This window comes from Takifugu rubripes, chromosome 16, assembly GCF_901000725.2.
Source record: "Takifugu rubripes chromosome 16, fTakRub1.2, whole genome shotgun sequence".
Classification (NCBI taxonomy): Eukaryota; Metazoa; Chordata; class Actinopteri; order Tetraodontiformes; family Tetraodontidae; genus Takifugu; species Takifugu rubripes.
The window spans coordinates 1,824,535-1,895,342 of NC_042300.1; the positions used below are offsets into that span (position 1 = coordinate 1,824,535).

Here is a 70,808-nt window from a genome sequence, read left to right on the forward strand (position 1 = left end):
TCCCATCCCTGCAGGGGAGCCGTGCTGGGAAACACAACTGATCGAGAGGCAAAAACGCCTTCTGACTGCCGTCAAATTTAAATCCTGGAGTTATAATCTAAATTATGTCATGGATTTGCTTAATTTGAACAAATTTTGTTGCATTTTCTTGACCATTTCCCCCCTGTCAAGGTCGGGGGGAAGGTTGGGTCCTACCCAAGTTGGGCGGGGGCAGGTCCACCCTTGAAGGGGTCTCCAGCTCATCGCACTGAGCGACCACCACCCCCATTCATTCACTCATTCAAACAATTTCAATCACAATTACTTGAATATTTGCCAAGGCCGGCGGGCTGAGCTGGATGACCAGTGTTGGCCCTCTTGATGGGAGGCTTTGAAGAACTAATTGACATTGTCGTTTGCAGAAGGAAGTTTGGTGTTTTCACTGTGGTGAAAACTTTATAAAACAAGTTAAAGAATTTGGAAAAGAACAAAGATTAGTAGGGAATGAACACAGTGACGTGTAATTAGTGCTAATCTACAGGAGAATCCTGAAGGTCCATCGGTCCTTCCTGTCTGGACCAGTCACCACTATGAAATCCAACCCTCATTTCCCTCTCTGCCCCTCGGTGACCTGCGAGGAACTCTGTGAGGATATTATGTTCCACCGTCTAAGACTCACAGATCACATATTTGAGGTGTCGAAGAGGGAGGGGGGCCAAAAGGTAGCTTCATTCCTTCAATAGCAGGAAATATCCCCTTAGGCCCGATGAGCCCACATCAGGACTTTCAGGTTAAATAAGCAGCTGCTACTTTCACGGGAAAGAAGGGAAAAGGATAGAGAAGAATGGTTAGAGTGACAAATATTGGCTGAGAAATAAAGGGGCAGCGGGCCTTGTATCAGGAGAAAATGGGATTTGTTTTGAAACAGAGCTTTTCCAGAGGATGTGGCAGAGTTTGTCACAGGAAGCGATTCCATGAAAATATCTGCTTCGGGTTTTCCTCGATTAAGATTAGTGAGCCATTTGAGAGTGTCATGTTCCATGAAAGCACAGCTGGCGGTGATGGGTAAACCATCACACACGTTCATGTGGACGGCTTTGTGCAGGAAACGCTAATGTTTATCACATTTATGTTGTCTATTTTTGAAAGAAGTGACATAATTGTAGCTAACACAGTGAATTTTGTATCAAATGTAATAGTCTTGAAAGCGTAATGTGCAAATACGACACGAGTTTGCTGTTGTTTAAATCCCTTAAAACTGCAGCTCAGCGTCTCTGCAGGCTCGTCATGCCACACTTAATTGATGGAATCTGAACTGGATCTGGGCCTCATGTCACATAAACCACATCATTCCGGCGTTCCAAGGGAAATGGGAGACAAGCTAAAAGGATGGCTGTGTTCTGCCAGGGCTTTTCTGAATCTACCCTGACCCAGGCGCCCCTGCAGCCCCTTCACAGCCATGCAGGAAGAAATTACAGCGAGACGTCGCACTTGGAGGTATGTTTTCATTTACTGCCTGGGAAACAGTGGAAGGGGCGTCTTCAGAGCCAATGTGGATTTATGGGCAGGTTTCGCTGTTGCCTTTCCTGCTATTGTGTTTTCTGTCGAAAGGAAGAAAGAAAAAATTCTTCTCAAAAAGTTAAAAAAAAGTTCAGTTTATATGTTTTCACTGCCAGAGCTATCGGTTGCTATGATGCTAATTCTTTAACAGTTACATAGCACATCTGGCAACAGTAGCAATAACAACGTTGTCTTATAATCCACTGCTGCTGCTGGCCTAGCAGCTGTTCTTTTCTGATATATGGCTAAATTTGAAATGCTTTTATTGGAAAAATGATGCTAATGGACAGATAGGATCAGGTCTTGTATGATTAGCCGTTTGGCAATAGTGTCACCTGCGGAGCGCCTCTTCAGACACGTGTTGGGCAGCTACGATGCATTAAAAAACAAACCAATGCTGCTTCAAAAAGACACATTTCAGCATGTGAAATATTTGTTTCTTTCAAAAAATTGCACGAAGAGGAAAGAATCATCTTAGGAGCATGAACCCAACAGTTCCTGACAGATTGATTGCAAGGAAAATCCAAGTCATTGTGTTTGCAACAGCACAAACTCCTCGTCCCCTGTGCCTCTTAGTAAAAGGCAGTTCGAAAAGTGTTTATGTTCGTGCTTCCTCACTCTTCACCGCTGCTACCTGCACACTTGCCTTGTAAAGTCACCGCAGAATGGGCAGGAACTCCGCTCAGCTCTTTTCACCACTTCTTCCATGAAAAGACCACAGAGGAGAAACCTTGGCACACTGACAGAAATATTCCGAACTCTCCGTGACCCCCTACAAACAAGAACAAACACCCTTTAACATGTGCTGTGTTGGATCGCAATATTCTCGAGTGTATCGCTGCGTGTCCACGTGTTCTCTGAATGAAGACTTTAAGGAGAAAAATGCCAATTTCAAAATGTATTTAGCAAATAGAACCAATTCAAGATACAAATATTACAGAGCTCCGGGACAGTTCAAAACCCTACAATAACAGAGTCAATTGGCAAGGCATGAAGTCTGACAACCTAACTAGCCCTTGACCCAGTCTTTTGTAGAAACACATAGGCAAATTATTGATGCTAATTCAGTCCGATGTCTTCTGATTGGATGACCTTGTCTTCTCCTTCCAGTTCCATTGGATGCTGGCACAGTCCTTGTTCTCCATTGTTTCCCAGATAGCCCGGTCAAAGTTCACATTCTTCTTGCAGATGAACTTATTAACACTAAATTATGCTGTCCAGTTTTAGATGGGTGTTTAACACTTTCAGCCTGACTATCTTCCCTACAATTATCTAAACAACAGCCATGTGTCAACTGACTACTTATCTTTATTACACATGCTAATGCTTATATTATCCCTAACATCTAAACTAATTCTGACATAAAACAGAAACATATACAAAAAAGCAGACACAATTCTCTTCAGCTGCTGCACACACTTTACAAACCTTTACAAACCTCTGCACAAGTGAAACCCAGACACATGGCAACACTGAGGAAGTCACTCTTGTGATGTTAAACACGCTGAAAGGCGCAGGAGTAGAAGTGTGCCCAAACTCTTACTCACTTTTTCTACAGTGAAATCCATGAGGCCAAAATGAGTATTGTGTTACTTCAAATACAACTCTGAATTTAAACAACACAAACCACACTCAAAATGCCCCCAATAAGTAATTGAGTAAACCTGATAAATGTGCTTCATGAGGGGCTTAACTTTAATCAAACCAGCTGCATTTGGAATAATGTGTTTTCTGGAGGCTCTCCACTGTCACTGACAGTCAGCCAGCATTTCCCGTGCACCCCAGCCTCCTTTTTATAAATAAACTGATTCTTCCTATAGAGCACAGCTATTTTTGTAACCCACAGCCCCTTAGTGTTTCCTCTCAGGCTAGATACGTGCATATATGAGTGCATGTGGACATGACAGGTCAGCGGAGGGGGACTGTCGAGAGAATGAGCAGCTCCCCAACAGAAAGCGCAGTGTTTGTTTTGACGTGTGTCAGCTGCTGCTGGGGGGGTTAAGGGGCTTGAGCTAACCTGCAGACGGCTGCTTCCATACTTCCTCACCCTCTCACATTTACTTATTCATACTAGACACAGGAGTTCCAAAAGGCCCATTGTCTTAGGATAACATCGCAACAATGTCCCAAAGTCACGTGATCTGGAGCCCAGCCATAATATCCAGGGCGCTCGGTTTTTGGTCCATATTGTTTTTCCAAATCTAGGTTGTAAATGGATGAGCCTGCAAGTCCCATCTGGTTTTCCCACACAAAAAAGGCTTCCCTTTGAACCTCCTGAGGAAAATAACGTCTTCTGACTTGAATGAGGTTACAGGGGACACTGGGAATGCAGAAGGTTCATCTCAAAATGTCCTTTTCCTCAGTTGACAAAAAGTTGAATTTCATTTGTGTCAACCATGATTCTGTCTGTCGATGAACGTTTTCTAACAGAACAACGGTGCTGTTTGTTCTCAGAATTGTGCTTTGCTTTTTCTGTTGAGGGACCAGAGGCAGAACAGAACCCTCCTTCCCTGCTTAAATCTGTATTCAGGATTCTTCCACTGTCTTTGGACACGTTAAGGCTGAAAAGACAGTGAGAAGAGTAGCGTCAACTTGGCCCAATTGGTGTGGCACCTTCAAAGTGAGAACAAACTTTCAACAGATGTTGCTCATGTCCACTAAAATGCAAAGCATGTCTAAAGCATTGATCCACTGTTTGTTGGATCAATGCTTTGTCTTATCATACATGATCAACTGTGTGAATTTCATTGTTATGCTGATGACACCCAGCTTTATTTATCCATGAAACCAGAGGAGACAGAGAAGTTAGTGAAGCTTCAGACCTGTCTTAAAGACATAAAGTCCTGGATGTCTTCAAATTTCCTCCTCCTTAACCCAGGAAAAACTGAGGTCATGGTGTTTGGTCCTGAACCTCTCAGGGATAGATTAGATCACATGATCACTCTAGATGGTATCTCATTAACATCTAGTCTCTGTGAGGAATCTAGGAGTAACTTTTGATCAAAATCTCTCCTTCAACTCACACATTAAATTAGTCTCTAGAAGTGCCTTTTTTCACTTGAGGAACATCACAAAGATCAGGAAGCTACTGACCCACCATGATGCTGAAAAGTTAGTCCATGCTTTTGTTACTTCTAGGCTGGACTATTGTAATTCTTTATTATCAGGGTGTCCAAACAACTCTTTAAGAAGCCTCCAGCTGATCCAAAATGCTGCAGCCAGAGTTCTGACAGGTACTGACAAAAGAGATCACATAACTCCTGTACTGGCGTCGCTTCATTGGCTGCCCGTTAAATTTAGAATAATTTTTAAAACCCTTCTTTTGACCTACAAGGTCCTCAGAGGCCTAGCTCCATCCTACCTGGAGGAGCTAGTGATACCTTACCAGCCCAATAGACCGCTCCGCTCTCAGAATGCTGGACTACTTGTGGTTCCCAGAGTCTCTAGGAGTAGAATGGGGGGCCGAGCATTTAGCTACCAGGCCCCCCTGCTATGGAACCAGCTCCCTGTCCAGGTACGGGAGGCTGGCTCCATCGCTACTTTTAAGATTAGGCTTAAAACCTACCTCTTTGAAAAAGCTTATTGTTACTAATTCTGTAGTTCCAGTTACTATCATAGATAGACAAATGATCATACTTAGGGGGTTGTCTAATCATTAGGTCACATCTGTGCTGTTATAGGCCAAGGCTGCCGGGGTCCAGGAACATGATCACCTGACAGGCCTCTGTCACCCCACTGGGTCATGGTTTCCTCTCCTCTCCTCTCCTCTCCTCTCCTCTCCTCTCCTCTCCTCTCCTCTCTCTCCTCTCCTCTCCTCTCCTCTCCTCTCCTCTCCTCTCCTCTCCTCTCCTCTCCTCTCCTCTCCTCTCCTCTCCTTTCCTCCTCCTCCTGAAGCAGACTAGTTATGCTGATTCCTGTGTAGTTTTTCTGCTTCTCCCCACCCCCTATTTATTTACAGGTATCGCCGCCTTCGGAGCTGCATGATGACCTCCGGCCCCACTGACCCATTGTATAGTGTATTTTTGTGTGTGTTTCTGTGCTCTTTGCCTCTCCTCTCCTCTCCTCTCCTCTCCTCTCCTCTCCTCTCCTCTCCTCTCCTCTCCTCTCCTCTCCTCTCCTCTCCTCTCCTCTTCCCCTCCTTCTCTTCTCTTCTCCTCTCTTCTCTTCTCTTCTCTTCTCTTCTCTTCTCTTCTCCTCTCCTCTCCTCTCCTCTCCTCTCCTCTCCTCTCCTCTCCTCTCCTCTCCTCTCCTCTCCTCTCCTCTCCTCTCCTCTCCTCTCTCTTTACCCAGCTGGCCTTTAGCAGGAGGGCCCCCCTACCTGGTCCTGCTCAAGGTTTCTTCCTGTTAAAGGGGAGTTTTTCCTTGCCACTGTTGCTTGTCTGGGGTCAGGCCCTGGGATTCTGGATAGCGCCTTTAAACAATTTTGATTGTATAAGACGCTATATAAATAAAGATTGATTTGATTTTAATTAAACTCATGCCATACATGACTTTGTGTAATGCTTAGCCACTTCCTGGTGTTGAGAAGATGGAATGGTTTTATTTTAAAATGTTGATCTGTTCTATCAAGAGCATGTACAGAAAGATTCATCGCTTGTGTTGTTTTGCGCCTACTACAATGACAGAATGTTAAGTGTATATAGAAAGTTGTGTTAGCACTAATTACAAGCATGTGTGTTGTGCTAAATGGAGGATCCGGGCATGGGTCAGATGACTGGCATGATTTGAATGGTATTGTCATAGAAAATAAGGAAATACTTTATATAAAACGATTAGCTTTTAAAATCTTATTTTTACAAGATTCAAGGACGTCAAGTGCGCAGTATGAAGATATTTCATGACCAGATTAAATAAATACAAAAAAGTTTTGGAGGATGCGGGCATCGATCCCGCTACCTCTCGCATGCTAAGCGAGCGCTCTACCATTTGAGCTAATCCCCCTGGTGCCCCAGATCGTCGAAGGAAAGATTGTTACAATTTAGCAATTTTTTCCCCCTTGCAACTTTGTATCTAGCTTTTTTCCCTTGACTGCCCGAGCACAAATTAGTTCTGCTCGGATTGTTTTTGTGAACAGTCAGAGGAAAAAAGCTGTTCTTTTCTGGCACAATTTGCACTGCTTATAAAATTATCCCACGTATTCTGCCAAACAGCTAAACGCGATGGCAGCGTCTGGGTTGTCATGGATCGGAACAATTACGCAACAGGCCTGTTTCTGGCGCTGCCTGGTGATGGAAAGTACAATCAAATCTGTGTTCAAACTCTTTTGGGGCACTGATATCAGGAGAGGAAAATGGTGAGGTCAAGAATGAGGAGACCTCCTGAGATATGGCTATTGTGGCCTGAGGAAAAGGACTGCACTGCTCTCCGTCAGCTTTATGAGAGAGGTGGAATGTTCCTGCTGTCTCACTCTTGGTTCTTGTTTTTCCACTAATTACGACACATCTGCAGAGAGGCAGCAGCCTGCCCTTAAGATTACTTTATAAACTCGTGAAAACGTGAGTATGGAGAGCCTCTATTCCACACAGTTGAACCTAAAGTCAATAAATTAAAGGTCTTTTTTAGACAGTTTGATGAAGTGTCGGTTTCTCTGGCGTGTCCTGTATTCCCACATGGACATCAACCAATATAATGGACATTTCTGAACTTTGGTACTGGTCATGTGACTCTCCGTGAGGGACACTCTGAAGGCATGAACAGAAACTTTAAAACGGAATCTTTCTGACCTTAGAAGGTGCCTGTTTTTCATACAACTCATGTGTAGATCAGAAACACGTGAACATCCCATATACACGACTGATGCCGTGATGAGGGTCAGTTCAATCTTCACCGCGGTTTAAACCTGTGGTAAGATGTTTATATAGTTGAAACCTGAAACAGTTCTGAGTCACTGGGTCCTTTGTTATAGTTAAACGATACAGTAGAACTATTTATTTTAGAGTTCATGCTGCACACAAATTCAAAAACAGTGAGTGTCAAAAACAGTAAGTTAGGAACCAGTTCCAAATAAATGGTGGAACGTTGAAGGATATGGCTTAACTATGTCTGTATTTAGCCTGCTTTACTGCTTTATGTAGTTATTGCTAAATTGTTGCTGAGAATGACAGGAGAACATGCAGTAATGAACAATTTGTTCTTCGCTCAGTTAAAAGCTGGCTTCAGTGACATGACGACAGCATAAACCAAATCTAATTTCTGAGGCTTTATTTGAATGTGCGCTCTGCTTGTTGGTCCAGTCTCCAGGAAACGAGCTGAGCGCAAACGTGTAAAACAAGGTAACAAACCCAGGAACTCCCAAGTAACAAATCACCAAACACCTTTGAATTTTCTGCACTGACTTAAAATAATAACATCTCACATTCATAACAATACCATAGAACATGACATTTCTGACCCAGCCCCCAGGTCATGTCCAGGTCGTTAGAGCGTTTATTGATTATCAGGTTAAATCTGAACATAGGCGCAAACCCCACAAAGGCTGGATGTGGGTTATATAACTGCCACATGGTTGTTTTCAAGGTTATGATGGAAATCCTTGGTAATACAAAGAGTTGCTTTGTTGCAGCTGTGATGTAACACAGGAAGAGTCCGTCAGGAGACAAAGTTAGCCTTTCTGCTCTGCCTTGGTGGGTTTAATTCCGTTAACGGAGTTTATTTCCTAGTATAAAGGCATCAGGTGGATCACTGCACCTTGGACAGGTGCTCCACAATAGCAGGTCCAGATGTTCCCTGAAGCCTTAAGTTAGTGGTTCAACTCTCCTCGCAGAGATACAGACTCATTAATCATAGTCATTAGAGAAGGAATTCCACAGGGGTATATGCTTGGATCAGCGCAGGTCTTCCTTATTAATGATATCATTTTGTGGTTCCTTAGATTTGTCACCACTCAGTTTGCATCACCTTTTCAGTTGCGGCTGGAAATTCCCTCATGTCTCTGCTAAACCCGGAGTCCCACACAAGGTTACAACCACTAATCCGTGCATCACTGTGACATTTTATTCTTGCAAAACTGACATCCAGGAGTCATGTATAGCTCACGATTCCAAGTGTCAGTGCAGAAATTCCTGCGGTGTTGCTCTGGTTCTGGCAGTGCTCTCGGAACTGGCTCTCCTCGCTACTCCCTGGTGCCATTAATCACTTGCTGCAGCCATTTATGTAACGTTCGTACCAGTAATTCTGGTATGTAATCTCGAGAGCGGCCCCTTGTCAAACTAAAACTGGACAATCTGGACATTTATGCAGGTGCAGATGAGTGAAAAAGTGTAAAACACAGCAAATTGTGATCAAAGGAATCCAAACAAAAATCAAAGGAAGCTGCGTTTGAGTCGGCTGAGGGTGCAAAGACAGTCGGTGGTCCTCTCCTGACAGCCGAGAGCCCTCAGAGGGCTTCCAGCTATGCAAATCTCACCACTCAATCCCTTTAGGGATCACGGGAAGGATGCTGGATCCTTCCAGCCGCATTTGGTCAGCATCTCATTGCAGGGCCCTATGTGAGCTTGATACCTTGCTCAAGGGTACCTTGGCGGTGCCCTGAATGTGAACTGAGCTGCCAACACCACAAGGCGTTCTATGGTGGTATTCTATTAAAGGATCCAGCGGGGCTGAACGGCCCGTGTGATGGAATCCCAGTCTAGATCCCAGATCTCTGTGGAGGAGATCACTGAAGAACTTTATTCATTCAGGCACTGCAGCAACTATGGACTCAGCTGTAGATTAGAGAGTGTAGTCCTCAATTGTGTTGTGAAAAACTGTGAATTTGTGTGACAGTTATGGCATCCAGGCGTCTAAACCTGCCGTAAACTGTGATCAACTCATGATGGGAAAAAAATCTGTTTTTTTGGATGTGCGTCAGGGGATTTTTCCATGGACGGCGTGTCCTGCTCCCAGACAATGAGCAGTATTTGAGTTGGCAGCCGCAGATTCCCACTTTCGCTCCAGCGCAGGAGGGGAAAAGGGAGAAAAAGGGCAAAATCGTCAGAGCATCAGCGTCATCTCTGACCAGATTCTTCAGGCTGCTCCAGATCACCGTGTGTCACCCGCTTTCAAGTGACTGCAGCTGAGATTGAGTCATCTGTGATCTTACGTCCAATTATCTTTTTTCTTGTCTAGCGTTAGAAATAACAGCTGTGGTTCATTGGAAATGTTGGATTTTAACATCAGTTTTGCATCATTCACCCCTCTAAATAAAACAATAAATAAATCGTCTCTCAGTGTTCTGTAGATTCTCAATCATCCAGGTCATTGTATCCAAGGTAGTTTTCTACCTTCTGGATAAAAGGCGAAACGTCTTCAAGAGAAGAAACCCAGTCCAGTTGACAGAGAAAACTACCTTGGGTCTCTAGGTGTTTAACGGAGAGACAGTGTTTTATTGTCAATTCAGATGATTTGGTTTTCCCATTAAAGGCTTCCCTCCCAAATGACACAGAAACCAACTAAATTCAACAACACAACACTAACAAGACTCTCCCGTGTGCTCAACAGGAGCAGGAGAAGCATCAACTTATTGAGTGACTCCAAAAATTACAGATCAGCTAAATGACATTGTGTAGAACTCATCATTCACAATTTAGCAGTTTATGAATATCAGTCTCACAAAACAAAATAAAAGATATTTTAAAGAAATACATACACTTCAAAGGCATCCACTCACATTTTACCGTGTAAAACGTTACCCTGTTTTGACCTTCAGGCCCTTTTGACCTTGACCTTCAGGATCACCGCAATTTTCCCAGTTTTTCCCCAACTAAAGGAATTTGCATTTCCTTTCCCCAGAATTCTTGGACCATATTCTGGTCAAGAGCTTTTTCCCAGTAAAGAGTGTCATCCGTCTAACTAGTCTCTGTATTCCACGGGCCTGCCAGATGAACCTGAGCCTCGGGAAAGGCCCGGGGGAGGAACCCCCCCAGTATTTCAGTGACTCTACGCTCGTTCGGCTTTTCTCTTTGCTAAGAGGATGAATGTTTGTGCCAGCGCTTGTTAATCAGCACCTCCAAGGCCCCTGAACACCCCCCTCCCATTCCTCCTGGACTACCTGCACTTTGGCTTTGGAGACAAACAACGCTTGAATGTGTTTTTGTTTTATTTCTTGTGCTTTTTACTAGCTGATGATTTGAGAGGAAAGTGTGCCTTTGTTCACACATCCCCTTTGGCAGGGGTCTTGTGTGTTGGTGCCACTATGGGGTCATTTAACAGTGAGGCTATAAAGAAATACATCACTAATATGCCAACTCGTAAATCCGTTGTGACATCTGCCAGAGTATGTTATGTGTTCCAAGTGTTGATGTGGTCCAGTCCTGCCGCCTGGATGTTGTCCTCCCCACCAACTGCAGCCATTGTTGCTAAAGCTCACTGCACGTCAGCCTGCGCTTGATTCCTCAAAGCTAAGGGTGGGAGACAATGGAGGTATAATGTTTTAAAAATATCATCTTTGCCCAACACTGACTTTGGTCCTTAAATGCAGCACCACGCGTCAGTGTCAGAGGAGCAGCTGGTTCTCACACCCCACCGGACCTTTGGACTCTGTGAGGTTTTCATGTGACAGAGAGATGAATGCTGGCATTTTCAAATCAAATCAAATCAATCTTTATTTATATAGCATCTTTTACAATCAAAATTGTTTCAAGGCGCTTTCCAGAATCCCTGGGCCTAACCCCAGACACGCAACAGTGGCAAGGAAAAACTCCCCTTTAACAGGAAGAAACCTTGAGCAGGACCAGGCTCATGTAGGGGGACCCTCCTGCTGATGGGGGGCTGGGTAGAGAGAGAGGAGAGGAGAGGAGAGGAGAGGAGAGGAGAGGAGAGGAGAGGAGAGGAGAGGAGAGGAGAGGAGAGGAGAGGAAACCATGACCCAGTGGGGTGACAGATGCCTGTCAGGTGATCATGTTTCTGGACCCTGGCAGCCTTGGCCTATAGCAGCATAGCTAAGATGTGACCTAATGATTAGACGACCCCCTAAGTATGATAATTTGTCTATCTATGATAGTATCTATCTATGATAGATCTTAAAAGTAGCGATGGAGCGGAGCGGTCTATTGGGCTGGTAAGGTATCACTAGCTCCTCCAGGTAGGATGGAGCTAGGCCTCTGAGGACCTTGTAGGTCAAAAGAAGGGTTTTAAAAATTATTCTAAATTGAACGGGCAGCCAATGAAGAGACGCCAGTAAAGGAGTTATGTGATCTCTTTTGTCAATACCTGTCAGAACTTTGGCTGCAGCATTTTGGATCAGCTGGAGGCCTCTTAAAGAGTTGTTTGGACACCCTGATAATAAAGAATTGCAATAGTCCAGCCTGGAAGAAATGCATGGACTAACTTTTCAGCATCATGCAGCGTCAGTAGCTTCCTGATCTTTGTGATGTTTCTCAAGTGAAAAAAGGCACTTCTAGAGACTGTTTTAATGTGTGAGTTGAAGGAGAGATTTTGGTCAAAAGTTACTCCTAGATTCCTCACAGACAGAGTAGATGAAGAATGAGATACCATCTAGAGTGATCATGTGATCTAATCTATCCCTGAGAGGTTCAGGACCAAACACCATGTCCTCAGTTTTTCCTGAGTTAAGAAGGAGGTAATTTGAAGACATCCAGGACTTTATGTCTTTAAGACAGGTCTGAAGCTTCACTAACTTCTCTGTCTCCTCTGGTTTCGTGGATGAATAAAGCTGAGTGTCATCAGCATAACAATGAAAATTTATCCATGTACAATGTGAAGAGGAATTGGTCCAAGTACAGAACCTTGAGGAACTCTGTGGCTAACCCTACTGTATGAGGGAACACCAAGGACACGAGCAAACTGGTATCTATCAGATAAGTATGATCTAAACCAGTCTAGTGCTGTCCCTTTAACCCCAATCACATGTTCCAGTCTCTGTAACAGGATGCTGTGATCAACTGTATCAAAAGCAGCACTGAGGTCCAGCAGAACCAGCATAGAGACCAGTCCATGATCTGAAGCTATAAGAAGATCATTAATAACTTTAATAAGTGCTGTTTCTGTGCTGTGATGAGCTCTAAAGCCTGACTGAAACATCTCAAACAGGCTGTTCCTCTGCAGGTGCTCCAGTAACTGAGTCACCACCACCTTCTCAAGAATTTTAGAGGTTGGATATCGGCCTATAATTTGCTAATACATCAGGATCCAGTGATGGTTTTTTAAGCAACGGCTTAATCACTGCCACCTTGTAGGACCGGGGTGCATAACCTGTCACTAAAGAACCATTGATCTGGTCCAGGATAGAACTGCCTATCAATGGTAAAACATCCTTCAACAGATGTGTTGGGATGGGATCTAAAAGACACGTGGTGGACTTGGATTTCTGAATTAGCGATGACGCTAAAATATATAGGGCTGAAGGAGTTTAAGGGCTCGTTGGAGAACCTGTATGTTCCCACAGTCAGCACATCTGGTGATGGTCCAGTTGTTGGGATGGCCTGGTTAGCTTTTTCTCTGATAGCTAGAACTTTATCAGTGAAGAAGCTCATGAAGTCTTCACCACTAAGGGGAGACGGGATACGTGGATCTAAAACACTGTGACTCTTGGTTAATTTGGCCACAGTGCTGAAAAGAAACCTGGGGTTGTTCTTATTATATTGCACATCTATAGTAATCAGTTAAAGAGTTGGTTCCTGTTATTCTACTGTTGTAATCTGACGTTGCTATTTTTAAAAACTGACCGACTATAAAGTGATCCAGCATCTGAGAGAAAGCTGATCTGTGTGAGTGACCCCTGGACCCGGACCTGGCCTCTGCTGTCCTGGTCCTTATAAACTGATTCCTTCTTGGAAACCTGAATAGAAGAGAGGACCATGTCTTTATTAGGTCCCAAGGATCAAGTGTCTGGCTGCCTGATACTACAGGACACACACTGAGCCCGGGTCCAGACAACTTGCTCTGGATCCTTGAAAAGGTCTGGCTGAAGGGCTCAACGAGCCTCAAATGTCCAGAGGCGTATCTGTGCGACCACACGCTGAACTCACATTTCACAATAGCAAGGTTTTAAAAAAGTCCACGTAAACAACCCGACTGAGACCTTGACCCAGCCAGCAGGCTGTTTGCTCTGTGCACGTGAGTATTTCTGGCGTTTTGGATTAAAACCAGTTGGGCTATAACAACTTTTGAACCAAAGGCGCTTTACTGCCTCTCATTTTGTAGCTTTTCCCATCATCAGCTGTTCACACACTGGAGAGACACGTTCCATCACACGAGAGGAAAAGTCACATTTGTTTGCACTTTTAGACGGTTTGGCCTCTCTGGTACCTACAGATGTTTATACATACATACATTTTATCCTTAAGATGACAGAAAGGAACTCAAAAGGGTAACTCAGCCTACTCCATATCCCAGTTGGTGTTCTATGTGCTGATCCTACACGTCAGGAGTTGGTCCTGGGCCCATGAGTTCTTTCTCTTGGGTGTGGTGGCGTGGCTCTGCGTCCCCACTGACCTATAGCTCCCACTTATATAACAGGCAGCCTGTTCAGTGTTTTGACCTTCAGTTTCTTTGTCCAGGTCCTCACCTTCTGAAACAACACTGCCCTGTTTACATTACTGCTGTTCAGCCCCGAGTGGATTCAGCCGCATTCCTTTGGTCGGAGCCTTGGGGCTCAGGAACGGACCTAACATTTAATGTTGTCTTGAGCACATTGTTTGCATAGTTTGCAGAGAATAATGTGCTCAGATATGAAACATCAGCTGTAAGACAACCCAACATCAGGAGAGGATGTCACACCCAAAGAAAAATAAGTAACGTTGCTAAACAGCTGGAATTACTGAGTAACGAGCAGAAACCAGCTTCTTGGCCTGTAGACGGCAAATTCATGGGGTTTATTCATGGAGAGATAATTGATCCTCCATTGAAGCTCATAATACCTGCTAGCATTCTTTTTCCTCAGCTCCTGAGCCACAATCCCAAAGGGTTCGACAGAGGCTCCTGCTGGCTGGAGGCCTAATGAAGCAGAATGATGAAGCACATCTTCAGCTCAGCCTTCTGAGAAGCTCTGCTGAACTGATCACGGCAAATGGACGCCTCCGTGAGAACGGTTCTGCTAAATAAAGTTCATTAAAGGTTAATTTCACTTCCACAGGGGAGAGTGAAGATGTGTTTTTAGATATGCCGAGATACACAGAAGAACAAAAAATACTGCACACATCACATGAGAGTTGTTTCCAACGGAAACCTTTTTAACCACAAACGAGCAGAGTGCTGGTATTATTCCATCCCAACCTGGACTACAGGAATCATCATGCTGACATTGTGCTACGTACTTGAGAGGCTGATGTGTAAAATTCCTGATGAAATGTTGAGTGAACGTTTTTTAATACTAACAAACAAACTGTTAGATGTACAAATGTACAAATCTGGTGCCTCAACAGTCAGAGAAATCAACAAGTGTGTACTTGTTATAGATGAGTACACATAAAGTATGCACATGGTACATCAGAGTGTATGCCTGTACACACACACACACACACACACACACACACACACACACACACACACACACACACACACACACACCTCCTGTGTAGTGCATTTCCTGTTTTCTGTCCCAGGGTCCGTCTTGACTGTGGTAATTTGACTAAATTCTGACCCGAGTTATGTGTTAAAGGGGTAATATTGTTTTCTTTTGGGGTTTGCGTGTTTTTAGGTGTCTAATTTTGAGATTAAAGACACATATCAGTTAATCTCAAAATTGCTCAAATTTACAGGGGATTGTGACTCAAGACAAAAAAAAGCTTAAACGTCAAAGTATTGATAACTTTGCTTTCATATTCAGACACTGATTTTAGAAGAAACTCGATTAATTACCCTTTCTCCTCCAAATTACCGTACTTTACTTTACTGCCAGAAGGGGGAGACAGTTTCCCACCACACTTCTAAATGACAAGAAAAGATGGGATTTCTTATTATATTAGTTTAAAGTGTTTAGTTTAAAGTGTTTTCTCTGTGTTTGCTTAGTTGAGGCAGATTGAGCTGATGTTTTAGTGTGTTCTCATTGACGTTTGCTCAAATATATAAATCTTAAATATATAATTATATAAATTGCCTACTTACAAGAACAGAACCAGTAAGGCTGAAGAGCTTAAGTTTCAAAACAACAAAATTGCACATTAACAGCAGTTTCACGTTGAAAGTTTGCAGAGGACACTATGGTAACTGTAACTAAAACAAACAAGCACACGTTCCAATTTCAAGTGCCTGTAATGGTTGTTGACAGTGGTGTTGCAGGCCGCCGCTCCCAACCCCGCCCTGGTTTCCTGTCCCCAGCCGTCTCTCCCGCCATCATGATTTGTTCTCTGGGCAACTCAGGAGTCGGTTGTTTGTCCGGCAGCTCAGCGCGCGCCCTTCATGTGATCCAAAATTCCTGACAAATTAAATATGGAGCCTCTGTGGCACGAAGTCCTGGCTGGACAAACTTTGGCTGCACGCAAGACTTCCAAAAAGTGAATCTGGATGTATTCCTGATGAGAGAGAGGAAACGTGTGGCTCAAATGTGGGGGCGCCTTTTAAACAGTCTGAGCTTGGCTCAATTTGCCTCTCAACAGAAAGGAAAGAAGAGTTAAGAGTGAGGGAATGGGATGAAAAGCTGCTCCTCGCTTTGCTACACAGGTGACACTTTGGTGCATGAAAACTTCAGAAGAACATCAATTTTTATTACACTTATTCTATATATATATATATATATATATCTATTTATTTATTTATTTATTCAAGAAAGGGGGATTCTTATCTAGACTCTTTGTAGTCTTTTTCCTCCCTGCTGAGATTTTGCAATGACTTGAAATGTTCTTGGCTTTTGTGCACATCCTTAAGTTGAATAAAACACAGGCGGGCTTGGCAGTAAACCCAAACCCACAAGTGTTGGATTTCACAAGGCCCCAGCGGAGGATCAGCGAGACCTCTGTGTTGTTGCTGGACCGAGAGGATTGTTTCTTCTGTCCTGACATCTAAAAGATGTTTAATGAAATGAAGAGAGACTAAAGCTATAGCTAACAAACCTAGCAGGGAAGCTGCAGACGTCTATTTATGTGTGATGGGATTAGACTCACACACACACACAGACACAGACACACAGACACACATACACACACACACACACACACACACTCATCCTCTTACTCATCCTCTTGTTTGCTGGCAAAAAGAAGCGGAGGTGTCGGGTGTGTGTGTGCTCCTCTCATCTGGCTCAGAACTCCCTGTGTGAGTGCTGCTCCTCCTTCCCTGGTTTCATCATTCGCTCATTTCATCATTTTTCCTCCTTTTATCCTCCCGTATCTTCCAGGACACAGTTGTGGATGAGCCGCACCGTCACACAAACTACGCCAGGCTAATGTTTGCTCGTTGAAGAGTCGGCACAAACAGTTGAGTCTGAATAACTGATTTACAGAGGCTGGAGGGTTTCCGCTGAGTGGATCACGGGCAGCTTCTGTTTCCCTACAAACACGATCAGAGTCGACATCAAATGCAACACGGACAAACTTTGGCCAAGCTCTCGCACCTGCTGGATATAAATGGAGGCTTCTGGATCGCTTGTGTTGCTCCTGACAGCAACTGTTTCCCTGTCAACATGACTAAGAGATGCTGTTGATGTCAGACTTGTGCACTTTATGAGCTGGTTTCCATGCTGAGATTCACCCTCGTCCCTCAGCCGCTCAGTAAAGACCCCCGAACATACTCTTCTGGGGACCAGGGGCTTCTGTGGAGGAGGGGGGCTCTCCAGTCCCACACACACTTGCTGAAATTGGTGAACGTGTGTGTGGTTGTTTGTCTCTATGTATTATCCCTGGGATGAGCTGGTGATTTGTCCAGGGTGTAGCTCGCCCTTGTTAGCCGCTAAGGAACACAGCCAAGGATAGTGGATGGAAAGATAACAATGGCGTCATTGTTTGTGAACGCAACGAACATGACACCTCTTCTTCCCAGAAGACCCGATAGAAGAAAAACCCTGCGTAGTTTCTGAAAGGGTGAATGTTCTCTCTTCCTTTGGCTGTGTGATTTCCACCGATTCTCCTGATGCTAGCGGCCATCTGAGCCGAACCAGCTGTTTTCAAGGCCGTTCTGAGCTTCGCTGGCACCGACCGCCATGAGCTCATGTATTTTATCATCAGGCCATCGCACGAGCAGAGCGGAGCGGCTCTTATTCCTGCCATGGCTCCATCACAGCTTGACGTTCCCCTGGCTGCACCTTCTTAATGCACCTTTACAGAAATCTGGAGAAAACAGAAGCAACTGTTGCAAATGAAAATGTGCACAACCTCAGAAAGTGGCTAAAATGAAGCAATTTATTAATTTTTTTTAAATTAATTTTTACAGCAGCAATTTATGTGATAAGACAAATAAATATTTGAAAATCAAATGTATTTGCCGAACCTTTGGCTAAGTAAGGATATCAAAGGGTCATGTAAAAAAGGATTAAGACTTTTCCCCTCCCATGACCCTGTCAGCAGGAAGCAAAGCTGTTTTTATTGGCTAACAGTAGTTAGTGCAGTTAAATAGGACACCCCCCCCCCCACCCCCCCCCACTGTTATTGATTCTTCACATGGAAACCATAAATCCAACTGGTCCCCGAACTTTTCTAACCAGTGATGAAATCTTCTGCAATGTTCCACCCTCCTCCTCGTGTTCCTCCATATCCACTTCTGAGTGTCATCCCTCTTTAAACAGCCTTAGAAACACTAATACAACATTAATATGTATATTTCATAATGTCATGAAGGTGAGGAACATAAAGTGCTTACAGATGTCCCCCATCAGCCAGTGGTCAGATGCTAACACAGTTAGCTCATCGGCCTTGATGTCCTGATCAAGGTCCCAGAGTTTTTTCAATGTTTTAATTCCCAACGACGGTCTTGACGTCTCTCTCCGCTCCTTTTAAACTCCTTTGTGCTGCTTTATCTCACAGGCAGTTGTCAGTGTTTGATGTCCATTTCTGTTTTAACTCTCTTTAAACAGAGTCCAAGACCAAATATAATTAGGGATATTAAGGTGGTCTGGGATTTCTGTTAACGAGCGTATGAAGGCGTGGAGCCAGGCGTGACTTAAGACCACAGGAGACATTTTTACATCACAATAATTTATTCATTTCATTGAAATTTTTTTCCACAAAGCTTCAGCAGATGTGGTTGCATCTGGAGCGCAGCTGCACTTATGGAAAACTTTGTTTCACACAGTGAGAGCACCGGATTAGCTGCTCTGGCATATCAGCACGTTCGTGTTTGAGCAACAATCAGAACCTGACTCTGGGTTCAAACCCTCAAACAACACAGTCTTCTTCCAGGCTGCGCTGCCTCCTCACGGATCGCCACACAGAATCATCACCTCCTTTTTAACAGCATGCATGAACCTCTTTTTCGGTCCTTTTCCAGGCTTCTCCTTCCACTAGTCACAACGAGCACGACTGCAGATTTCTGTCCACATTATACTGATTTTAAGCTGCGGTTGAGGTAACGGTGGCAACTTGTACTTAGGAAAACTAAAGAAAAAATGACTGGTAAAAAGAATGTTTAGAAAATAGAAGACAATAAAAAAAAGACGGATTATTCTGTCAGAATCGGGGAGTTTTAAATGTCAGAAAACCCCAAAGTATTTCATTTTGGATGCAAAGCGACCATGAAAACGGACTCACGAGTGCTCGGTGACCCCGATCCCTCATGTCGTTCACATGTGGGGTCACAAATCTAAACCAGCCCTGTCACAACGGTGCGAGGCAAGCGGTGCACGCTGCTCGTGTCTCATCCACGTGGAGGACAAACCCATTATATAATCCAGTATCCACACTGGGATCCTGTTGGTTCTGCTGCCTTCAGTTGGAGGAGTTTTTGGTTGCCCCTGCAAACTGCAAGCTAGCAGCTTGATCATGTCTGCAGGCCTCCTACTGCCTCAGCCGCAGAGAGAACCCTTATAGACGGCCAGATGTGTCCTGCAGCTGGACCAAAGTCCAACATGAAGAGCTCTTTAGGTTCTCCGGTTGTGGGCAGCTCCCAGCAGAAGAATGCTGTTTACAGCATCCAAAGATTTGTAGGAACAGTAACAGAATATACTCCGAGGATCCAGAGCTCCACCTCTGCTCATACAAGCACGTCGTGCTTTGGCTAACTCCGAGCAGATGTTCTCCTGAGCATGTGGACCGTTCATGGTAGTGAGGTGAGTTTGACTCGAAGGTGTCCATTTACATAACAGCAAAAAGGCGACAGTTTATTTGCATTTCGTGGCAGCTTGTGGGATATTTAGTTATTTAGGAGTTATTTTTCAATTCAAATCTCATTGTTTTTAAGTTTGGTGTCTTTGGGTCGTTTAGCCTTGAGGGAGTTTTAAACTTATGTATTTCAACTTGGCTTCATCATTTGTAATTTCGGCGTTTCGCTGTCTTTGCTTGTTTTTTGGATCCTGTTACAATTGTGTGGCCACACCAAGCAATTTAAATGAATGCCATTTTATGTTTCACTGCACAGTCACTGCTTGTCTTTGTTACCTTTTTACTTGACATGATTTCTCCTTTTAGCCATTTTGGGGTTTTGTTCATAGTGAAGAGTTCTCAGCTCCAGTCTATGTTCTCTCTCTGTCAGGGATGAATACAGGTGAACTACTTCTAACCATTTGATGCCTCTGGTGGGCTGGTGGGCACCATTGCAGTACTTGTGTCCATTAACATCAGCCAACGTCTTCTCAAAACAGTATTTGCAGTAATTGAATTAAGCTGCACTGTGGGAACAATTTCAGAGAAAACTGGAACCTCTGGGGATCAGAAAAGCAGTCAAACCTTCCAATACATTAAAAAAGGGCTTCAAATTATAAATTATACCAAGCAGCAGAGACAAACTACAAGTATCCACCTTTTACATTGGGAAGAAAATCCTCTTTAATTATTGTATTTCAGCGACACACGAAATACAATAATTCTTTCAAATCCCACCTGATGGACTCTAGATGGAGCCTGTCATACGCTGTGATAGTCCTGGCCTCTAGTGGCAGAAACACAAAATTACATGATTTGCAGCCTGGCTTGACATTTGGCACATTTGACTCATACTAATTAGCACACAATCAAGTTTATGTGCACCAGAATGAATAAAAAAGGACCTTAGACAGACTGTATGACGACAGGATGGTCTGGAACACTGACCTTCTCTTGCCTAACGGAGCAGAGGCGTCAGCGTCAACACCAGACTCAGAAGTCATGACAAGTTTCACTCGATTCAGTAATGGTAAACTTTCCCTACAAACAGCGCTGATTAGACTAGAAGTGCTCTGAGAGCGCCACCTCTGCCAGGCAGCTCATTCCCCGACATGTTGGGACTGAGCGCCGCAGGACAGACAGCAGTAAGAAAAGGTTACGTAACATGGGGTGCTTTAGGATCAAAGCCAAGGGGATTTAGAAGATCAAAGGTCAAATTCCCCCTGGAATCCGGAACACCATCAACATTTAATCAGCTCTTCCTTGGCCGGCTGTCACAGAAGTGCCTTGGTGGAGGTGATGCTGCGTTACATGACTTCCATTTTACCTCTAAATGGAAGCTTCTTCTTTTTCCTGTTTCCCACCTCCGCTTGGGTTTGACTGACCTCTGACATTTTGGATTCACTTTACAGGCTTCAAGAATGATTTATTGGAAAAGTTAGGAAATCATTGATTATAAACTCACACAAAACATCGCTTGCCTGGCGATATAGCCGACGCTTGCTAAAGCAATACCTATTGATATTGTGAGGGCTGAGTCTTCTATCTGTCTGTTATTTACTACGGGTGGAGCGTTGCTGCATGAGCACAGACATCCGCTGGAAACTGCGTCTTGCATGCCCTCCCGGAGGTGCACGGAGTGACAGGAATCGCGACAAAGAAAGAAAACAGGAAGTTTCACCAAAGAAAGGCAAAGTAACACGATGAGTGGTGGTTTGTTTCTGCAAAGGAAGTCTGAGAAGAAAATGAGTCCCCTTTTTTCATATTGTAAAGATTCATACTCTAAAAAAAGAAAGAGGAAGTGCCCTCCGATGGTGTGGGAAAGGTGGCCCTGTGCACGTCTCAACGCCCCAGACACAAACACAAACTCGCTCTCTCAGTCTCCTGTCATTTTAACAACTTTATAAACCAACTGTTTGGAGTGCAGACGGTTAACAGTCATCTCTGTCAGCTCTGAACCTAATAGGAGGCACAGAAGTGTGGGAAGTTTTCCTGGCTGCGCCTCGGAGACTGTTGATGTTACACAAGGGGCCTGGCTGCAGGACATGAGACCCCCCCCTCCTGGGCAGCTGGGCTCTGGCTCCAGCATGGAGAAGGCAGGATCATTGATTATAAACTCACATTACGGGCCCGTTCCAGGTTTTAAAACAATATCACGCTGCAAAAATTGTGTGATCGCCGCTGGTGCCGTACTTGTTTAACTTTTAGAACTTTAAAACGAAAAGACTTTGTATTTTAACATTTACAGGTTTGATTACAACGTTCAGGCTGGTACAGGATCCCTGTGGTATTCATGAGCACTGGGCTTTAGTACAGCAAATGTCACTGAACATGGTGCTCGAAGGCTCTAAATGTATGACAAGACCAACAGATGAAACAAGGCATAAAAAGATTGTGGACACATGAAAAACATGCTTTAAATATTGAGTGTGTTGCATGCAGCTGTAAGACTTGGACCTAAAAAAGATGTACTCATGCGTAAAGTATGTGGGCTTTGAGCACAACGAGCTTCCCTCCATGTTCTAATAAACAGCACTGGAGCATAAATACTCATAAATAACCGTACTACTGAAGCATCTTCACTCTCTAAGCTATACAACTTTGAACACGTATGAGCCCTGGACGTTCCAAGGCTCGCCTTCTACAAAAGGAACCTGCAGTCTACCAGAGCCAGAGGAAAGAACCAGGTCCGTGCTGGTTTAGACCGAGCTCACACCTGAAGGATCAGGGTTTGGAACTGAGCCACCTCAAGGGGTCCCCAGCTCACCGCTCATAGGTGCAGGCGTCACGCTTGAAGGGTAACGTTCTACAACATTTAGAATGGCAGGTTTCAAGAAGCACGCTTTACCTTTCTATTTATTTATTATTTAGAGTAGTTTGGCTGCAACTGAGAAATACATTTTATTGTGAATATAAAATATCTGAGGCCAAGCAAACCATTTTCCTATCTGGGTTGAGAGGTGATAAATACAGCCGCACTTCATTTACAAGCACCCTGACAGCGTTGCTGATAATCTTGACGTGTTCCTGTGTCATTCGCTTCCAGCAGAAGTTTGACTTTTGCTGATAGGCTGTTTTTTCTCTCTGGAGGAAGTGGTGTGGGCCTCTGCAACAAAAGGCCTGTAGAGATGCTTCCTGAGCATGAAACGCCATGGTTATGTCTGCATTACCCAACAGCCTGCCAGTTGTCGTCTTGGATAAATGATTTTCCCCAGTTCTGACCCATTAAAAGGAGAACAAACCAACAATGGTGCTGCTCTCCAGCTTCTCGCCACTCCAAACTGCCTGACAGTCATGTGACAAACATGACTGTAGATATAAAAATTTATTACATGTTCTGGACAGAGCTGGATAAGGTCCTCCATTCCATTCATTCTGGACATTTCCTTCAAGACATTCCTAAATTAAACACAAGTATGCAGATTTTGACGAATGTTTTAGGATCACACATTTCAGGAGAATTTGCTTCAGCCCTGCAGTGACTGCAAAACGATCCAAAATGTGGGGAAAGCTTTGCAGGTATCCGTATCTTCTTCCGAACAGGATCTACTGGCTCTCCCAGTAGGTCACAACAACTATCTGTTTGCAAGTACAAAGGTTCGCTCTCTTTCTGCAGGTAAAATCAATATTCGACCCGTCAAACCTGAAAAAGTAACTCGATCGCACCATAGTCACAAAGGCAACCTGTCCACAGTCCACCAGTCGCCTTATCTGCTGGTTGTCAGGTTGGTGTGTTGTTCCTTAAATTGCAGCACTGGTTCCTTACGGGGAGGTAACTGGTGACCCGACCATCCGGATTTTCCCGTCCGTCTCGCGTTACACACCTTTCGGAGGGACAATGATTCGCTGAGCGGCACTTGGGTCTCTCCTCCCTCGTTGGCTGGGCTGTACACGTCAGCAGTCAATAAGTGCAGATGTATCTGTGCCCCGGCAGCCTCTTCCTGGTGCGCGCGTGTTGACATCGAGGTGAGCCGAGCCGAGCCAGGCGCCCTGTAAGTTTGTTAAACCTCACAAGTTAATGTAAAGTGCGCGTAAGACGCTCGTTTATGTCGGTTCTGCTTTCCTTTCGTACAGGTAGTGGACAGAAACGGATTTATGACGACGTTTGTAAGTTGAAAGACGCTGAAGCGGTTTGATTAGGACGTCACGCGACGCCCGGCTGACGCCGTCTCTCGGCGCACGAGGACACGTACGCGTTGCAATGAAGCCCCGCGCGACGAGGTGACTGAACTCCGTCGCAGTTTTGTGTCCCAACGTCGCTTTCTGCTGTCAAAAGATGCGATTTCGGCTGAACAAACGGAATCTGCTGGTGCTGCTGGGAGTCTCGTTCACGGCTGCGACCTTCCTGTTGACCACGCGCGTGTTATTGGTGCGGGACACCGACACGCGAGACGCTCAGGTAAAAGTTACCGTGCGTTCTGACACGGTGACGTTTAACCTGGACTCGCCCCCGCAGCTCCTGCGCTCTGTGTACGCCGCCAACTTCAAGCAACATGTTCGGAATGCGGATAAATTTCCAGGGGACCCCCAGCTGGTGCTGGTCGTGCAAGTCCATAACAGACCCGAGTACCTCGAACTGCTCATCAAATCCCTGGAGAGAGCTGCCGAGGTCCACAGCTTCCTTCTCATCTTTAGCCATGACTATATTTCAGAGGAAATCAACGCCATGGTGCAAAGGATAACGTTTTGCAAAGTGCTGCAGATTTATTTCCCTTTCAGCACTCAGCTGTATCCAAAAGAGTTTCCCGGACAGGATCCCCGAGACTGCCCCCGCGACATCTCCAAGGATAATGCTGTGAAAAAAGGCTGCCTCAACGCAGAACACCCGGACTCTTATGGACACTACAGGGAAGCCTTTATCACACAGACCAAACACCACTGGTGGTGGAAGTTGCACTTCGTGTGGGAACGAGTGCATGTGACCCAGGGCTACAGTGGATTTGTTGTCTTCTTGGAGGAGGACAACTATGTCTTACCTGACTTTTACCACTTCTATAAAGCAATGATAGAGTTCAGGAAGAAGAGTTGTCCAAACTGTGACGTGTTAGCGTTGGGTAACCACAATGGTCTCACCAAAACATTTACCTCACTTTCCAATAAGGTCTTGACCACTGGGTGGATGTCCACCAAACACAACTTGGGCATGGCCATGTCCAGGGAGGTGTACTACAAACTGATGGGCTGCAGTGATGAATTCTGCACTTATGATGACTATAACTGGGACTGGACTCTGCAACACCTCTCAGGAACCTGCATATCAAACCCTCTTAAGGTGCTTTTTGCACAGGCCTCCAGAGTCGTCCACACTGGAGACTGTGGCCTTCACCAGAAGGAAACCTGCAGGCCAGAACTGGCTTCCCAGAAGGTCGAGGAGGGTCTTCAGATGATCAAGCACAGCCTTTTCCCCCCGCCTTTGACTCTTACTGGCGCAGAAGCAGTGGAGCACAAAGAGCACATGAAGAACGGAGGATGGGGAGATGTTCGAGACCATATGCTGTGCAATAAATACGCCCAAGTTCTTTAAAGTGTAGCATTTCTATTGTAGAGTCGAACGTGTCTAAATCTAAATGTGCCATTTATTCACAACTTCCCAGGCTTTACGACTGACAGGGGTTGTAATTTAACTTGACTTCCTCACAAGGGACCAAATCATGGCTGCATCCTGTGTACAAACATGCAAAATCCTTTTATAAATATATTTAATGACCAAAGTTGCACAGTTGCCAAAGTCTTGATGTATAATTATGTCATTCAAGGTATTTTGTAAAATGTAAGCAACAGCTAGGACCGACCAAAATAGTGATAAGAGTGTGCAAGAGCGAATGTTAGCTCTGACTCATGCAACCATTTGCAATGTTGTCATACACATGGTTTTAAAGGTTACTTTTATAATTTCAGCAAGAAAAGGGGGGGTTTCCAGCTTCATTTTATTTTTCGGTCTTCTGTTTCAACATTATTGACCCTTGATTCCAACAACCAAAGCTGGTACGATGCCATGTGATAAGCCGAACGCAACCTTATGGAATCGAGTTTAAGGTTCCTCTTTCTGCAAACATAAAACCTTCTGTATATGCACCTTCATTCAAACAAGACGGGATCAAATGTTGCCCTGTGACTTAAGAGCAACAGCCAAAGTGCCTTTTTAAGAGGCTGAATAATAAATAAAATGTAACTATCAGCTTTCAGGAAAAAGAATGTTGTTATTCAGTGAAATTGGAGTTCACAAAATAACTACATTTTCAAAGCAGCATTGCACTTCTGTCTGAAACTGAGCAGAGCCTCAACGGGGCTTATCCTGAACTGACTTTGATAAGTTATGCAGACATGTGAAGAGTCAAGAATGTTCACTACTCAGTTGTGTAAAATTGCTACAAATTTGTGCCTGTAATTGTAATTAAGATATTAAAAGTGCACTTAAATGACTTTTTGAATTCTTGTTGGGGTTTTTTTTTAACAGGAAAGGTCTGAAAAGAATGACACAGAATTTTTTCTTGAAACCAAATGACAAAATTGTTTTGACTGTTTAACTGGGGTTGAAAGTGGTTGCATGCAACTCATTAAAACTTATTTTCCTTAAAAAATATGAAATTTAAGGTTTATGTTCTGACATTTGCTCAACTTCTGCATGATGTGACTGTTGGCTATGTGATGATTTCTGTTCTACAGTTTTTTTTTTTCTTTCTGAATCACTTGGAAAAAAAGCTGTTTAATGTTTACCCAATGTTTGCCAAATGGAGAAAAATAAAAAGCTTTCATTTGCAAGGCGTCTTATGTTTGTTGCAAAAATAGAATTTATTTTTTGAGGGTATTTCAATTGATGTCAACCCAAAAAAATGTAGGCTCTTTATTTGTATTTAGTCCAATTAACCTTAATAATTGTTAAGAATAAGAAAAATTGGTGACATTTCAACATTTAATGCACTTATGCAATCGGTTATCGATATTCCAATCCAGTTTATTTCATTAGTCTTTGTAATACCTGTTACTACATCCGCCTTGTAAAAAGGTTTCCGGGTAGGTGTCACGTGACTGCTTCCTTTAATGTTACTGGTCAGCTTCTCCGTAGGTTTTATTTCCGGAAGTAGCTACATGGTGTCGGATTTTAAGGACTACACGTATAACGCCTCAACAAAACTGATAAGTAGGTATACTGAAGTATGTATACGCCTTTATATTAAATGGCTGTTGATAAGTACTCAATCGGGTGACATAAGTGACTGAGTTTAATTAATTTTAGGTGTTGCTAGTGTTAGCTGCTACAGGTTTACAGCTACGTGTTAGACTAATGTCAAAAGTACCACATAGACAAGCTAATCATGCATTTAAAACATACAATTTTATCCATATTTAGTGGTACATGTTGGTTTGACTTCTTAAATGTACTGAATTTCGTCTCGTGGGTATGGTAAAACGACAACCATGATTAGTAGTAAATGACGCTGGCCGAGACGAAGCTAGCTGGCTAACGCTACATTCCACAAAAAGGCAGGAATATGTTATGTATTCATTTGTTTGGACGGTTCCCTGTCTACAACTGGACATGTCTCGTAAATGCTTCATTCTAAAGTCGTGTGTGTTTACGCAGGATGGCACATTGGTTTCATAGAAACCCTCTCAAGGCAACGGCACCAGTGTCCTTTAATTTCTACGGAGTGGCAGGAAGTCCGGCTGCCAATAAGATATGCAAGTAGGTCCCATCTTTGCTTCATTTACCAGCATCCTCTTGGTGACATATTACAATTAATGCAGCCGTCATCACCGTAACTTGAGCTAATATGTCACTTTCTCTGCTCCTACAATGACCGGTAGTTTAAGTGCTCTTTGCTTAACACATGCAGTGACCTGAGGACAACCCGGGCCAGGCTTTTGGAGATGTTCACCGACATCACTTGCAACCCGGAGATCATGAAAAATGCCACCGATGCATACTTTTCCCTCCTACAAGGTATAATCACACTAGGCCTAAGTGCGCCCATCTGTTAAATCTTTTATCTTATTGTCATTGTAACTTAATAAACTGCAATTTCTTGCAAAGTCTTACTAATACAATGAGGGCATTTCAGATATAAAATTATCAGATTTTCTCATGAAAATGTTGGAAATGCATGCAAATATAAACCATATAAATGCAATATTGATGTTGACCCAAAGGTGTGGCTTGTGAGGAGCCGAAAATAGCAATCGCTAACTGTTTTCTTTTCGTTTGTCTTCTAACAATGCATTGTCTTTTCGGCTTTTCTCTTAACCTATAGCTTGTTGTTTTTCAATATATGGGTTGACGTTGCAACAGGCTTTATTGCATCCTTGGATGGAACTACACAAGAGAACAAGATGAGGTTTATCCAGAATTTTAAGTGGACTGACACCTTACAAGGAAACACTCCCAGGTACAAGCAAAGAATGAATGTTTTAGCTACTGAAAGCTGATCTCTTTTATATCTAATTGGATATTTGGACCTAAACACTGATTTGTACAAGCCCATCTCTTCTCCAAGTGCTCAGCAGGATGCAGTATTTGAATTGGTCTCCATGGCCTTCAATGTTGGCCTCTGGTACACCAAGTTTGCCTCAAGGCTTGCAGGCAAAGAAAAGTAGGAGGGTTTTTGTCCCTGTTCACATAATAATGAATCATACATATACTCATTTAAAAGATACTTAGTACTTATATTTATTGTGCTTGCTCAACAGCATCACAGAGGTCGAAGCAAAGGATGTCCACCGGAGTTTGAAAGTTGCTGCTGGGATATTCAAAGCACTTAAGGTGAGATCATGTCCACAGGTCAGTCGACTTTTCCTGAGAAGAAAGTCAGACGTGAGGCTTGACTAAAGAAACAACCCAGATAACTTCAAAATTGCACATTATTGATCAAGGCAGCATAATCTTTTCCAAACTTCACCCCCTTCCTTTCTCCTTTAGCTTCATTGTTTTTCCTTGGGTCTTGCAGGACGTCCACATCCCTCGTCTCATCACTCCAGCTGAAAAGGGCAGAGACCTGGAACCCCGGGTGATTGATGCGTACATCATCCAGTCACAGGCAGAAGCCCAAGAAGGTGAAGTAGGGTCCAGCTCCATTGTGGTTGCTCTAAATTCTCAGTAGTCTTAGTAACACACTTTGGATAAAACCCATTTTAGGAACTATTTTGCTCTTCACATCATTTTCTCCTTTTACAGTGACAATCGCCCGAGCTATTGAACTCAAGCACAACGCCAACCTCATCGCTTCTCTGGCATTTGAGACAGCAAACTTCTATCAGAAAGCTGGTCGGTGTTGCTGCTTCTTAGCGTCGTTTTGAGTTAAAATATCTGCAAGAACTGTGAAAGTGTGTTTTGAGGAATTGGGAAGCATCGCCGTGGCTGCATGCTACAGTTGAGATCTTTAAATAGATTACATAGTGATACAATAAAGCAGCAGTTTTGAGGTGAGAAAGCCATAATATGAAAAGGAATATAGCAGCAGAAATAACTATAAACATGTTGATAGGTCAGATTAGAAGGAGGGAAACCAGTCTGAACACATCAAACAGGATTTCTGATCATCCTTATGTAAAGTTTGGACTTTAGTGCACTGACTCCAGTGGTGCTGCACGGCCACAGTGCGCTCTCGTTAGGTGGCCAAGCCTTCTGAGTGTTCATTATTTTTATAGAAAGTTACAGGAACTGAAAGCACACCAGTTAATCAGAACACAAGCCACCATAGCACAATAGGAACTAGGTCGTTAAACCTAACAATATTAGTGCTCCTGCCTGAAAAAGCATATATCCATATGAGACTGACCCTATGTCCAAAAAAGATGCTTTAAAGTCAGAATTACTGTTGAAAGCTTTTTCTAAGAGTGAAGTTGTCACATCTCCATGAACTCGTGTTCAAATAGCACAGCTCGTTTTGACCAGAACGGCATTTCTATCCACAGATCACACACTGAACACACTGGACCCTGAGTATAGCAGCAAGTGGAGGAAATATCTGCAGCTGAAGCAGCACTTTTACATGGCTTATGTAAGTAAAAGGAAGTTCCACTTACTAATGATCCCACCTGCCTCAACATGCCTTGCAGAAACTGATTATCTTTTTAAAAACATGTATTTCATGGTTATTTGTTCTCCCAATTCTGCTATTTGCAGGCGTACTGCTACCATGGGCAAACCCTGCTGGCAGGCGACAAGTGTGGGGAGGCAATAAGATCTCTCCAGGAGGCAGAAAAGTGTACGTACTGGATTTTACACAGCTTTAATTCTGTGCTCCAGCAATTTCAGTATCTAAAACCAGATGGAACTCTATTGAGTCTAAAAGGGTTTTCAGGAGCTAGTAGAAAACCCAGGGTGTCTTGAGACGTGTGTCGTGAGCTGCGAGCACATAGGTCACGACACAGGTGTTTCCTGAGTGCCTCGGCAGCAGTGCTATTTCTGGATGGTTTCTCATAACCGGGAAATGAGAAATCTCATTTTTACTGCTTTAATTTGTGCTGCATTAACGTGCGGAACTCTCTGTTTAGGTTACTCCCGGGCAGAAGAGCTGTGCAAAGAGTACCGTCAGACTAAAGGCCCGGGCACAACAGCGAAACCATCGGAGCAGCAGTTCTTTCTCAAACTGGGCGGCCTCATTAAAAACACCCTGGACAAGTGTCAGAGAGAAAACGGCTTCATGTGAGTCACTACAGTACAGTACAGTGTATTCACATTCACATGCACATACTCCGGAAACTCTTTATGCAAACGATCAACCGCTTAGAGCGAAGCCAAACACTCTTTTCCTTTTTTTTTTTCTTTGTGGTGATGTCAGTAACTGTTGAGCAGTCGTGGATATTCAGTTGTACTCGCATATTTGAGGAGGACTTGAGAGCTCACTGACTTAAAGCTAAACAATTCTTTGTCTCCCCCTGGTGTCCGCTAATATAAATGCCATATTTTACAGAGAACTATTGGTTCCTTAGCTGCTGCTTAAATCGCTGAAATGTCACGGTGTAACTGACTCTGCATATATTTCCTCAGATATTTCCACAAAGTCCCAGTGGAGCCGCCTCTGCTGGAACTGAAGGCCAGTTATGGCTTGGTGGAGCCAGTTGCTTTCGAGTTGCCGCCGCTCAGTGAGCAGTGCACGCCACAAGTGTATGGCACCTTTGACCTGACCAAGGGTGCCAAAAATGACAAGGTCCTGAAGCTCATTCTCCGTTGTTACTCAGGTTTAGATTTTGTCGCAGAGCATTGTGTTTCATTGCTGCTTTCGTTGCGTTTTATGTAGGCAAAACCCAAGGAAGAGGAGGTGAAACCAGTGAAGGAACCGGATTTGAAACCGCAGAAAGACACAGGCTGCATCATCTCCTAAACAGAATCCTCCTTTACTGTTATTATTCTCTAGCAACTGTTGTCATGATTGCTTTCATATTTTTGCAGTACGTTTCCATCTGAACAATGTGTCATATTTCTAATATTAATGCATTGTACATTCCTGCTGAAGCACGTATTTGGTCATGTCACAGCTTCTCATTCAGTAAATCTGAATATGTAAAATTCTTTAAACTTATTGGTGGAAAAGATTCCTTTAAAGCCTTTGAGGCCATTTTTGTCAGACATTTACAAATTGGTCTTAGAGATAAACTAATTATTTTAATGGTGCCTTTGGCTGCAATGTAAAACCTGTTAATGTGGCCCAATTATAGATCTTTTAAAAGCGTAAAACTTTCCAATCAAACAGTCTAAAAAGGACATATATTCACAATCGTCTCTAATATAGGAATTATTTGAAACATGTGAGTGTCATCATAAAGCACACAATCGGCATGTAGATCAAGACAAAATGACTCAGATTACACAGGTTACTGTGTACGTTTCATTGTAATTTGTGGCTGTTTACAATCAGTATTTCATTGAGATCAAATGGATGTTCTACTCTTTTGTAAATAACAGCTGGGTTATTTTCTGCTGTTCTAAAACCTTCATCATTAATGAGTCTAAATCATTGTTAATGTGTAAGTCTGTTGCTTTCCTCCCTAATTGTAGTTCATATATGCCTCTTGGATTTTTAGAGTTTAAAGACACTTAACAAGTTCTACATTTATATACAATCACGTTTGTGGTAATCTTTTGATGACCAGTGGATACAACATTGACTGCTCGTTTCCTGAGACAGTGTGTGTATATATAGCTGACATCTGAGTGTTCTCCTGGACCAGTGGTCAGAATCTTGAGGGTCATCAGCTACAGAAGAGTGAATCATAAGCTGCTCTAGCTACTTTAAATGTTATCATTTTGCCCCACTTTGAAAATAGTTTTAACACTCAATCCAAAGTGTAAACCACTCGTATGCATATATTTATACACTTTATGAGCAAGAGACTAGCTATCGTCCTCGCCAAACTTCACTGTAGCTCAGCAACATAGCACTTTATGTCCAGCGAGTGGAATGAAGCAGTCATTAGATATGGAAACAGGCAAGTTAAAGAAAGCTCTCGTCTTTATTCTTCATGCGTTTCAATGCAACTAATCACCATTACAGCTTTTCTATTCCTTCAAATGTGTCTTTCATGCACTATGTATTCTAAATGCTATTAAATCATTTGTATCACTCATTTGTGCTGCACTTCCTGTTATTTTACCTGACAAGGTAGAGTAAGGCCCTGAGGATAGAGGATTTCATTGGCTTTTTAGCTGTGCAGTTTTGGCCACTTAAAAAAGAAAAGTCCACTTTAATTAGTACAAGTGATGGGTTGAGGATGCATAGAGGAGGCATAGAGGTCCAACAGGACATGACATGAATGGCTTTATGTAGAGAGTTTACGCTGTTCATAGAGGGCCAAAATGATTCATCATTTGAAAGACAAAACTAAAATAAAAAAAAGACGAGATGGAAACTTTTTGATGTTGAAATACTCTACAAGCAATATTCAATTTTCAGAATTTTTTTAATTCAGGATCTTACATTAGATTAAATTGACAATCAGTTCATAATGTCAATTTATTAACACTTCTTTCTGTCCTCTTGCCGACAATCTACAAAACAAACTTTCTGAAGGATGCGGGTATCGATCCCGCTACCTCTCGCATGCTAAGCGAGCGCTCTACCATTTGAGCATTTTATTACGGTGAGCGTGCAGATAAAGTCGGATTAAATGGTTTGTTGTCTTTGACACGTTTCCAAAAAGGGAAAAGTAGGGAAAACACTGGATGGCGCCCGCGGTTCGATCCCGGTTGGGAGAGGACCACGTAATCAACAGATTCGAGTAGAACAGAAGTAACCGCTGAGCTAAGCCAGTGCAGAGACCAGTAGCAGAAACAGAACTTATGTCGCTGACACGAAGCAGCGCATTGTGATTGGTCATCAGCGCAAACGGTGAACGCCTGTACGTGTCTACGTATATTCTACATTCATACATGTAGACAAAACAGGTCACGTGTATACAAGGGGGATTAGCTCAAATGGTAGAGCGCTCGCTTAGCATGCGAGAGGTAGCGGGATCGATGCCCGCATCCTCCAGCAAGTTGTGTTTTGTAGGATAGATGTAGATAAAAACAGGTCACGTGTTTTACCATTTGAGCTGATCCCCCTTGTACACACCTGACCTGTCTTCATCTACATCTATCTTTCTATCTTACCATACCAGGCACTGATATTCAATTACAACGCTTCGTGTCAGCGAGGTCGACATAAGTTCTGTTTCTGCTAACTGCCCCCGCACTGGCTTGGCTCAGCGGTTACTTCACCTCAAATCAAATCTGTTTGATTACGTGGTCTCCTCCCAACCGGGATCGAACCGCGGGCGCCGTCCAGTGTTTTCCCTGCTTTTCTCTTTCTGGAAACGTGTCAAATTCAACAAACCGTTTAATCCGACTTTATCTGCCTGTTCACCGTAATAAAGTGTAGCTTCGAATCACCTCGGTGTCTTTTTAGAGTGGATTTCCTCTGTCTGCCTGGGTTCCCTCCGGGTACACGGGAGGGAGAAGATAATTGCAACAACAGCGAGGTGATTCGAACCTGCACTTTATTACGGTGAACATGCAGATAAAGTCGGATTAAATGGTTTGTTGTCTTTGACACGTTTCCAAAAAGGGAAAAGCAGGGAAAACACTGGATGGCGCCCGCGGTTCGATCCCGGTTGGGAGGTGACCACGTAATCAAACAGATTCGATTTGAGGTGAAGTAACCGCTGAGCTAAACCAGTGCAAAGACCAACAGCAGAAACAGAATTTATGTTGCTGACACGAAGCAGCGCGTTGTGATTGGTCATCAGCGCAAATGGTGAACGCCTGCACGTGTCTACGTACAAGGGGGATTAGCTCAAATGGTAGAGCGCTCGCTTAGCATGCGAGAGGTAGCGGGATCGATGCCCGCATCCTCCAGGAAGTTTTTGTTTTGTAGGTTGTCGGCAAGAGGACAGAAAGAAATTGACATTATGCACTGATTACAAATTTAAGCTTATGTAAGAGCCTGAACTAAAAAGATTCTTAGCATGCGAGAGGTAGAGGATCGCTGCCCGCATCCTCCAGTCTTTATTGCGGAAGTCTGTGTCTCCCCGAACCATTAAAGTGCGACACTATCTTCTTGACTTGTTATGACATCGGTCCAAGGCGGAGAGTTGGATAAACGTTCAACGTTAATACTGATAACTGCACCAATGTGACGTTGTCGTCATCTTCCTGCTTTTTGAGGAGGTTGCGTGAAAAAAATGATACGTATGAAGAAATATTTCACTGGTACACCGAGCCAGCCATAGCCAGATTTGTGTTCCGATCGAGTTAATTATTATTAGCAGCAGCGGGCTTGCTTCTCCTCTCACATTTACTGACCTCCAGACGGTTCAGAACGGGGAAATGACAACTCTACCCACCAGGGAGCAGCTTCCTTCATGACTGTGTGCAACTCGCCATGTGTTGACAGCTTCTTCTATCCCTACATGGCTGGAACCAGGGGCAGGTGGGCTGTCATCAGTTCCCTCATTGATCAACATACTAATCAATGATGGCTGTGCTGCTGCAGACACACTCAGTTTATTATAACATAACTGATTTCTGACATCATTCACACACACATACACACACACGTGCTGCTGAAGTTTAAATTTTAAAGTAGTTTTGTATCCATTAAAATAAAGAAGGCAAAGGTACCGGTACTCTGACGTGATTTTCAAATTCAGTAGTAACAGCAGATCCCCCGTGTCTCCACAGTCCCTTTATCAGCCTGGAAGTCCTTCCTACATACCCCCTTTTGGCAGCCCTGCTGCTTCTGCACACACAGTAAGTCACCAACGCTGATGGAATGAAACATTTGTCTGAGAAAATGTTGGAGTTTGATCGTAACTATGTGGTGATGTTGGTCCTAAGAGTGAAAGACTGTAGATGAACATTCAAAGGTGACCTGATCTGTTGCTGTTTCATCAATTTCAGTCCAAGGATGCTTCAGCCATGATGCTCCCTGGAGTTCTGGAGCAGAGACTCAGTTTCCTAACGCAGCTGGAAGCGAAAATAACTCATGTGTCTCTTTGGATGCATTTAAAGGTTTGAAGAGGATTTCAAATTTCATCATGCTCTCCTTCAGTCCTCGCTGCTCCTGCTCCTCCTGACAATCAAGAGCAGACTAAACTTTACGCTGATGTCTAATCACAACGCGCTGCTTCGAGTCAGCGACATAAATTCTGTTTCTGCTAATGGTCTCTGCACTGGCTTGGCTCAACGGTTACTTCACCTCAAATCAAATCTGTTTGATTACGTGGTCTCCTCCCAACCGGGATCGAACCGTGGGCGCCGTCCAGTGTTTTCCTGTTTTTCTCTTTCTGGAAACGTGTCAAAGTCACGAGTAAACTTGTTTGAACTGACTATAATCTCAGGATCTGCTGTACAGACCATAATAATCCATGCTCCTACTTGGGTCACATTGAGTCTGCAGGTCTTTGACCGCACTTATCTGCCTGGTGTCTGAAATGTGCTTGAATATTTGAGAATCATCATCACACACATTTGTCTATGTTTTCAGTAAAGAGCAAAAAATGGACCAAAGGATCCGAGAAGAAGCAGGTTTACATCAAGAAGCCTCTGAATGCATTCATGCTCTTCATGAAGGAGCGCAGGTCCACCATGAGTCCTGCCATCAGACTTCAGAGCAGCAGTGCTGCCAATGCTTTGTTGAGATCAATGGTGAGTGTTGTTGGTGTGACAGTCTGTTTAGTTGTTGATCCGTTCAGATGGAGAAACACCTTAAATGTCTGATTGATTAATATTCTGGACACTGCTTTGTCTTGTGTCCACAGTGGAAATCCTGACACAGAGAAGAGGGCATACATCAATGGCTCAAACCTTTTAGATCAGAACCCTCTTGAAAATATTGAAAGAGTCACATTGTGCTTAAATTACTTTTTTTTTTGTAGGCCAGACAGCAGAGAAGATGGTTTTTGAACACAAAACACACACACACACACACACACACACACACACACACACACACACACACACTACATAACTTACTTACTCTGGTCATTTTCCAACACAAGTTGCTGGAATCGACCTCTACTTTTTGTAAAAGTAAAACTCTATATTTTGATTAAACATTGAGTTGTTGTTCAGTAATAGGAGTTTCCATCTAATCAGCTCTTTAGTAAAGAAAGAAATATACTTTCTATCAAACACCAAATTTATATTGTTACATGTCCAATTGTCTCTGTTTTTTATACCATTTTGATTTCTCTCTATATTATCACTTCCAAATTCACTTGTTTATTCTTTACCCTAAATTAATTCCCTCTCCTAACTGGTTAAAATTGATATTCCAACCTGAAAATGCTTTTTCTGTTTACTAAGGAGCAGGGGAAACAGGGAGACCATGGTCATTTAACAATTATAGCAATGACTGGTATCAGAAATAACATAGAGTCGTTTTATTAATACTAGGCTTCTGCACTGTTAAGTAGTCAGAGTCAGAGAGATTTGTAATCATAGATATACTTTAATAAAGAATAGATATTCCACTTCAGTAGACATACATGTATTAGTTAGGTGTGCATCATGGCTAAGTTAGGCGGTCGCGCCCTTAAATGTGGCATCTATATTTTCCTCACGCGGTGACGTTACAATAGTTGAAAGAACCCAACCTCATTTGTGTTAGTTGTCCGTTCATTCACAAAACAAAAAAAACAAACAAACAAAAAAGGAATTATTTACTTTTAGTCGCTTAATGTTTCTTCCAACCGTTATCAAGTCAAATCTCACGAGAGTGTGTTGCTGAGACACTGACAGATCTTGAACAAAGTTGTGTCCATCGAGCCATTTCTGGCCAGTCTGTCTTCTGGGTTTCACCCACAAACGAATGGGCAAATGGAGCATGTGAACCAGGAGATGGAGACAGCCCTGCGTTGCATGGTGACTGACAATCCCTTCTCCTGGTCGGAGCAGCTTCTGTGGGTTGAAAATGCCCAAAACTCCTTCATTTGCTCGGCCACTGGTTTTTCACCATTTCGGTGCTGTCATCAGTACCGACCCCCGCTATTTCCTGCCCTTGAAAAGGAGATCACTTGTCCTTCTGCTTTTACCTTCACTGTAGTCGCACATGGCACCAAGCGAGTTTATCCCTTCTTTGTGCTGCTGACCATTATTCTGTCGCCGCCATTCAACACCGACCCCCAGCTCCGGTCTACCAGGTTGTTTGGAAGGTCTGGCTCTCCACTAGGGATCTGCCCCTACGAGTGGAATCTAGGAAATTGGCTCCCGGATTCATTGGCCCTTTCTCCATCATGAAGATCATCAGCCCGGCAGCGGTAAGACTCCACCTCCCCAGATCCATGTACATTCACCCTATCCTTCATGTGTCTACTGTCAAGCCTGTTCAGGTATGTCCAATGTTTCCCCCCATGCCGCCCCCTCCCCCACCTCAGTTGATCGATGGAGATCCCGTGTATGTTTAGACATTAGGTTCAACCAGTCGCTCAGTTTTTAAGTAGTCTTTTCAGCAAATCTAACTTTTTAATCTTGAGTAATTTATGGGATCACTACTTTTTACTATTATAGAGTGGGACCTCTACTTACGAACGTCTCTACACGCGGAATTTTCAGGTTACGAAACGTCTCAACGGGAAAATATTTCCTCTTGAAATTTCAGGATATGAAAGGCAAAAATACGCTACCACTGCTACTCGCAGCTTGCGGAGTTTAGCGAATGCAAACATGCTTGTAGCTGCTCTGCCATTGGCTATCGCCTAGCATCGTCCTGTCATCCCATTGGCTAGGAGGGACGTCAATATGTACAGGTATGTGTGTATCCCAGCGTTGCCTTCCTTTAACTTTTATTTGTAAAGATTAGCCTGTAATAAAGTTCATTTTGTTCCTGGAGAAACCTTGCACTGAATTCCTACATTTATTGTGCAGTAATCTAATTGTAACTTGTATTTGTTACATGTTTTGATGCATTTTTATGATTTATAAAAAAAAATTATGTCCGAATTTTTGGGGGCTTGGAACGGATTAGGGCATTTACATGGAAAACATGTCTCTATATACGTAATTTTCAGGTTACGAAACAACTTCCGGAACCAATTAATTTCGTAAGTAGAGGTCCCACTGTATTATTATTTTAGAGTTTCAAAAACCCTACTTGAGTAAAATTATTAGGTACTACACCAACCTCTGCCTTCCCAATTCAAATTGAGCTTTATTTATAGCATTCAAAATGATCTGTAGGTAGTTTACAGAAACTCATGGCCTGACTCCCAACAAGCAACACTGACAAAAGAAAAACTCCCTTCAAGCAAGATGCAACTTTGAGCAGATTTATAGTATCATCAAGAGACATCAATTAAAAGAGTGATGGAGCTCCACCCTTCAGCTCTCGTCAGCCATCAGCTGCTTGATGTAGCTGAGATTGTTATGTCCCCAGGATGCTTCTGACCTCCTCTCTGTTTGCCGACGATGGTCTTGTAGTCAGCAGACTTGACTTGCCAACATTTTTCTGTCACAGCTTCAGTGATAAAGAGTCAAACAGGAATTTCTGTTTTGGTCCTGAATTGATCGAAATCAGGACTAAACGTTTGTCATCAAATACTTTCTCTTTGGAGAAGATGAGACAAATTTGCTCCTGATTCATGCAGGTTGTTCCACATAAGGTCCAGTTCTCTTAGATGGTAGGGGTTGGACTTCAGAGCTGAAGCCAGAGCATCACAGCTGCTCTGTGATAAGCTGCAGTCAGTCAAACTAAGAAACAAATCAATATAACGTGTTGGTTATTATCAAATATGTTCAGTACTTGTTAATTAATGAAAGACAGATTGTAGAGATTTAGGAACTGACCTGAGAGTCTCCAGTTTACAGTTTGGACTAGCCAGTCCAGAACTGAGCAGCTTTACTCCTGAATCCCTCAGCTCGTTCCAACTCAGATCCAGTTCTCTAAGACTGGAGGGGTTGGACTTTAAGACTGAGGCCAGCCAATCACAGCTGAACTCTGATAACCTGCAGTCAACCAAACTAAGAAAAGAAAAAATAAAACATGTTAGTTAAAAATCAGATGCGTTCAGTCTTTTTAAATTAATGAAAGACCAAGTGCAGCTGAACTAACCCGAGAGTCTCCAGTTTACAGAGTGGATTTTGGAGAAAATCACAGAGCACCTTCACTCCCAAATCCTGCAGAATGTTCAGACTCAGGTCCAGTTCTCTCAGATGGGAGGGGAAGGCAGAGGCAGCTGAGGAATAGTGGGCGATATGACGCTGCCCACCTAGAGTTTTGGATTTTTTCATATTAATAATGAAAGAAATGAACAATAACCACTTATTTCAATCAAACTGCATTTAGATATACGCAACCATGTGTCCCATATGGGGAAAAAACACTGAGAGTAACAAGCATTGATACAGGATTAAAGCATAAACCATATTAATACCTACCTAGAATAGTTTTCACCATCCACCTGCGCTGGATGTTGCACTTCAGAGCTTCGACCAGAGAATCACAGCTGACATTTGATAAGAAGCACTCATTCAATCTAAAATCAAGAACAAACAAAACATGTTAATTTTAACTGGATGCGTTCTGTTTTTGCTTTTTCTCTTTTACATAGAAACATGTTTGAGCTCATTCTGAAATTAATGAAAGACACGTGAACTGACCCGAGAATCTCCAGGTGACAGTTTGGACTCTCAAGTCCAGAACAGAGCAGCTTCACTCCTAAATCGTGAAGACTGTTCTCACTGAGGTTCAGTTCTCTCAGAAGGGAGGTGTTAGACTTCAAAACTGATGCCAGCGACTCACAGCTGACGCTCGTTAACCTGCAGTACCTCAAACTAGATAAAGGACAAATAAATCATGTTAATTATAATCAGGTGAGTTCAGCTTTTCTCTTTAATCACAAATCCCAACATAAGCTGTCTGGAAAAACTGTCCGGTAGTTTACAAAAAGGCCCTTCACAAGGCTAGAACAGCTTATTTTTCTTCTTTAATTGAGGAAAATAAGAACAACCCCAGGTTTCTTTTCAGCACTGTGGCCAAATTAACCAAGAGTCACAGTGGTTTAGATCCACGTATCCCTTCTTCCCTTAGTGGTGAAGACTTCATGGCCATCCCAACAACTGGACCATCACCAGATGTGCCGACTGTGGGAACATACAGGGTCTCCAACGAGCCCTTAAACTTCAATCAATCAATCTTTATTTATATAGCATTTGTTACAATCAAAATTGTTTTTTCAATTTTTTCTTTTTCTACATGTATGAAATAAAAATATATCAATCAATAAAGAAAGAAAACATAATAATTAAAATCTGATGTGTTAAGTCTTTGTAACTGAATATAAGACAGACTGTACGGACGCATGAACTGACCTAAGACTCTCCAGGTTACAGTTTGGACTCTCCAGTGCTGAACAGAGCAGCTTCACTCCTGAATCCATCAGGCTGTTGCCACTCAGGTCCAGTTCTCTCAGAAGGGAGCGGCTGGACTTCAGAGTTGGGGCCAGAGAACCACAGCTAATCTTTGATATATAGCAGTTTTTCAATCTAAATAATGATAAATGAAACACGTTTAGCATGCATGGTGGTTAGCGACGTCACTGCACAGCAAAAGGTTCTAGGTACAACCCCCCCTTGGGGAATTTTCTGTTATGTGGTTTATGTTGATGCCGTGATGCCCCCCCCAGTATAAGATGAACTTTATCTTAAAGCTCTTGACCTAACTTGTTTGGCGTCTTATCAGCACAATCTCAAATGTGTGAATTCACAAGTTGTTGTTTTTTAAATCGTGATCAACATATTGAACCCAAATTTCACTGAACATAAAATACAAGTTGGAAAATTATTTTTTTAACTGTAAATTACAATGTTAAAATGAGACCATTCTGCTGACATCAGACTGTTTCTCAGTCTGTTTTCTGAGCCACATGATTACAGGTGTTTCTTTTCTATTTGTTTAAAGAACAATGAAAAGATCTTATTCCTGTTTGAGATCAGACAAGACCTGGGAACGTTTTAAATGAATAAAAGACTGCAGATATTTATGAACTTACCTAAGAGTCTCCAATTTACAGTTTGGACTCTCTAGTCCAGAACAGAGCAGCTTTACTCCTAAGTCTATCAGCTCATTCCAACTCAGGTCCAGAACTCTGAGTTGGGAGGTGTTGGACTTCAGAACCAAGGCCAGAGAACGACAGCTAAGCTCTGATAAACGGCAGTCATTCAGTCTAAAGAGACAAATGGTCATATAATCAGAGTTGTTGAAGAACTAACAAGAAAGGAAGGAAAACCAGCTCATGAAAGAGAAATGGGGGAAATTTCTGGAGAGCTCGACATGAGTGTCACACGCGCACAGGTGTAACAGGTGTAACACAGGTGTATCTACTGACCTGAGAGTCTCCAGTTTACAGAGTGGATTCAGGAGAAAATCAGAGAGCAGCCTCACTCCTGAATCCTGCAGTAAGTTCTGACTCAGGTCCAGAACTTTCAGATAGGATGGGTTGGACTTCAGAGCCGAGGCCAGAAAGTCACAACTGTTCACTGATATCCTGCAGCGACTCAAACTAAAGAAAGAATAAATGAAACCTGATCATGTTAAGAGGTTCAGTGAGACAAGTCTGGATTAAAATTAATTTCATTTATTATACTCCTTTCCTAAATCTTTAAAATTTAAAATGGTGTTATCAATATTAGTGACAATAACAACAACAATGATAACAATAACTAGCAAAAAAGCAGTCCAAGAGCTTCGCTAGTAGCTCATCACCCTCCGCATTGTGATTTACACCTGTAGTATACCGTATTATACCGTATCTACATCTACCTTTCTATGGAGCATAATTATTTGCAAAACAGGTGGATCCTAATAATTATTTATCATCAGTGAAGCAGCTTTGGTGCTAGGCTCTGTCTCAATGTATTCATTCCCTGTTAAAAATCTACTAAGACGTTAGATTGAATATTTAGAAGATCCCTGCTGGGGCTCATAAAAACAGAGGACGCTGTGGAGGTGGTGGGATTGAACTTCAAGACACAACAACGCAAAAAATCAGCACAAGCAACAAGACACAGAGCAGCAGCGGCAGCAATCAGGAATGGTCAGGTATACTGGGGGGGTTTAAATACCCTCCCAATCTACAGAGGAGAGCATGTGACTGATCAGCTGATCAGGATTTTACAGCCTTGAGGCATCTTCAGGAACTAGTTCTGCAGGCTTTGTATCACATGTCTGCAGTGTCTTCTTTGCTCAGCTACATAGAAACATGCTTGAAATCACCCTGAATTGTTCATTTAATAATTTTGTTTGAAGTCAATTTTTTTCTATTTGTTTCAAAAAGGAAAATAACCGATTTTATGTGAGCTCAGATAAAAACAACGAAGTCTGTTATAGTTGTAAATTGACATGAACTGACCTGAGAGTCTCCAGTTTACAGAGTGGATTCAGGAGAAAAGAACGGAGCCTCTTCACTCCTGAATTCTGCAGGAAATTCTGACCCAGGTCCAGAACTCTTAGATTGGAGGGGTTGGAATTCAGAGCTTTGGCCAGAGAACCACAGCTTAGCTTTGATAATCTGCAGTGCCTCAAACTGAATAAGAACAAAATGCCAGATGTGAGGGATAATCAGCTGTGTTCAGCTTTACTTACCGTAGTTAAATAGAAACATGCTTGAAATCATCCACAAATTTATAAAACAAATAATTCAGTATGATTTAAAGCATGTTTCTATTTAGCTATGTAAAGCTGAACACATCTGATTATACCTCACATCTGGAAAAATTAAAAATAAATAAATAAATAAAATCATTAAAATGACTGATTTTGTTTTTTTCCCCCTCAGATTATTAAAACGAAAAAAAAAAATCTGTTTTACTTGTAAATTGACACGAATTTACCTGAGAGTCTCCAGTTTACAGAGTGGATTTTGAAGAAAATGACTGAGCTGCTTCACTCCTGAATCCTGCAGGATGTTCTCACTCAGGTCCAGAAATCTCAGATGGTAAGGGTTGGACGACAGAACTGAATCCAGAGAATCACAGCTGACCTTTGATAAGCAGCAGCGATTCAAACTAAAAATGATGGTAAATTATAAGATGTGTTCAGCATTGCTCAGTAACATATAAATAAGGCATCTTGAAGCATCAATTTCATAAATGTCTGAAATTCATCTTAAAGTGAACTTTGAAGGCTCTGAAGTTCTGACTGGTAACATGTATTTATATTCTGTACAGATTTACTGAATACTGCTGTAAGTGGTCATTGGTGGTCATCCTGACCCTGACCATTGGTGGACCCTCCTGACCATCAGGTATTCTTGGGTGTGGGATTGTGAAAAACAGGTGGCCAATCCTGTTACTCTACAAATATTTTTGTGCATTTCCATTGAGGAAAAAGTACCTGGTACCTGTCATCTGGTGCTACTTATTTGGTACATGCCTCCTCAGGGTTCCAAAAAAACACAGCCCTGTTCTATGATACCAATGCCCTGATTGGCCAGTCTATTGAAGCCACTAGCAACTCATGAGAGAAACGGGTTTCAGAAAACTTTAACCTCTCATTTTGACAAACCTGCAACAGAGATGCTGTGTATTTCCATATTTTAGAATTTGATTGATTGTGAAATGAAGTATTTGATTTTATTTAGAATTCAGGGTGGTGAGGCAATGACTAGGCTTTTTAGTTTCCACCATGGTTCGTCGTCAGTCGCCAATTATCCCATTCAGCTTTGGATTTATGCAGATGAGAGTGGCTGAAACGATTCAGCACTTCGAGGGGCGTTCCTCACAGCTTTCAACGTGGGCAACAATCACAGAACCTGATGACCCGAAGGGTTCGCACCTCTTTTGATTATACAAATGGCCACCAACAAGCACTAACAAAAGTATTCAGTAAACCATTAGAACTGAGGCCTGTTGGATGGATGGAAAATTTAAAAAAAAAATTGACCAATTTTAAGCTAATGAGAACATTTCTTTGATCTTGATGAGAACCTTTCATGGACATTTTTTTATTTATTCTGTTTAAAACTAAAAGAAATGATCTGAGTCTGAGTTCAGATGAAAATCAGAAACTTATTGGGGTAAATGAATGAAAGACCGACTGTAGAGATTACTGAACTGACCTGATATTCTCCAGTTTACAGAGTGGATCCTTTAGAAAATCCCAGAGCACCTTCACTCCTGAATCCTGATTATTCCTCTCACTCATGTCCAATTGTCTCAGATGGCAGGGGATAAACTGTTGGTGAGACTAAAAAGAAAGATGATAAGACTGCATTTAACATCTATATTCTTTTAATGGTGAGAAGTGTACTGGTTCTATCCCAGCTGCAAAGGGCCAAAAGCAGGATACACCCTGAATGAGTCACCAGCTGATTATAGGGCCCTCTGTGAGAATGTATCCAGGGTGAACAGGGTGGCAAACTCACCTACTAACAGAACATTATATATGTATATTTATATATTTATGAAAATATGATTGCAGCTTAATTTTTTTCCAAAGCATATCCCATTGTATGTGTGTGTGTGATCTGATCTGTGTGTGCATTTAAAAAAATCCTTAAAGCTCTATTCAGATTTGCACGTGATGCCAACCCTGCAAATATGTTCAAAAACCTGTGCATCTGTACACATTTGCAGGTCTATGTACAATTTCACATTTGTGCAAACAGGCCTGTAAATAAATACATAGATCTGTCTCAGTCATCATCTGTTAAAACTCAGCAGGGAGCTCTCAGTTGGCTGCCTTTGTATGGTTGATTTTTGGTAAACTGCTGCTGTGAGTGATTCCTGCTGCACTAGCAATGCAGAGTTCTGGGGGCCCGCCGGTTTTCACAACAGCACTACCTTGAGAGTCAGAACACAACCTGCCTGCTTTGCAGACATATGATTGACCCGGAACATTGTTGCCAACTCCTCAATGAGGAAAGCTGCTATTGGTTGTCAAAAATTTCTATAGAATTCACTAAATAATGTTATCAATCAACTTATAGCTTGAGTTTCTTTTCATGTAAAGTATAATACAGATGCCTTCACATTCCGACTGTAGCTTCAGCCTTCCTCAGAGCCATTATCTGCTCAACGGGGCATGTGTGACAATCAAAACTTTGAATGAAGATTCTTTCTAAACCTTTTACTCCATTTTGAAGCTTAATGTCAGTGACAGATGGAAAAAAAATTACCATTACAATTAAACTTGACATCAGAAATTGTGACTGCAGAGGTCCAAAGAATCAAGTGTCTATTGTTTACAGTATCTTACCTTGTCTTCCATATTACTTTCTATAGTCTGCAGTTGCGATACAGGCTTTCTCCTTATGTAACAGTGGATGACTTGTAGTATGTTGCTTTGAATCAAGGTTTTTCGATCCTTTGATGATTTAAGATGAATGCTAAAGTATCATTGCTGGTATGATCTTTAAACTTATTTGATCTTGTTTTGTGATCTTATCTTTTTCACTCTGACAGGGTGGGGTCATCAGCGATTTTCCCCATGTGCCTGTGTCTCTGCTGACTACACCAGGACAGCTGCGGTGGGCTGCTTTAGTTTGGTCGGCTATGCATCGTCAAAACGCAAGGAGCTTGAGGCAGCACCTGTGGAGAGCTGGAGAGAGATGGGGGAGGACAGGTAGAGGAGAGAATAGTAGAAGATAGAGATACATTATATTAATTAAAATAAGAAAAGGCTACATTTGTTGCTATTTGCTTTTGACAAAAAATCAAAGTCCATAATGAATTGAAAAGGTGCTAGATACTGTGTTAGTTAACAAGTTGGCAATGCTGAAAGAATTGTGATTCAGGGTTTAAGGGTTTATTTAAGGGTTTATTAACTCTTCACACAATGCATATATGGCATTACATAATGCACTCATGTCGTTAAACTTCAGCATGAGCTGTAAGCGCTTGGATAGTGATTAAATAAGGAGTATATCAAGCTAGTACACTAAGTAAAAGCACCTGTACATGCTTACATGGATCAGGGCAGTGATGATTACAGCTAACTTCATTAATGCCCATAGGGCTATTGCTATTGCCCGGTTAAGGCTACGACTTAGCCAACTTTAAATTGTAAAGACTGGGGAGGGTGGGGAGTTACTTTTATGGAGATGGTGGTGGATTTCAGTAAAAGTAAGTCCCCACCCTCCCCAGTCGGCATTAGTGGGAAAGATGTGGAAAGTTCCTGGGTGTCCAGTTGGACAATAAATTGGAGTGGTCCACAAACACTGATGCTGTTTACAAGAAGGCCATGAGCAGACTCTATTTCCTCAGGAGACTCAGGTCCTTCAGTGTTTGCAGCAGGATGCTCCACATGTTTTATCAGTCTGTCATGGCGAGTACCATCTTCTTTGCTGTGGTTTGCTGGGGTGCAGGCATTAAAGCAAAGGATGCCAATAGACTTAACAAACTCATTAAAAAGGCAGGGTCTGTTGTTGGCTGTAATCTTGCGAACTTGGACGAGGTGGTGAGGGACAAGATGGTGTTAAGTGCGGACAATCATGGACAATCCCTCCCACCCCCTCCATAACACAGTGGACAAACTGAGAAGCAGCTTCAGCAACAGACTCCTGCAGCCTTGCTGCTCTAAGGAACGGTACAGGAAGTCGTTCCTGCCGTCTGCCATGAGACTGTTTAATTCATCCTTCTGTCAGAGCTGTGCTCTCTGGACTGGATTTATGCATCAGCTCAGGTGCCCTCCAAACCCATTCAATTACAATTGCTTAATGTTTATGTTCTTATCTTATTTCTATATTCATGTAAATATGCTTATAATTTATTCTTGTTTCTATCTCTATGCCTATATTGTAATCTTCTTTGTATTTTATTTTTATTCTATTTCTATACTTTGTAAATACACCTGCTGCTATATATGTCTATATACTATAGTTATAATCCTTCATGTCTATGCTGCTATTACAATTCAATTTCCCTTCGGGGATGAATAAAGTAAATCTTGAATCTTCTTGAATCTCTTCAATGGCCAGTGCATTTAGCCTTCTTCGGTCGTGGTATTTCTGTTTTTATTCTTTTCAATGTCAAGAAGCACCTCTCAGCTCCCCCTGTGGTCCCCTGGGTGTGATTATGTTAATCTTTAAAAGAGTAACAGTTTATGAAAAGATATTCTATTGATGGTTCTCAATGAACAGCTGGAATAGGTCCACAGCTGTCTTGGCATTGTGTGACTTTGACACGTATTGTGATGAATCACTCAGATTGGATGAAGAATAACACAAAATGCATTGATTCATTGAGGAACCATTTAGAGACCAGCAATAACTCACATGGACCGAGATCAAATCAAATCAATCTTTATTTATATAGCGTCTTATACAATCAAAATTGTTTCAAGGCACTTTCCAGAATCCCAGGGCCTAACCCCCAACAGTGGCAAGGAAAAACTCCCCTTTAACAGGAAGAAACCCTGAGCAGGACCAGGCTCATGTAGGGGGACCCTCCTGCTGATGGGGGGCTGGGTAAAGAGAGGAGAGGCACATGTGGCGGAGGGAGAGGTGTAACGGTTGACGACAACACCACCTGGGGAATTTCACCCAGGAATTAACCAGTCAACAGGCACACACAGATAAATTTCTATTCCAGAGGCAGAGACGGGATTGAGGATTATGTGCTACAATTTTATTAAATCCAATACTCAACAAGAAATAACTCTGCTGTACAAAAATTAAATTAACAAAAGGGTTGGACAGGGCTGGGGCCCCACCGGCAGGTAAAACTCAATTAGAGGAGATAAACAAACTAAAAACACCCGTGCTACTGCAAGCAAAACCACACACGAGGGGTGATGAAAACGCCCTCCACCAGGGGTTGGGTCCTCGCCGTGGCCCGCAGCACCTGTCCACAAAGAAAAGGAACAATTTAATTTCCAATTAGACGCGGCGAGCACACACGCACACACACACAGGCAAATAAATTGTGAGCAAAAAGTACACAACATCAAACAAGAAACAAAAAGAAACAAAACCTAAAAAGAGTAAATATCAGTTGATGATACAATTTACACACACTGTTAAGAGTCTAAAATGAAGGCAATAGCTCCGTGGTTGCCTCGGCGGCACCACAACGTCTCCGTTTCTCCGAGCAAAGGGAAGCGAGGGAGAGAGCGAGAGAGAGAGAGAGAGAGAGCGAGAGCGAACAGGAGAGATTCCCGAACTAAAGGACTGGGCCAAAGCAGCAGTGGGTCCAGTAAGTGAGGTCGTCTGTGCCGACTGTATTTGGTGGCGCCAGCACTCCGTGAGTGGTTCCCGCTGGGGCAACGCGACCCACTGACACCAGCCGGCAGCCAACTGCAGCGAGAACAGCCCCATTACCATTTATCTAGCAACTGCATAAGTGGGGGAGTCAGTGACGCGCATTGCTGCGCCTTACCTACCTAGTACAAACTAGCGCACGCGCCCTTACGGCAAAGCGCCCTAGACAGAAGGATGGCGGGAGGAAGCACCGACCTTCTGCAACAAGTAGCAAGGACACGTTCAAGCACTGTTGCACTTTAAGTCGTGACCACCAGAGGAAATATGCATTAGCATGCCGTGCTTTTACCTTGGCGCTGCCAGACAGCATGCTCATTCTGTGAAACAGTTTCAGTTGGTCGAACTGCCCAGATAAGCTGCAACCCCGCCGTACTGTCGAAGGGGGAAAACAACTAAAGCCAGCTGGAGGCAGTGCCTTATATAAACCTTTTCTCCCCGCCCACCAATTAAGGCATTACCTCCATATGGCACCTGTGCAGACGGCAGGCCACGCCCTGCCACATCCACCCCTACCTTTTGGATCGTTGACCCGACGAGAGACAGGGCCAAGTTAGCACCAAGGTCTAAACACTGCCATTAGGGAATTGGATGCAGAGTCTGGCGGCCGATTAGAAACTTCCTCCTGAGAATTAACTGACCACGGAAGGTGATGCCTGTTTGAGGGACTCCCAGCAGTTGAACGAGCAGTCCGACGCAGGGATTGTTGACTACTGCAAGGCTGGTCAGCTGGGGGCACTGTTGGTGATGGATCGCTGCTACTTACGGGTGCAGTCAGACTGCACACACCCTGGGGTGCTGTTGCAGCCGGGGCAGAGGACGCCTGAGGGGTCCCAAATGGCAATGGATGGCACCGGGGCCTCGGAAACCAGAAGCCAGAGTTTGCTGTTGGAAGAGTCGTCCCCAGAGGCCACCAGTGGAGACAAAGATGGAGAAGTTGGTGAGGAGAGGGCCACAACTTCGGGCTGAACGACCGCCTTTAGCATGTCTCTATGGACATTCCGAGTTCCACCCAGGTCACCCACAGGCGCCACAGTATAGACCACACCGTCGCCAGTAGGGGCCCTCACAAACCTGGTGGACAACAGAGCTCCAGAGGTCTTGGATCTTATGGCGGCCTCTAACACCATGGTCCCTCAGGTACACCAACTGTCCCACTGGCAGAGGTGCATCTCGGACGAACAGATCGTGTCTCTCCTTGCGCTTGCTCGCTGCCATCACTAGTTTCTCGCGAGCACCCTCGAATGCCACATGAAGCCTGGCTCGGTGTTCTACCACCCAGTCCTGCACCTCACCGGGAATCGGGTCCGGCACACGACCCAGGAGAAAGTCAATGGGAAGAAGGGGCTCCTGCCCAAACATCAAGTAAAACGGTGACTCACCAGTGCTCTGATGAGGTGTAGTGTTGTAGCCAAAAAGCACTTGCGGAAGACAAGAAGCCCAGTCCCGCTTTCGGGAAACCGGCAATGTTCGCAAGAGGTTGTGAAGTGTCCTGTTGAACCTCTCACACTGACCATTTCCGGCCGGATGATAGGGAGTAGTGCGGGACTTGGCAACCCCATACAAAGCACAAAGCTGGAAAATCAAACCACTCTCGAAGCTTCTGCCCTGGTCACTGCTCGCTGGTCCCGGGTGGGAACAGCCACTGTAAATTTACTGAACACATCAGTCATGACTAAGACGTTCTCAAAGCCATTACGAGAAGGTTCAAGCAAAGTAAAATCCACTGCCAAAATCTCGTTTAACCCTAACCCTAACCCCGAGTCCTTCGCAACTTGACAGCATTCGCACTGCTGCACCCACTTCTTGATGTCTGACGACATTCCCGGCCAGTAGCAGCGTTGCCGAACCAGCTTGGTGGTCCTTTCCGTGCCTTGATGTCCATGCTCCTGGTGGAGCTGATGCAGGGTGTCCCCTTGAGCACCGCGGGCAAAACAAGTTGGAATTGTTCTTCCCCACCATCAGAGCGGAACACCCGCTGGAAAAGCACCCTATTTTTTTTTACCAGGCGGTCCCACTGGCGCAACAGTACAATTGCGGGCTGAGAGAGCTGCCTCCTCTCAGCAGAGGTAGGGAGAGACCTGCGTCGCCAAAACACCAACACCTCCTTTAATAAAGGATCCTCTTCCTGCATCAAGCGAAGGTCAGATGGAGAGTGGGATGGAAGGATAGAAATCAAGGACTGCAAGGCACCAACCATAGGACCAGGCTGGATGTTCGGCTGAAGGCTACACGGGACAGAGGTGCCAGGCAAAGATGGAATGACACAATCCAGCATTGGTGCGTACTGTCGCGACAGTGCGTCCGCATTTCGGTTGTTTCACCCAGACCGGTACTTGATCTCCAGATCAAAAACAGCAAGCTCAGCAGCCCACCAAAGGGGGTGCAAAAAGCGGTCTTGGGACGGTCCTGCTCAGCCACAGGCACTTGGTTATACCCACTGGCAAGGTCAAGAGTGGAAAACCAGCGGGCCCCCGATAAAGCGTCCAGGCTCTCCTCGATACGAGGCAGTGGAAAGGCATCCTTTCTGGTCTTGCTTAAACTTGATTGATAACAGACAACTTTGCATTACATTTATCAAACTCATGGAAATTTAAGGTATTCCCTACAGTTCAGTGTTCAATGTTATCTGACTCTCCAGATATGAATTAAAGGCAGAATTGTGTTTTTAGAGTTGTTTACGTCTGCCTGAGTGGCTTATATTTGGTTACACTGCCATTTGAAAAATAAAGAGAATTGTGACAATGATTATCGTTTTATAATAGTGTACATTTGCATGTAGCTTTTCTGGTTAAAAAAACATCAGAAGGATCTACTGGCCCCCGAGCATCTTCACGTTATCAAATCTGGCCCTCTTTGCAAAAAGTTTGGACACCCCTGCTCTAAATGGTCAACCATAAACAAGGCTTGCTCTGCAGCTGGAAGGTACCTAGTACGCGCGCACGCCTGAACCTCCTCCGCCCACCTCCTCCGTAATGCTAATTCCCGACTTCCCACTGAACACGGTCTCTTGGGATGACGACCAACCGTTCAATAACAGGAGCTGAGACCCCGGCACCGGAGGCGGAACCAGTCGGACCCGAGGAAGCTGATGCGGACCCACTAGGACCACCCAGAGAAGTGGTACGCTCTTGGCGAAGTTGCTCGTTGTCTGCCTTAAGCTGCAACACCAACTCTCGAAGCTGTTGAATCTCCTCCTCCATGTTGCCTGGAAGAGGGAATTGCACCGGACGGTAGGGGATTAAACCACTGGACTGATCACTGCTGCTTTGGCTCTACAACTGCCTAAATTTTAAATTGACTAGAAGGGAAAAAAAACAAAGGAAATACAGAAAATAAAAAAGGAAAATTATCAGGTTCAAATAAACACCAATAACCCAAAAAAATAGTCTCTGCCCCTTTTAAATGTGGTAATCCTGCCGACAATGCCAAGATGTGGTGGAGGGAGAGGTGTAACGGTTGACGACAACGCCACCTGGGGAATTTCACCCCAGGAATTAACCAGTGAACAGGCACACACAGATAAGTTTCTATTCCAGAGGCAGAGACGGGATTGAGGGTTATGTGCTACAATTTTATTAAATCCAATACTCAACAAGAAATAACTCGGCTGTACAAAAATTAAATTAACAAAAGGGGTGGACAGGACTGAAAATGCCCTCCACCAGGGGTTGGGTCCCCGCCGTGGCCCGCAGCACCTGCCTCAGAAAAATATATACAGGTGAAGGAGTTTAAGGGCTTGTGGGAGACCCTGTACAGCAGGGGTCACCAACCTTTTTGAAACCAAGAGCTACGTCATGGGTACCGCGTCGTGTGAAGGGCTACCGCTTGACACACTCCTCTAAAATAACAAATTATATGTGTGTGTGTGTGTGTGTGTGTGTGTATCACAATAACTTAGAGTGGGTAACAGTAAAGATCAATATTCAACACTTTATTATTATTAATCTCAGCAATTGTTAAGATGATCACTTCGACATTTGATCAAAAAAAATGTTGAACCATGTTTTAAAAAGTAAAAGTTAAAAAGTTTTTTAAAAAAAACTTTCATATTGAATAAATCTTAACTGAACAAATCTACTGCAATTCTGCTCCAAATCTGTTCCATTTTATAAACACACTTTAGCTCATGGGCCTTCTCTGACTGTAGAATCCTTCCCGGTATATACAGTATATTCCCACAGTCAGCACATCTGGTGATGGTCCAGTTGTTGATTCAAGTGCTTTTAATTTTGAAGATACATTTACAGTGGACTAAAACGTGCATTTGTTTACATTTAGGTTGTGTCGTTTGGCCTTTAGTGCACACTATAACTACAGCTATGTGAACTTTGTTTTGAGTATTAACAAAAAAAACAAGCACTAAAAAAAAAAACCTTTGTTTCTGGAGACACATTTCCTGAACACTGTATTTTCCATTTCTCTTATGTAGTGTTTAATGAATGCTCCTTTAGAGTGTTTTAATTTTGACTGGCTTGTGCAATGAGCTGAACAAATATAATTTGAGAACAGATACAACATGAGGAGCGCCACAGAACTCAGCCCAGGAAACAGCAGAGTCTCTGGAAGATGTTTAGTTTTTTGGATGGTCTCAAGAGTTCTTTGGCAATACGGACTGTATGTTCTTCAATGATTGACTCCTCCGAGTACTTTAGCATGAACAGGACCTCGTTCGGATTGCCCAGCTTTTTACAGAAGGCTTTGTGGATCATTTTGTCCATCTTCTTAAATGATTTCTCTGTCAGACTTAGATTTGCATCACTATCCCAGACTCGGGGCCAGATGTGTGCAAGGAGAGCACTGAGGACTTCATCGTTGTACTGAGGTACAATGTTTGCTTCATCGTAAATGTGATTAATAATCTTTTCTATTAAAACTGGACAAATGCTCTCATTGACTCCATTTCCTGAATTTGCTGTGGTTCCACTCCAATTGCCGAAGGGGGTGCATAGCTGTCTCGATGTTTTTCAAGCGAAACTGGAGCTTCTTCTCTTGGTTCCTCCTCGCATACAAATGTGTCCAATTCTTCAGCTTGTTCAATGTCAGAGTGAGGAGATGGTGTATCTTCAAGTTCCTCCTCAAGTTCTGATGCTTCTGACAGGTCTTCTACTGCTACCCTGCGGCCATTATCAACCGCTGGACCTTCTACTTGCGACTCCCAGGATTGGTGAAAGGATTTTCACCTTTTCCGTGAACCTGAAAACCAGATCTTTCAGGAACCCGTTTACCAGCCCCTGCATTTTCCAGGCCTTCTTCTGGATGTCAGCATATAATCTTTCATTCCACTCAGTGTCTTTACTGCCAGTCTCTGCCAACAAGTGGCTGTACAATAACTCACTGGTACTTTGGTGGAAAACAGACTCATGGCTGGAGGTCAACTCCTGGAACCCATCAACCAATGAGGTGTCATTATCAAGCAGTGATGTCACGGCAACTACCAGTGACCTCACTGATTCGCTGCTTTTGCCTCTCCTCAGCCTGGGGTGTTGTTTCCTCAGCTGGCTGATCAAGCGACGGATCCAAGCGTTCAGAAAACACTTGGCAAAGAAATGTGTGATCTTTTGTTGAAAAAGTTTTAAAGGATTCTTCTTTTCCTTGTTTTCACTAAGTATGGTGGCAATGTCTTCTGACAGGGCCTGGATCTCGGTAGCGGTCTCTGTGAAGACCCCTTCGTAATCCCTTTCTGGAACTATGTCTAAAATAGGAGTGACCATTTCTTTTAAACTCTTTGACGAGAGATGACTGAGGACCACCATCACCAAATGCATTTTCTGCATCTGCAGTGTCAACTGGAGACTCCTTCCTCTGTTTAACCTTTCGGAGTTTGAGGAACTTTTTGACCCTTTTTGCAAACTTCTTCATCACATTGCTGACAATAAGAATCATAGAATTAAGTGAACATGAGGTGGTGGTTTTTTTGAGGAGAACCAGAGAAGATTGCGTCCAGCCCTTCTTCAACCTCTTCCTTGATCATGTTCGTTACGCATCTTATAGAAACATCATCAGCATGATGGGGTATGTGCAATGCTTCAGATAAGCTCTTTCGAAGCCTTTCATCCAATCCTGACATGAGACTCTCCCTTGAATTTGGATCCTCTTGGATTGCTGTTGATATGGCTGTAATCACAGAACTTATCAGATCTAAAATAAGATCTGCTAACAGCATTTTAGTCGCGTCATCAGGAGAACCCAGTGTTATTAAGTTCCACTGTTCTACTGTAATTCTTTCAAAAAATAAATCAACTGATGGACGAAGTGTGTCGGCAGTCAACACCTCTTCCGAAAGTATGTTTTTTGTGGTCTTGCCGCTTTTCATTGTGTGTTAAGTTCCTTCGCTATATGGTATTGTCAAAAAATATTAAAATTTTACTCAAATACATTACAAAATGCTGAAGTAGGTTGAAAGACGGTTTACATTGATCAATTTACATTTAAGCAACATCAAAGGACCAAAACCTATATATACAACGTTAATAAATGTATTTGATCTTAGGCCTAGATCATTTCTCAACATGCATACTAATCTGTCCTGTTCACACCTTGCGTCATCTCAGTCGATGCTCAGGAGGATCCCTATTATTATTAGACCCAAAGTGACCTGACAAACCAGGGTCCAGACCAGGATGTAATCTTACACACCTCTCTGCTGTTTCTGTAGAACCCTCATCCACCAACACTAGCATATTTAACACTAGAGAGGTAGTCTCTGTTCACGGTTAAAATCCAAGGTAGTTTTCTTTGTCAACTGGATTGTTTTTCTTCTCTTTGAAGACGTTTCACCTTCTAAACTTGCTGGGGACAGAGTTTGGAAATATAGCCCTTGCCTTTAAAACAGGTCTGAAGCTTCACTAACTGCTCTGCCTCCTCTGGCATCATGGATAAATATAGCTGACTGTCATCAGCATAACAATGAAAATGTATCCCATGCTGCCGAATAGTGTTTCCTAAGGGAAGCATGTACAAGGTGAAAGGGATTGGTCCAAGTACAGAACCTTGTGGAACTCCATGGCTAACCCTACTGTCTGAAGAGGGAACGCAGTGGACATGAGCAAACTGATATCTATCTGAAAATACGATCTAAACCAGTCTAGTGTTGTCCCTTTAACCCCAATCACATGTTGCAGTCTCTGTAACAGGATGCTGTGATCAACTGTATCAAAAGCAGCACTGAGGTCCAGCAGATCAGCATAGAGACCAGTCCATGATCTGAAGCTATAAGAAGATCATTAATAACTTTAATAAGTGCTGTTTCTGTGCTGTGATGAGCTCTAAAGCCTGACTGAAACATCTCAAACAGGCTGTTTCTCTGCAGGTGCTTCAGTAACTGAGTCACCACCACCTTCTCAAGAATTTTAGAGATAAAAGGAAGGTTGGATATCGGCCTATGATTTCCTAATACGTCAGGATCCAGTGATGTTTTTTTAAGCAATGGCTTAATCACTGCCACCTTGTAGGACCGGGGTGCATAACCTGTCACTAAAGAACAATTGATCTGGTCCAGGATAGAACTGCCTATCACTGGTAAAACATCCTTCATCAGGTGTGCTTGGGATGGGATCTAAAAGACACGTGGTGGACTTGGATTTCTGAATTAGCAAAGGCGCCTCAGAAAAATATATACAGGTGAAGGAGTTTAAGGGCTTGTGGGAGACCCTGTACAGCAGGGGTCACCAACCTTTTTGAAACCAAGAGCTACGTCATGGGTACCCGCGTCGTGTGAAGGGCTACCGCTTGACACACTCCTCTAAAATAACAAATTATATGTGTGTGTGTGTGTGTGTGTGTGTGTGTGTATCACAATAACTTAGAGTGGGTAACAGAAAAGATCAATATTCAACACTTTATTATTATTAATCTCAGCAATTGTTAAGATGATCACTTCGACATTTGATCAAAAAAAATGTCGACTTTTCACCAGACCCTTTCAACCACAAGAAACTAAACCATTTTAACAATTCATAAACTATGTTGAACCATGTTTTAAAAAGTAAAAGTTAAAAGTTTTTTAAAAAAAACTTTCATATTGAATAAATCTTAACTGAACAAATCTACTGCAATTCTGCTCCAAATCTGTTCCATTTTATAAACACACTTTAGCTCATGGGCCTTCTCTGACTGTAGAATCCTTCCCGGTATATACAGTATATTCCCACAGTCAGCACATCTGGTGATGGTCCAGTTGTTGATTCAAGTGCTTTTAATTTTGAAGATACATTTACAGTGGACTAAAACGTGCATTTGTTTACATTTAGGTTGTGTCGTTTGGCCTTTAGTGCACACTATAACTACAGCTATGTGAACTTTGTTTTGAGTATTAACAAAAAAAACAAGCACTAAAAAAAAAAACCTTTGTTTCTGGAGACACATTTCCTGAACACTGTATTTTCCATTTCTCTTATGTAGTGTTTAATGAATGCTCCTTTAGAGTGTTTTTAATTTTGACTGGCTTGTGCAATGAGCTGAACAAATATAATTTGAGAACAGATACAACATGAGGAGCGCCACAGAACTCAGCCCAGGAAACAGCAGAGTCTCTGGAAGATGTTTAGTTTTTTGGATGGTCTCAAGAGTTCTTTGGCAATACGGACTGTATGTTCTTCAATGATTGACTCCTCCGAGTACTTTAGCATGAACAGGACCTCGTTCGGATTGCCCAGCTTTTTACAGAAGGCTTTGTGGATCATTTTGTCCATCTTCTTAAATGATTTCTCTGTCAGACTTAGATTTGCATCACTATCCCAGACTCGGGGCCAGATGTGTGCAAGGAGAGCACTGAGGACTTCATCGTTGTACTGAGGTACAATGTTTGCTTCATCGTAAATGTGATTAATAATCTTTTCTATTAAAAACTGGACAAATGCTCTCATTGACTCCATTTCCTGAATTTGCTGTGGTTCCACTCCAATTGCCGAAGGGGGTGCATAGCTGTCTCGATGTTTTTCAAGCGAAACTGGAGCTTCTTCTCTTGGTTCCTCCTCGCATACAAATGTGTCCAATTCTTCAGCTTGTTCAATGTCAGAGTGAGGAGATGGTGTATCTTCAAGTTCCTCCTCAAGTTCTGATGCTTCTGACAGGTCTTCTACTGCTACCCTGCGGCCATTATCAACCGCTGGACCTTCTACTGCGACTCCCAGGATTGGTGAAAGGATTTTCACCTTTTCCGTGAACCTGAAAACCAGATCTTTCAGGAACCCGTTTACCAGCCCCTGCATTTTCCAGGCCTTCTTCTGGATGTCAGCATATAATCTTTCATTCCACTCAGTGTCTTTACTGCCAGTCTCTGCCAACAAGTGGCTGTACAATAACTCACTGGTACTTTGGTGGAAAACAGACTCATGGCTGGAGGTCAACTCCTGGAACCCATCAACCAATGAGGTGTCATTATCAAGCAGTGATGTCACGGCAACTACCAGCGACCTCACTGATTCGCTGCTTTTGCCTCTCCTCAGCCTGGGGTGTTGTTTCCTCAGCTGGCTGATCAAGCGACGGATCCAAGCGTTCAGAAAACACTTGGCAAAGAAATGTGTGATCTTTTGTTGAAAAAGTTTTAAAGGATTCTTCTTTTCCTTGTTTTCACTAAGTATGGTGGCAATGTCTTCTGACAGGGCCTGGATCTCGGTAGCGGTCTCTGTGAAGACCCCTTCGTAATCCCTTTCTGGAACTATGTCTAAAATAGGAGTGACCATTTCTTTTAACTCTTTGACGAGAGATGACTGAGGACCACCATCACCAAATGCATTTTCTGCATCTGCAGTGTCAACTGGAGACTCCTTCCTCTGTTTAACCTTTCGGAGTTTGAGGAACTTTTTGACCCTTTTTGCAAACTTCTTCATCACATTGCTGACAATAAGAATCATAGAATTAAGTGAACATGAGGTGGTGGTTTTTTGAGGAGAACCAGAGAAGATTGCGTCCAGCCCTTCTTCAACCTCTTCCTTGATCATGTTCGTTACGCATCTTATAGAAACATCATCAGCATGATGGGGTATGTGCAATGCTTCAGATAAGCTCTTTCGAAGCCTTTCATCCAATCCTGACATGAGACTCTCCCTTGAATTTGGATCCTCTTGGATTGCTGTTGATATGGCTGTAATCACAGAACTTATCAGATCTAAAATAAGATCTGCTAACAGCATTTTAGTCGCGTCATCAGGAGAACCCAGTGTTATTAAGTTCCACTGTTCTACTGTAATTCTTTCAAAAAATAAATCAACTGATGGACGAAGTGTGTCGGCAGTCAACACCTCTTCCGAAAGTATGTTTTTTGTGGTCTTGCCGCTTTTCATTGTGTGTTAAGTTCCTTCGCTATATGGTATTGTCAAAAAATATTAAAATTTTACTCAAATACATTACAAAATGCTGAAGTAGGTTGAAAGACGGTTTACATTGATCAATTTACATTTAAGCAACATCAAAGGACCAAAACCTATATATACAACGTTAATAAATGTATTTGATCTTAGGCCTAGATCATTTCTCAACATGCATACTAATCTGTCCTGTTCACACCTTGCGTCATCTCAGTCGATGCTCAGGAGGATCCCTATTATTATTAGACCCAAAGTGACCTGACAAACCAGGGTCCAGACCAGGATGTAATCTTACACACCTCTCTGCTGTTTCTGTAGAACCCTCATCCACCAACACTAGCATATTTAACACTAGAGAGGTAGTCTCTGTTCACGGTTAAAATCCAAGGTAGTTTTCTTTGTCAACTGGATTGTTTTTCTTCTCTTTGAAGACGTTTCACCTTCTAAACTTGCTGGGGACAGAGTTTGGAAATATAGCCCTTGCCTTTAAAACAGGTCTGAAGCTTCACTAACTGCTCTGCCTCCTCTGGCATCATGGATAAATATAGCTGACTGTCATCAGCATAACAATGAAAATGTATCCCATGCTGCCGAATAGTGTTTCCTAAGGGAAGCATGTACAAGGTGAAAGGGATTGGTCCAAGTACAGAACCTTGTGGAACTCCATGGCTAACCCTACTGTCTGAAGAGGGAACGCAGTGGACATGAGCAAACTGATATCTATCTGAAAAATACGATCTAAACCAGTCTAGTGTTGTCCCTTTAACCCCAATCACATGTTGCAGTCTCTGTAACCGGATGCTGTGATCAACTGTATCAAAAGCAGCACTGAGGTCCAGCAGATCAGCATAGAGACCAGTCCATGATCTGAAGCTATAAGAAGATCATTAATAACTTTAATAAGTGCTGTTTCTGTGCTGTGATGAGCTCTAAAGCCTGACTGAAACATCTCAAACAGGCTGTTTCTCTGCAGGTGCTTCAGTAACTGAGTCACCACCACCTTCTCAAGAATTTTAGAGATAAAAGGAAGGTTGGATATCGGCCTATGATTTCCTAATACGTCAGGATCCAGTGATGTTTTTTTAAGCAATGGCTTAATCACTGCCACCTTGTAGGACCGGGGTGCATAACCTGTCACTAAAGAACAATTGATCTGGTCCAGGATAGAACTGCCTATCACTGGTAAAACATCCTTCATCAGGTGTGCTTGGGATGGGATCTAAAAGACACGTGGTGGACTTGGATTTCTGAATTAGCAAAGGCGCCTCAGAAAAATATATACAGGTGAAGGAGTTTAAGGGCTTGTGGGAGACCCTGTACAGCAGGGGTCACCAACCTTTTTGAAACCAAGAGCTACGTCATGGGTACCCCGCCGTGTGAAGGGCTACCGCTTGACACACTCCTCTAAAATAACAAATTATATGTGTGTGTGTGTGTGTGTGTGTGTGTGTGTATCACAATAACTTAGAGTGGGTAACAGAAAAGATCAATATTCAACACTTTATTATTATTAATCTCAGCAATTGTTAAGATGATCACTTCGACATTTGATCAAAAAAAATGTCGACTTTTCACCAGACCCTTTCAACCACAAGAAACTAAACCATTTTAACAATTCATAAACTATGTTGAACCATGTTTTAAAAAGTAAAAGTTAAAAAGTTTTTTAAAAAAAACTTTCATATTGAATAAATCTTAACTGAACAAATCTACTGCAATTCTGCTCCAAATCTGTTCCATTTTATAAACACACTTTAGCTCATGGGCCTTCTCTGACTGTAGAATCCTTCCCGGTATATACAGTATATTCCCACAGTCAGCACATCTGGTGATGGTCCAGTTGTTGATTCAAGTGCTTTTAATTTTGAAGATACATTTACAGTGGACTAAAACGTGCATTTGTTTACATTTAGGTTGTGTCGTTTGGCCTTTAGTGCACACTATAACTACAGCTATGTGAACTTTGTTTTGAGTATTAACAAAAAAAACAAGCACTAAAAAAAAAAACCTTTGTTTCTGGAGACACATTTCCTGAACACTGTATTTTCCATTTCTCTTATGTAGTGTTTAATGAATGCTCCTTTAGAGTGTTTTAATTTTGACTGGCTTGTGCAATGAGCTGAACAAATATAATTTGAGAACAGATACAACATGAGGAGCGCCACAGAACTCAGCCCAGGAAACAGCAGAGTCTCTGGAAGATGTTTAGTTTTTTGGATGGTCTCAAGAGTTCTTTGGCAATACGGACTGTATGTTCTTCAATGATTGACTCCTCCGAGTACTTTAGCATGAACAGGACCTCGTTCGGATTGCCCAGCTTTTTACAGAAGGCTTTGTGGATCATTTTGTCCATCTTCTTAAATGATTTCTCTGTCAGACTTAGATTTGCATCACTATCCCAGACTCGGGGCCAGATGTGTGCAAGGAGAGCACTGAGGACTTCATCGTTGTACTGAGGTACAATGTTTGCTTCATCGTAAATGTGATTAATAATCTTTTCTATTAAAAACTGGACAAATGCTCTCATTGACTCCATTTCCTGAATTTGCTGTGGTTCCACTCCAATTGCCGAAGGGGGTGCATAGCTGTCTCGATGTTTTTCAAGCGAAACTGGAGCTTCTTCTCTTGGTTCCTCCTCGCATACAAATGTGTCCAATTCTTCAGCTTGTTCAATGTCAGAGTGAGGAGATGGTGTATCTTCAAGTTCCTCCTCAAGTTCTGATGCTTCTGACAGGTCTTCTACTGCTACCCTGCGGCCATTATCAACCGCTGGACCTTCTACTGCGACTCCCAGGATTGGTGAAAGGATTTTCACCTTTTCCGTGAACCTGAAAACCAGATCTTTCAGGAACCCGTTTACCAGCCCCTGCATTTTCCAGGCCTTCTTCTGGATGTCAGCATATAATCTTTCATTCCACTCAGTGTCTTTACTGCCAGTCTCTGCCAACAAGTGGCTGTACAATAACTCACTGGTACTTTGGTGGAAACAGACTCATGGCTGGAGGTCAACTCCTGGAACCCATCAACCAATGAGGTGTCATTATCAAGCAGTGATGTCACGGCAACTACCAGTGACCTCACTGATTCGCTGCTTTTGCCTCTCCTCAGCCTGGGGTGTTGTTTCCTCAGCTGGCTGATCAAGCGACGGATCCAAGCGTTCAGAAAACACTTGGCAAAGAAATGTGTGATCTTTTGTTGAAAAAGTTTTAAAGGATTCTTCTTTTCCTTGTTTTCACTAAGTATGGTGGCAATGTCTTCTGACAGGGCCTGGATCTCGGTAGCGGTCTCTGTGAAGACCCCTTCGTAATCCCTTTCTGGAACTATGTCTAAAATAGGAGTGACCATTTCTTTTAACTCTTTGACGAGAGATGACTGAGGACCACCATCACCAAATGCATTTTCTGCATCTGCAGTGTCAACTGGAGACTCCTTCCTCTGTTTAACCTTTCGGAGTTTGAGGAACTTTTTGACCCTTTTTGCAAACTTCTTCATCACATTGCTGACAATAAGAATCATAGAATTAAGTGAACATGAGGTGGTGGTTTTTTGAGGAGAACCAGAGAAGATTGCGTCCAGCCCTTCTTCAACCTCTTCCTTGATCATGTTCGTTACGCATCTTATAGAAACATCATCAGCATGATGGGGTATGTGCAATGCTTCAGATAAGCTCTTTCGAAGCCTTTCATCCAATCCTGACATGAGACTCTCCCTTGAATTTGGATCCTCTTGGATTGCTGTTGATATGGCTGTAATCACAGAACTTATCAGATCTAAAATAAGATCTGCTAACAGCATTTTAGTCGCGTCATCAGGAGAACCCAGTGTTATTAAGTTCCACTGTTCTACTGTAATTCTTTCAAAAAATAAATCAACTGATGGACGAAGTGTGTCGGCAGTCAACACCTCTTCCGAAAGTATGTTTTTTGTGGTCTTGCCGCTTTTCATTGTGTGTTAAGTTCCTTCGCTATATGGTATTGTCAAAAAATATTAAAATTTTACTCAAATACATTACAAAATGCTGAAGTAGGTTGAAAGACGGTTTACATTGATCAATTTACATTTAAGCAACATCAAAGGACCAAAACCTATATATACAACGTTAATAAATGTATTTGATCTTAGGCCTAGATCATTTCTCAACATGCATACTAATCTGTCCTGTTCACACCTTGCGTCATCTCAGTCGATGCTCAGGAGGATCCCTATTATTATTAGACCCAAAGTGACCTGACAAACCAGGGTCCAGACCAGGATGTAATCTTACACACCTCTCTGCTGTTTCTGTAGAACCCTCATCCACCAACACTAGCATATTTAACACTAGAGAGGTAGTCTCTGTTCACGGTTAAAATCCAAGGTAGTTTTCTTTGTCAACTGGATTGTTTTTCTTCTCTTTGAAGACGTTTCACCTTCTAAACTTGCTGGGGACAGAGTTTGGAAATATAGCCCTTGCCTTTAAAACAGGTCTGAAGCTTCACTAACTGCTCTGCCTCCTCTGGCATCATGGATAAATATAGCTGACTGTCATCAGCATAACAATGAAAATGTATCCCATGCTGCCGAATAGTGTTTCCTAAGGGAAGCATGTACAAGGTGAAAGGGATTGGTCCAAGTACAGAACCTTGTGGAACTCCATGGCTAACCCTACTGTCTGAAGAGGGAACGCAGTGGACATGAGCAAACTGATATCTATCTGAAAAATACGATCTAAACCAGTCTAGTGTTGTCCCTTTAACCCCAATCACATGTTGCAGTCTCTGTAACAGGATGCTGTGATCAACTGTATCAAAAGCAGCACTGAGGTCCAGCAGATCAGCATAGAGACCAGTCCATGATCTGAAGCTATAAGAAGATCATTAATAACTTTAATAAGTGCTGTTTCTGTGCTGTGATGAGCTCTAAAGCCTGACTGAAACATCTCAAACAGGCTGTTTCTCTGCAGGTGCTTCAGTAACTGAGTCACCACCACCTTCTCAAGAATTTTAGAGATAAAAGGAAGGTTGGATATCGGCCTATGATTTCCTAATACGTCAGGATCCAGTGATGTTTTTTTAAGCAATGGCTTAATCACTGCCACCTTGTAGGACCGGGGTGCATAACCTGTCACTAAAGAACAATTGATCTGGTCCAGGATAGAACTGCCTATCACTGGTAAAACATCCTTCATCAGGTGTGCTTGGGATGGGATCTAAAAGACACGTGGTGGACTTGGATTTCTGAATTAGCAAAGGCGCCTCAGAAAAATATATACAGGTGAAGGAGTTTAAGGGCTTGTGGGAGACCCTGTACAGCAGGGTCACCAACCTTTTTGAAACCAAGAGCTACGTCATGGGTACCGCGTCGTGTGAAGGGCTACCGCTTGACACACTCCTCTAAAATAACAAATTATATGTGTGTGTGTGTGTGTGTGTGTGTGTGTGTATCACAATAACTTAGAGTGGGTAACAGAAAAGATCAATATTCAACACTTTATTATTATTAATCTCAGCAATTGTTAAGATGATCACTTCGACATTTGATCAAAAAAAATGTCGGCTTTTCACCAGACCCTTTCAACCACAAGAAACTAAACCATTTTAACAATTCATAAACTATGTTGAACCATGTTTTAAAAAGTAAAAGTTAAAAAGTTTTTTAAAAAAAACTTTCATATTGAATAAATCTTAACTGAACAAATCTACTGCAATTCTGCTCCAAATCTGTTCCATTTTATAAACACACTTTAGCTCATGGGCCTTCTCTGACTGTAGAATCCTTCCCGGTATATACAGTATATTCCCACAGTCAGCACATCTGGTGATGGTCCAGTTGTTGATTCAAGTGCTTTTAATTTTGAAGATACATTTACAGTGGACTAAAACGTGCATTTGTTTACATTTAGGTTGTGTCGTTTCGCCTTTAGTGCACACTATAACTACAGCTATGTGAACTTTGTTTTGAGTATTAACAAAAAAAACAAGCACTAAAAAAAAAACCTTTGTTTCTGGAGACACATTTCCTGAACACTGTATTTTCCATTTCTCTTATGTAGTGTTTAATGAATGCTCCTTTAGAGTGTTTTAATTTTGACTGGCTTGTGCAATGAGCTGAACAAATATAATTTGAGAACAGATACAACATGAGGAGCGCCACAGAACTCAGCCCAGGAAACAGCAGAGTCTCTGGAAGATGTTTAGTTTTTTGGATGGTCTCAAGAGTTCTTTGGCAATACGGACTGTATGTTCTTCAATGATTGACTCCTCCGAGTACTTTAGCATGAACAGGACCTCGTTCGGATTGCCCAGCTTTTTACAGAAGGCTTTGTGGATCATTTTGTCCATCTTCTTAAATGATTTCTCTGTCAGACTTAGATTTGCATCACTATCCCAGACTCGGGGCCAGATGTGTGCAAGGAGAGCACTGAGGACTTCATCGTTGTACTGAGGTACAATGTTTGCTTCATCGTAAATGTGATTAATAATCTTTTCTATTAAAAACTGGACAAATGCTCTCATTGACTCCATTTCCTGAATTTGCTGTGGTTCCACTCCAATTGCCGAAGGGGGTGCATAGCTGTCTCGATGTTTTTCAAGCGAAACTGGAGCTTCTTCTCTTGGTTCCTCCTCGCATACAAATGTGTCCAATTCTTCAGCTTGTTCAATGTCAGAGTGAGGAGATGGTGTATCTTCAAGTTCCTCCTCAAGTTCTGATGCTTCTGACAGGTCTTCTACTGCTACCCTGCGGCCATTATCAACCGCTGGACCTTCTACTGCGACTCCCAGGATTGGTGAAAGGATTTTCACCTTTCCGTGAACCTGAAAACCAGATCTTTCAGGAACCCGTTTACCAGCCCCTGCATTTTCCAGGCCTTCTTCTGGATGTCAGCATATAATCTTTCATTCCACTCAGTGTCTTTACTGCCAGTCTCTGCCAACAAGTGGCTGTACAATAACTCACTGGTACTTTGGTGGAAAACAGACTCATGGCTGGAGGTCAACTCCTGGAACCCATCAACCAATGAGGTGTCATTATCAAGCAGTGATGTCACGGCAACTACCAGTGACCTCACTGATTCGCTGCTTTTGCCTCTCCTCAGCCTGGGGTGTTGTTTCCTCAGCTGGCTGATCAAGCGACGGATCCAAGCGTTCAGAAAACACTTGGCAAGAAATGTGTGATCTTTTGTTGAAAAAGTTTTAAAGGATTCTTCTTTTCCTTGTTTTCACTAAGTATGGTGGCAATGTCTTCTGACAGGGCCTGGATCTCGGTAGCGGTCTCTGTGAAGACCCCTTCGTAATCCCTTTCTGGAACTATGTCTAAAATAGGAGTGACCATTTCTTTTAACTCTTTGACGAGAGATGACTGAGGACCACCATCACCAAATGCATTTTCTGCATCTGCAGTGTCAACTGGAGACTCCTTCCTCTGTTTAACCTTTCGGAGTTTGAGGAACTTTTTGACCCTTTTTGCAAACTTCTTCATCACATTGCTGACAATAAGAATCATAGAATTAAGTGAACATGAGGTGGTGGTTTTTTGAGGAGAACCAGAGAAGATTGCGTCCAGCCCTTCTTCAACCTCTTCCTTGATCATGTTCGTTACGCATCTTATAGAAACATCATCAGCATGATGGGGTATGTGCAATGCTTCAGATAAGCTCTTTCGAAGCCTTTCATCCAATCCTGACATGAGACTCTCCCTTGAATTTGGATCCTCTTGGATTGCTGTTGATATGGCTGTAATCACAGAACTTATCAGATCTAAAATAAGATCTGCTAACAGCATTTTAGTCGCGTCATCAGGAGAACCCAGTGTTATTAAGTTCCACTGTTCTACTGTAATTCTTTCAAAAAATAAATCAACTGATGGACGAAGTGTGTCGGCAGTCAACACCTCTTCCGAAAGTATGTTTTTTGTGGTCTTGCCGCTTTTCATTGTGTGTTAAGTTCCTTCGCTATATGGTATTGTCAAAAATATTAAAATTTTACTCAAATACATTACAAAATGCTGAAGTAGGTTGAAAGACGGTTTACATTGATCAATTTACATTTAAGCAACATCAAAGGACCAAAACCTATATATACAACGTTAATAAATGTATTTGATCTTAGGCCTAGATCATTTCTCAACATGCATACTAATCTGTCCTGTTCACACCTTGCGTCATCTCAGTCGATGCTCAGGAGGATCCCTATTATTATTAGACCCAAAGTGACCTGACAAACCAGGGTCCAGACCAGGATGTAATCTTACACACCTCTCTGCTGTTTCTGTAGAACCCTCATCCACCAACACTAGCATATTAACACTAGAGAGGTAGTCTCTGTTCACGGTTAAAATCCAAGGTAGTTTTCTTTGTCAACTGGATTGTTTTTCTTCTCTTTGAAGACGTTTCACCTTCTAAACTTGCTGGGGACAGAGTTTGGAAATATAGCCCTTGCCTTTAAAACAGGTCTGAAGCTTCACTAACTGCTCTGCCTCCTCTGGCATCATGGATAAATATAGCTGACTGTCATCAGCATAACAATGAAAATGTATCCCATGCTGCCGAATAGTGTTTCCTAAGGGAAGCATGTACAAGGTGAAAGGGATTGGTCCAAGTACAGAACCTTGTGGAACTCCATGGCTAACCCTACTGTCTGAAGAGGGAACGCAGTGGACATGAGCAACTGATATCTATCTGAAAAATACGATCTAAACCAGTCTAGTGTTGTCCCTTTAACCCCAATCACATGTTGCAGTCTCTGTAACAGGATGCTGTGATCAACTGTATCAAAAGCAGCACTGAGGTCCAGCAGATCAGCATAGAGACCAGTCCATGATCTGAAGCTATAAGAAGATCATTAATAACTTTAATAAGTGCTGTTTCTGTGCTGTGATGAGCTCTAAAGCCTGACTGAAACATCTCAAACAGGCTGTTTCTCTGCAGGTGCTTCAGTAACTGAGTCACCACCACCTTCTCAAGAATTTTAGAGATAAAAGGAAGGTTGGATATCGGCCTATGATTTCCTAATACGTCAGGATCCAGTGATGTTTTTTTAAGCAATGGCTTAATCACTGCCACCTTGTAGGACCGGGGTGCATAACCTGTCACTAAAGAACAATTGATCTGGTCCAGGATAGAACTGCCTATCACTGGTAAAACATCCTTCATCAGGTGTGCTTGGGATGGGATCTAAAAGACACGTGGTGGACTTGGATTTCTGAATTAGCAAAGGCGCCTCAGAAAAATATATACAGGTGAAGGAGTCTTAAGGGCTTGTGGGAGACCCTGTACAGCAGGGGTCACCAACCTTTTTGAAACCAAGAGCTACGTCATGGGTACCGCGTCGTGTGAAGGGCTACCGCTTGACACACTCCTCTAAAATAACAAATTATATGTGTGTGTGTGTGTGTGTGTGTGTGTGTGTGTATCACAATAACTTAGAGTGGGTAACAGAAAAGATCAATATTCAACACTTTATTATTATTAATCTCAGCAATTGTTAAGATGATCACTTCGACATTTGATCAAAAAAATGTCGACTTTTCACCAGACCCTTTCAACCACAAGAAACTAAACCATTTTAACAATTCATAAACTATGTTGAACCATGTTTTAAAAAGTAAAAGTTAAAAAGTTTTTAAAAAAAAAAACTTTCATATTGAATAAATCTTAACTGAACAAATCTACTGCAATTCTGCTCCAAATCTGTTCCATTTTATAAACACACTTTAGCTCATGGGCCTTCTCTGACTGTAGAATCCTTCCCGGTATATACAGTATATTCCCACAGTCAGCACATCTGGTGATGGTCCAGTTGTTGATTCAAGTGCTTTTAATTTTGAAGATACATTTACAGTGGACTAAAACGTGCATTTGTTTACATTTAGGTTGTGTCGTTTGGCCTTTAGTGCACACTATAACTACAGCTATGTGAACTTTGTTTTGAGTATTAACAAAAAAAACAAGCACTAAAAAAAAACCTTTGTTTCTGGAGACACATTTCCTGAACACTGTATTTTCCATTTCTCTTATGTAGTGTTTAATGAATGCTCCTTTAGAGTGTTTTAATTTTGACTGGCTTGTGCAATGAGCTGAACAAATATAATTTGAGAACAGATACAACATGAGGAGCGCCACAGAACTCAGCCCAGGAAACAGCAGAGTCTCTGGAAGATGTTTAGTTTTTTGGATGGTCTCAAGAGTTCTTTGGCAATACGGACTGTATGTTCTTCAATGATTGACTCCTCCGAGTACTTTAGCATGAACAGGACCTCGTTCGGATTGCCCAGCTTTTTACAGAAGGCTTTGTGGATCATTTTGTCCATCTTCTTAAATGATTTCTCTGTCAGACTTAGATTTGCATCACTATCCCAGACTCGGGGCCAGATGTGTGCAAGGAGAGCACTGAGGACTTCATCGTTGTACTGAGGTACAATGTTTGCTTCATCGTAATGTGATTAATAATCTTTTCTATTAAAAACTGGACAAATGCTCTCATTGACTCCATTTCCTGAATTTGCTGTGGTTCCACTCCAATTGCCGAAGGGGGTGCATAGCTGTCTCGATGTTTTTCAAGCGAAACTGGAGCTTCTTCTCTTGGTTCCTCCTCGCATACAAATGTGTCCAATTCTTCAGCTTGTTCAATGTCAGAGTGAGGAGATGGTGTATCTTCAAGTTCCTCCTCAAGTTCTGATGCTTCTGACAGGTTCTTCTACTGCTACCCTGCGGCCATTATCAACCGCTGGACCTTCTACTGCGACTCCCAGGATTGGTGAAAGGATTTTCACCTTTTCCGTGAACCTGAAAACCAGATCTTTCAGGAACCCGTTTTACCAGCCCCTGCATTTTCCAGGCCTTCTTCTGGATGTCAGCATATAATCTTTCATTCCACTCAGTGTCTTTACTGCCAGTCTCTGCCAACAAGTGGCTGTACAATAACTCACTGGTACTTTGGTGGAAAACAGACTCATGGCTGGAGGTCAACTCCTGGAACCCATCAACCAATGAGGTGTCATTATCAAGCAGTGATGTCACGGGCAACTACCAGTGACCTCACTGATTCGCTGCTTTTGCCTCTCCTCAGCCTGGGGTGTTGTTTCCTCAGCTGGCTGATCAAGCGACGGATCCAAGCGTTCAGAAAACACTTGGCAAAGAAATGTGTGATCTTTTGTTGAAAAAGTTTTAAAGGATTCTTCTTTTCCTTGTTTTCACTAAGTATGGTGGCAATGTCTTCTGACAGGGCCTGGATCTCGGGTAGCGGTCTCTGTGAAGACCCCTTCGTAATCCCTTTCTGGAACTATGTCTAAAATAGGAGTGACCATTTCTTTTAACTCTTTGACGAGAGATGACTGAGGACCACCATCACCAAATGCATTTTCTGCATCTGCAGTGTCAACTGGAGACTCCTTCCTCTGTTTAACCTTTCGGAGTTTGAGGAACTTTTTGACCCTTTTTGCAAACTTCTTCATCACATTGCTGACAATAAGAATCATAGAATTAAGTGAACATGAGGTGGTGGTTTTTGAGGAGAACCAGAGAAGATTGCGTCCAGCCCTTCTTCAACCTCTTCCTTGATCATGTTCGTTACGCATCTTATAGAAACATCATCAGCATGATGGGGTATGTGCAATGCTTCAGATAAGCTCTTTCGAAGCCTTTCATCCAATCCTGACATGAGACTCTCCCTTGAATTTGGATCCTCTTGGATTGCTGTTGATATGGCTGTAATCACAGAACTTATCAGATCTAAAATAAGATCTGCTAACAGCATTTTAGTCGCGTCATCAGGAGAACCCAGTGTTATTAAGTTCCACTGTTCTACTGTAATTCTTTCAAAAAATAAATCAACTGATGGACGAAGTGTGTCGGCAGTCAACACCTCTTCCGAAAGTATGTTTTTTGTGGTCTTGCCGCTTTTCATTGTGTGTTAAGTTCCTTCGCTATATGGTATTGTCAAAAAATATTAAAATTTTACTCAAATACATTACAAAATGCTGAAGTAGGTTGAAAGACGGTTTACATTGATCAATTTACATTTAAGCAACATCAAAGGACCAAAACCTATATATACAACGTTAATAAATGTATTTGATCTTAGGCCTAGATCATTTCTCAACATGCATACTAATCTGTCCTGTTCACACCTTGCGTCATCTCAGTCGA

General features: G+C 42.7%; 3 protein-coding genes, 3 long non-coding RNA genes and 3 other non-coding genes across 10 annotated transcripts; 5 read left to right on the plus strand and 4 right to left on the minus strand.

The window, feature by feature from the left end:
• Positions 1-6,407: 6,407 nt before the first annotated feature.
• On the minus strand, positions 6,408-6,480 carry trnaa-agc (transfer RNA alanine (anticodon AGC)). Its single transcript has one exon. It is a non-coding gene; the product is annotated as a tRNA-Ala (tRNA).
• A 17,057-nt stretch (positions 6,481-23,537) lies between these two features.
• On the plus strand, positions 23,538-26,465 carry LOC101067570 (alpha-1,6-mannosyl-glycoprotein 2-beta-N-acetylglucosaminyltransferase-like). Its single transcript, XM_011611739.2, has 2 exons — positions 23,538-23,695; positions 23,778-26,465. The coding sequence occupies exon 2, from the start codon at positions 23,980-23,982 to the stop codon at positions 25,225-25,227; it is 1,248 nt and encodes a 415-aa protein (XP_011610041.1). The 5' UTR covers positions 23,538-23,695; positions 23,778-23,979; the 3' UTR covers positions 25,228-26,465.
• A 247-nt stretch (positions 26,466-26,712) lies between these two features.
• LOC115253046 (BRO1 domain-containing protein BROX) lies at positions 26,713-32,270 on the plus strand. Of its 2 annotated transcripts, none has more exons than XM_029849874.1 (13): positions 26,713-26,844; positions 27,289-27,390; positions 27,542-27,648; positions 27,994-28,090; positions 28,199-28,294; positions 28,392-28,464; positions 28,649-28,754; positions 28,876-28,965; positions 29,616-29,701; positions 29,827-29,908; positions 30,198-30,348; positions 30,694-30,853; positions 30,944-32,270. In XM_029849874.1, the coding sequence occupies exons 2-13, from the start codon at positions 27,290-27,292 to the stop codon at positions 31,025-31,027; spliced, it is 1,233 nt and encodes a 410-aa protein (XP_029705734.1). In that variant the 5' UTR covers positions 26,713-26,844; position 27,289; the 3' UTR covers positions 31,028-32,270. The 2 variants fall into 2 exon arrangements, with proteins under 2 accessions (XP_029705734.1, XP_029705735.1); XM_029849875.1 differs by having other exon boundaries at positions 26,749-26,858.
• An 832-nt stretch (positions 32,271-33,102) lies between these two features.
• trnaa-agc (transfer RNA alanine (anticodon AGC)) lies at positions 33,103-33,175 on the plus strand. Its single transcript has one exon. It is a non-coding gene; the product is annotated as a tRNA-Ala (tRNA).
• A 790-nt stretch (positions 33,176-33,965) lies between these two features.
• Positions 33,966-34,038, plus strand: trnaa-agc (transfer RNA alanine (anticodon AGC)). Its single transcript has one exon. It is a non-coding gene; the product is annotated as a tRNA-Ala (tRNA).
• On the plus strand, positions 34,018-36,287 carry LOC115253025 (uncharacterized). The gene is made up of 5 exons (XR_003891343.1): positions 34,018-34,612; positions 34,864-34,932; positions 35,083-35,193; positions 35,669-35,829; positions 35,943-36,287. It is a non-coding gene; the product is annotated as an uncharacterized lncRNA (long non-coding RNA).
• A 2,025-nt stretch (positions 36,288-38,312) lies between these two features.
• On the minus strand, positions 38,313-42,782 carry LOC115253073 (ribonuclease inhibitor-like). The gene is made up of 9 exons (XM_029850003.1): positions 42,764-42,782; positions 42,531-42,654; positions 41,172-41,345; positions 40,492-40,665; positions 39,781-39,954; positions 39,559-39,656; positions 39,233-39,389; positions 38,968-39,141; positions 38,313-38,871 (listed from the first exon to the last, which is right to left on the minus strand). Exons 1-9 carry the CDS (start codon positions 42,780-42,782, stop codon positions 38,715-38,717), a joined length of 1,251 nt encoding a protein of 416 aa, XP_029705863.1. The 3' UTR covers positions 38,313-38,714.
• Positions 42,783-43,726: 944 nt separating this feature from the next.
• Positions 43,727-44,534, minus strand: LOC115253031 (uncharacterized). The gene is made up of 2 exons (XR_003891349.1): positions 44,238-44,534; positions 43,727-43,988 (listed from the first exon to the last, which is right to left on the minus strand). It is a non-coding gene; the product is annotated as an uncharacterized lncRNA (long non-coding RNA).
• A 3,679-nt stretch (positions 44,535-48,213) lies between these two features.
• LOC115253029 (uncharacterized) lies at positions 48,214-48,688 on the minus strand. The gene is made up of 3 exons (XR_003891347.1): positions 48,667-48,688; positions 48,500-48,575; positions 48,214-48,413 (listed from the first exon to the last, which is right to left on the minus strand). It is a non-coding gene; the product is annotated as an uncharacterized lncRNA (long non-coding RNA).
• Between the last annotated feature and the right edge of the window lie 22,120 nt (positions 48,689-70,808).

What these genes read in the sequence shown, in the direction of transcription:
- LOC101067570 (XM_011611739.2), top strand. Translation starts at nt 23,980, where the DNA reads ATGCGATTTCGGCTGAACAAACGGAATCTGCTGGTGCTGCTGGGAGTC.
- LOC115253046 (XM_029849874.1), top strand. Translation starts at nt 27,290, where the DNA reads ATGGCACATTGGTTTCATAGAAACCCTCTCAAGGCAACGGCACCAGTG. An exon ending in AGGCTTGCAGGCAAAGAAAA is followed by an intron (nt 28,295 to 28,391) that starts GTAGGAGGGTTT and finishes CTTGCTCAACAG; the next exon opens with CATCACAGAGGTCGAAGCAA. An exon ending in CAGAGAGAAAACGGCTTCAT is followed by an intron (nt 30,349 to 30,693) that starts GTGAGTCACTAC and finishes ATATTTCCTCAG; the next exon opens with ATATTTCCACAAAGTCCCAG.
- LOC115253073 (XM_029850003.1), bottom strand. An exon ending in TGTAAACTGGAGACTCTCAG is followed by an intron (nt 41,346 to 42,530) that starts GTCAGTTCATGT and finishes TTGTCTCTTTAG; the next exon opens with ACTGAATGACTGCCGTTTAT. An exon ending in TGTAACCTGGAGAGTCTTAG is followed by an intron (nt 39,955 to 40,491) that starts GTCAGTTCATGC and finishes TCCTTTATCTAG; the next exon opens with TTTGAGGTACTGCAGGTTAA.